General features: G+C 36.6%; 1 protein-coding gene across 1 annotated transcript; it reads left to right on the top strand.

The window, feature by feature from the left end:
- Nucleotides 1–32,069: 32,069 nt before the first annotated feature.
- LOC101892533 (dynein regulatory complex protein 9) lies at nt 32,070–33,189 on the top strand. Its single transcript, XM_005174988.3, has one exon. The coding sequence runs from the start codon at nt 32,079–32,081 to the stop codon at nt 33,165–33,167; it is 1,089 nt and encodes a 362-aa protein (XP_005175045.1). The 5' UTR covers nt 32,070–32,078; the 3' UTR covers nt 33,168–33,189.
- Nucleotides 33,190–72,089: the final 38,900 nt, after the last annotated feature.

The following is a 72,089-nucleotide window of genomic DNA, read 5'->3' as shown; positions in this document are numbered from 1 at the left end:
ATCTTCGGAAACTGTCACAAAACTACTTGCGGTCGATCTGGAGTCTTCTTCTAAATGTGCGAAAGCATGTGAGGATGAAGTAGGAACCTCCTCATGTTTGTGTGAGGTGTTGGATATTGAATGGATATCTTCGGTGTTGATCTCTTCCCCTATCGCGGGTGTGGGTGAGGGCGTACGATGATTATCCGGCGGTGGGTTGGTTATTTCATATATTGGATTTTCCCCAGAGTCGGGGACCAAAAGCTGCACAGTAACTGTTCTCTCATAACAGCGAAATCCGAGATATTTGTATTGGCTATCTTTCTGACGGACAAATCCCAGACCATACCTTTTTGGCGGAGACGAGGAACGTTGATCTTCGTTATCCGACTCATCCAGCGAGGAATTATTCGAGGATAAGGGTGACTGTGCTCGCCGAGTCACTGAGGTTTCTAAGTAACCGTAAAACATACGCCGACATTCTTCATCCATTTCGAAATTTGATTGAGATTCATCCGACTCCTCCATATTGGGCCGAGGAAGAGTTGATGCGTCATCTGAGTCACGACACCATTCTTTACCCGGTGTAGCAGGCATTTCTGAGCACCTTGAAGTGGGTGTTGAGAGCACATCGGAAGCCGGCTTAAAGCTATTTGGCGAACCAAAACACGGGGCGTAGGTTGGTGTACGCGGGACGTCACTACTAGGCTGGGTTTCCTCGTTCAAAGAGTCAGTTTCATCGATATCGTCGCTGTTGTTTTCGGTCGTGTTACACTTTTGCTGTGGAACGTCATTCGGGGTTGTGCTGCACATTCGGTAAAATATTTGGTGCTGGGGCGATGAGGATTGACTGCTACCCTTTCTTGGATTGGGCTTACGGTATTGATTTGTTCTCCTCTTTCGGCTGGTACTAGGACCTTCGTCTAAAAATATTGTCCTTCGCCTTTGAGCCTCGACTTGTTCCAGATGAGCTCGAAATTTCTCCTTCGCCCGTTTGAATTTTTTCGTGTTGGGGCTATCTTGCTCCATCGTGATGTTGAAATTTTGAGAATTGCGATGGTCTTTGAAGTATGGGCTTATATTAGGACACTGATTAGTTTGGGTATTGTCAATTTAATGTCTAAAAATAAAATAAGAAATTATAATGAAATGGCATCACATAAACGTAAGTGGAACTACAATCAACATTCTACTTCTATGTCTACAATTTAATTTTGTTCTTCATAAAAAGGCTTAATTTCACTTAAGTGCGCGACGCGGGTGATGTTGTCTTTTCCTCGGACTACAACGATTACTGGAGATTGGAATTTTTGTACGACAAACGGCCCTCCGTATTTGGGCGCTAGTTTGGCGGCGAAATTTTCGACGGCCTTCGACTGAGGATGTAGACGAACTAGAACTTGCTCCCCAATCTTTGGTTTCCAAACTCGTCGTCTAAGGTTGTACTGTCTCCGCTGGTCTTGAGATGCTTTTGCCAAGTTTCGACGCACTATCTTAAATATTTCTTTCAACTCCTGGGCACGGTCTTCTGGTAAGACTATTCTAGCACCAGTTCCTGTTGTGAGCTGATCATATAATGCCTGGGGCAGTCGCGGTTCTCTTCCTTGTGTCAGGTATGCCGGCGAATATCCAGTGGATTCTGATGCACTAGTGTTTATGGCTAACATTATTTCGGGCAGCATATCGTCCCATGTATTATGTTGTTTCGAAACTTGTGCTATCATTGTTTTCACTGTCCGATTTGTCCTTTCAGTAGGGTTCTCTTGCGGGGTGTAAGGAGCCGTAAGTTGATGCTTTATACCCATTTCTGCTAGGAATTTTTCGAATTGGTTGCTAGTGAATTGGGTTCCGTTATCGGTTATCAATATTTTTGGAACCCCATATCTAGAAATAATTCTTTCTCTGCATGCCTTTATTAATCCCTCTGTCGTAGCCTTCCGCAATGGAACCAACTCCGTCCATTTTGAGAATCTATCCATAATAACGAGTAGCATTGAGTTACCGTGCTTAGATCGCGGTAGGGGTCCTACGAAGTCCGCACAAATAGTGGCCCATGGTTCCTCCGGGATTCTTATCAACATTTCCCCTGCTGGTTTCTGTTGGCTGACTTTATATTTTTGGCAACATTCGCACTGCTGGACATAACGTTTGATGTCCTGGAACATACCAGGCCAAAAATATCGGTTCGCCACCTTGTTGCTAGTCTTTCGCACTCCCAAATGACCTCCGGTGACACTGTCATGATTTTCTCTAAGGACCTGAATCCTTGATCCGGTGGGCACACACAGCTTCCATGGTGTGCAATCTTCATCGTTTATTTGCTTGGGAAGATGTCGATAAACATTTCCCTCAATGATGGTATAGTCTGGATACTTCTTCGGATTCTTGGTTATGGTTTCCTTCAACTTTTCTAGCCATGGGCACGGACTGGTGTCATATTTTACTGTGGCTAGGTCTAACGTTTCCAAAGGTGTTCTCGAAAGCGCATCCGCCACAACGTTCTGTTTTCCTCTACGGTATCTGATCAAAAAATTATATTGCTGTAGCTCGAGAGCCCAACGTGCGAGTCGACCTGTAGGGCTTTCAATAGAATTTAACCATTTTAGGGCCAAATGATCGGTAATAACTATAAACTGGTAACCCTCTAAATAGGGTCTCATGTGTCTGATGCCCCACAGTATGGCTAGACATTCCTTTTCAGTCGCTGAGTAGTTCTTTTCAGCCTGTTTTAAATGTCTGCTGGCGTAGGCTATGACACGTTCCACGTTATCTAACTCCTGTGTTAGAACTGCTCCAAGGCCATAGTTGCTGGCATCAGTTTGCAATATGAACGTCTTTGTGAAATCCGGACAAGCCAGAACGGGGGCTTCAGTTAACTTTGCTTTTAGGTCTGAGAATGCTTCTTGTTGTTCGGGACCCCATTTCCAATGTTTTCCCTTTTTAAGAAGACTAGTCAATGGTTGTGAAATTGTTGCAAACTGTGGGACAAATCTTCGGTACCAAGATGCTACTCCAAGAAATCTTCGTACCTCCTTTACCGATGTTGGAGGTTTCATTTCCACTATTGCGGCAACTTTATCTGGATCCGTCTTTATTCCCTCGCTACTCACAACATGGCCTAAATACTTCGTTTCTTTTCTGAAAAATTCGCATTTCTCAATGTTTATTCTCAGGTTAGCTGATCGCAATCTTCTGAACACTTCTCTCAAGTTCCGCAAGTGTTCCTCAAACGTTTTTCCAATGACGATGATATCGTCAAGGTATGCAAAAGCGTGGGGGTCCATTTCAGGCCCAATCACACTATCTAATGCCCGTTGGAAGGTTGCCGGTGCTGAATGCAAACCGAAAGGCATCACTTTCCACTGATATAGACCTTTACCAGCTACCGCAAAGGCCGTGTATCTTCTGCTCTCCTTCGCCATAGGTATTTGCCAATATCCGTCTTTAAGGTCCAGGCTACTCACGTATTTGGCATCCCGTAGTCGATTCAGTATTGTGTCGATGCGGGGTAAAGGGTAGGCATCTGGAACAGAACGTTTATTCAATTGGCGAAAATCCATACAAGTTCTCCAATTCCCATTTTTCTTTCTGACTAATGTGATGGGGAAACAGTATGGGCTTGTAGACGGCTCTATACATCCTCGTTCTTCGAGCTTTCTCACTTCGGCATTAATCACGGCTTGCATTGCAGGATTTCGCGGAGCATATCTTAATTTAATGGGTCGATCGTCGGTCATTACAATCTTATGTTCAGCTATTGACGATAGGCCATTTAATTGTTGGAACTTCGGGAGTTCCTGTGCCAGAAAATTTTCAACGATCTCACATTGCGTTTTACTCAATTCATCGTTTAAGAATTTAGGTCTGGGGGATACATTATTCGTAGCTGTCATTGTATCTATTACCTCTTTTGATGGGGTTTCCTCTCCTATAGCCACGGTACAATGCTCCGTTGATGTGGTTGGCTTACTTAATTTGACACTTATACCGGCGCAGTGAATGGTCGTGTGGAACTGTTTTAGAAATTCCAATCCCAATATGATGTTTTCCTTGAATTGCGGCATGATGAGAAATGTAACATCTGAGCTTTGGTTTCCAAATGTAACAGGTAACACTGTTGATCTTGTGATGTTCACCGTGGTGCCGTCTGCGAGGATAACATTTGCCTCATGCCGCGAATAAGTAAACCTTTTCTTGATTTTTTCCGCAAATTCTCTTTTTATAAAACAGCTAGTGGCACCAGTGTCGACAGTTGCTTTAATAGCTTTCCCCTCTATTAAGACAGTTGCAGTAAGGCGATATTCTTCACATTGCAATGATGTAATATTCTGGTTACTCTTCTTTGCCGGGGGTTCATCCTGCTGCGTTTCTGGATTGGATGAGCTTTCGTTTAGCACTTGGTCACCTTGATTGGTGCAATACAGGTTATTTCTAGAGTTGTCCGCACGTCGATTATAGTTTTGTTGATTTCGAGGCTGTTCTGACCGAGAATTATTTGGTATGCTTTCGAGTTCGTCTGCCAAGGAGATCAATTCCGAAAGTGTGGTAAAGTCTTTACGGCGAATGTACCATTGATAATCCGAATGCGCGTTTCTAAAAATTCGTTCCAATTTTGTTCTTCGGTCATATTGGTGTGCTGCATAAGATGCTGTATAGAGAGTACATATTCCTTAAACGGCTCCTTATTACGCTGTATCCTTCTCCTAATTTCATCCTCCAATTTCTCAAAGTATCTCGGTGGCAAAAAGAATTTCAGAAAATCACTCTTAAATTCGTTCCAGGTAGTCCAGTGTCGGTTGTTGTTCCTTAGCCAGATTAAAGCTTTACCTCGTAACAACTCTGGCATTACTTTAATTATTTGCTTCAATTCCACGATGTACATTTCAGCCATTTCTTCTACACGTTCTACGAATCCAATAGGGTCCATTCCATTTTCAAAAGTAATATTCCATTTTCGGATTTGGTCGAGAATTACGAGTAACGACGAATTATTGGATGGCTTGGGCGGAGAATCTTTTTGAAATCCATATTCGGGGTTTGTTGGCGACATCTTCTGTACTTTTTGATCGTTTGTTACCCCTGTGCTTGACTCTCCATGTGACCTTTCTGCGGAAATGTGGGGAAGGGCGTACTCTGTTTTTATTGGGGATAATACTATTGCTTCTGCTCCACACGGTGTTACGGTTATAAGGGGTTGTTTTGTGACGGCTCGCAATGTCGGCGATTTGGTCGGACTGGTACTTTCATGTTTGTTCTGCAACTCTATAAGCCGTCTGTATACATCGGCTTCATGGTCGTTGTGGAGAAATTTAGCCCATCTTTTTCGGAGATCGTCCACTTTTCCAACTGGATCAAGATTGAATTCAGTAAGATATGTTACCAAGTCTTCTTGCTTTAGCATATAGGCCCAGGAGACCTTCAACATTGTCTTTTCGTTTGACATTATTTTTACTTGTTTCAGTTTTTTTTTTTTTTTTTTTTAACTGTTTTTTTTTTTTCACTGGGTTTTCATCTGTATTTGTCTAATTATTGTTCACTCATTTATTTATTCTTTCTCTCTTTTATAGTCCCTGCTCGGGCGCCATTGTGACGACGTGTTTTCACTTTGAAGCTGGGGTAGGTTCAGCGGGGGCCAGAGTCGTCACAAAAATTTATTTGTTAGGACATAAAGAGAGAGAGAGAGCGAAGCAAAAATATTTTCTTAAAACGTTATAAATTTATTTCCTTAAATAACACTAAACACTACACTAAACACAATAAAATCACGTTCAGAACTTTTTACGAAGAACACTAAATCACAAAGTTCAGTCGAAATGTTAATAAACGGGTAGCAGTGGTGGCAGCTTGGCACAGCGGCGGCCCGATGAATAGGCGAGCGACGAATAGAGTGGCGGCAGCTTGGCACAGCGGCGGCCCGATGAATAGGCGAGCGACGAATAGGGTGGCGGCGGCTTTGGCACAGCGGCGGCCCGATGAATACGCCAGCGGCGAGTAGTAGTGGCGGCAGCTTGGCACAGCGGCGGCCCGATGAATAGGCGAGCGACGAATAGGGTGGCGGCGGCTTTGGCACAGCGGCGGCCCGATGAATACGTCAGCGGCGAGTAGTAGTGGCGGCAGCTTGGCACAGCGGCGGCCCGATGAATAGGCGAGCGACGAATAGGGTGGCGGCGGCTTTGGCACAGCGGCGGCCCGATGAATACGTCAGCGGCGAGTAGTAGTGGCGGCAGCTTGGCACAGCGGCGGCCCGATGAATAGGCGAGCGACGAATAGGGTGGCGGCGGCTTTGGCACAGCGGCGGCCCGATGAATAGGCGAGCGGCGAATAGGGTGGCGGCGGCTTTGGCACAGCGGCGGCCCGATGAATACGTCAGCGGCGAGTAGTAGTGGCGGCAGCTTGGCACAGCGGCGGCCCGATGAATACGCGCACGACGAATCGGGTGGCGGCAGCTTTGGCACAGCAGCAGCCCGATGAGTACGTTCAGTCGCCGTCAACGCAGCCCGAAGAATAGGGAGTATTGCTACAACCCTCACTTGACCCTGCGTTCAGTCGCCGTCAACGCAGCCCGAAGAATAGGGAGTATTGCTACAACCCTCACTTGACCCTGCGTTCAGTCGCCGTCAACGCAGCCCGAAGAATAGGGAGTATTGCTACAACCCTCACTTGACCCTGCGTTCAGTCGCCGTCAACGCAGCCCGAAGAATAGGGAGTATTGCTACAACCCTCACTTGACCCTGCGTTCAGTCGCCGTCAACGCAGCCCGAAGAATAGGGAGTATTGCTACAACCCTCACTTGACCCTGCGTTCAGTCGCCGTCAACGCAGCCCGAAGAATAGGGAGTATTGCTACAACCCTCACTTGACCCTGCGTTCAGTCGCCGTCAACGCAGCCCGAAGAATAGGGAGTATTGCTACAACCCTCACTTGACCCTGCGTTCAGTCCAGTCCAGTCACCACAAATAGTCAAGGCTTATTGTTTGGCTTACTCAGACTCAATTCAACCGAGGTTGCGCGCCTTTTCTTCCTCCCAATCACACTTGACTTACCAGCCATCAACAGAAGACTGATCTCGATTGTGTGAAATGCGTCTCCTTTTATACCTTTTTGGCTGGACAACGATTGTTGTTTTCTCATGACAGCAGCTGATCCCAATCTGACAGTTTTGCGTAGTTCCGCCATTTGCCACCAGGGGTTCCAATGTTGTATTTTAAGTATACTTCTTTCTACTAGGGGACAATAATAATGTACCCCAAAAACGAAAGCATGACTTTTGGGCGTTACAAGCTCCGCATTACAATTAAAAGTTTTTATGGGAGAATTCAATCATACACCCTATGATTATAATTATAATTTAAAGCTCAAAGGACTAATATGCCGAAGCATTTGTATCTTTCAAATTCTGACTTGTATTGCCCATTTGGTGCACAATTAATTTGAAATCGGATAAAAATATATATGGGAGCTTTATCCAAATCGGAACCGATCTCGATAAAATTTGTCAAAGATATTTCTGAGCTGTATTTGATATATTTCCCTGAATATCGTTGTTACGGAGTGCATATTACGGCTGTGAGTAACAAATATGACAAATCGGATGAGCAGTATATATGGGAGCTATAGCTATATCTGAACCGATCTTCACCAAATTTGGCATACTATCTCCTAGACTCAATTCGGTCGTAAGTGAAAAATGTCATCCAATTTGTGAAAATATTAGATGTTTGGTGCACAATCAAAGGTAAATCGGACGAAGTTATATATGGGAGCTATATCCAAATCCAAACCGATCTCGATAAAATTTAGCAAATGTATTTCTGAGCTGTATTTGATATATTTCCCCAAATAATGTTGTTACAGAGTGCATATTACGATGAACAATATATATGAGAGCTGTAGCTATATCAGAACCGATTTCGATCAAATTTGGTATACTTATTTTCAGGTTCAATCTGATCGTTCGTGCACGGACTGATATTACACGTTTGGTGCACAATAAAAGGCAAATAGGACGAAGATATATATGGGAGCTATACCTAAATTTTGACCTCTAACTCCAATTTCAATAGGGTTCGTCCTTGGGCCAAACAAATGATTTGTGCAAAATTTCATCTGAATAGGGCAATAAATGCGAACTGTACTTTGTTTACAAAAATACATGGACAGACGGACAGACAGACAGACGGGCGGACGGACATGCATAAATCGACTCAGAATGTGATTCTATGCAGATCATCAAAATTAACCATGGGTCTATCTCGTTTCCTTTTGCCTGTTACAAACAAATGCACAAAGACATAATACCCTGACCACCTTGTGGTGTAGGGTATAAAAATATCAAATATCATGATTTTCCATATTATAAAATTTTTTCCAAAATACTGTGCCAACTGACAAGCTGACGGCCCTGTCATTATCCATCCATTTGCAGTTATTTGTAGATACGCATCACTTTGATTTATTTATCCACTTCAAACCAACAACATGCAAATACACTCAACCAAACATTTTGGTTCTTTAGTAGCAACAAAAAAAAAAAAAAAGAAAAAAACAACAAATAATAACGACGACATTGTATTTCATCATTGAGAATATAATTCGTTTTTTTTTTTGCGATTTCTTTGCAACATTCTTTTTTTACCAAACTGAGATTTTTGGGATGCCTGAGTGATTTACGAGCTTAAATTGTTTCTCTCTCATAGTTTCAGGAAAAAAATAAAATAACCAGCAACAACAACGTCATATTTTATGTTCATCATCAACAGTTGAATGATGTCGAAATCCCAACATAAATTTATGAATAAAAAGATAAATGTAAAGTGTATTTTGATTGAAAATCAAAGTCAAAATCAAGTCAAAGCAACTAAGACATGTAAATTGAAAAAAAAAAAAAAAAAACAAATCGAGATGCGTGATAAATTTAACTTTCATTAGAATATTTTCATATATTAGCAAGGTAATAATTTTGAATTGGTACTCGTTTTCTGGGTATATTATAGTTATTTAAAACTTATTTTGAAAAATTGTCCAAAAAACTAAAGCCATTTATATTCTTTCTAAGTCAACATAAAGTCTAATAAAACGAACTTAAAATTAAATTTAAAGGGATTGAAGCTAATGTTACGTTGATTGTGTGAATGTTGTATGTGGCTGTGATTGCGAACACCATGCATTGTAATTGATTGGAGTTTAAATAATTATTAAGATCGCTTATGAAGATGGGTAATATCGATCAACTATTTTTGATACATTCCCAAACAAAGCTTTAGCATTTTAGAACATAAACAATAACACCCAGTAACCTAAATTGAGGGGGCAAGTACCCCCTCTTGCACGATTTTTGAAATTTTCGGATTAATATGTTATGGAATCTGTTGATTTTAGTTATATAGCGAATTCGGAAATATTTTAGATAATTATACCCTACACCACAAGGTGGTCAGGGTATTATGTGTTTTTTGCATTTGCTTGTAACAGGCAAAAGGAAACAAGATAGACCCATAGTTCCTTTTGATGATCTGCATAGAGTCGATTTATGCATGTCCGTCCGTCCGTCTGTCCATGTATTTTTGTAAACAAAGTACACATCGCATTTATTTCCCTATCCAGATGAAATTTTGCACAGATCTTTTGTTTTACCCAAGGACCAATTGAAATTGGCTCCCATATATATCTTCGTCCGATTTGCCTTTTATTGTGCATCAAACATGTAATATCAGCCCGAATAATATGGAATGTTGCACATGCAACCAAATTAGGCCTGAAAATAAGTATACCAAATTTGATCGAAATCGGTTCAGATATAGCTATAGCTCTCATACATATTGTTCATCCGAGTTGTTATTTTTGTCCTCCACAGCCGTAATATGCACTCTGTAACAAAATATTTGCGTAAATATAGGCAATACAGCTCAGAAATACATTCGCTAATTTTTTTGAGATCGGTTCATATTTAGATATAGCTCCCATATATAACTTTGTCCGATTTATCTTCTATTGTACAGCAAACGTCTTATATTTGCCTAAATGGGATGGAATTTGGTGAAGATCGGTTCAAATATAGCTATATCTCCCATATATATTGTTCATCCGATTTGTTGAATTTGTTACCCACAGCCGTAATATGCACTACGTAACAACGATATTCAGGGAAATATATCAAATGCAGCTCAGATATATCTTTTCCAAATTTTATCGAGATTTGGATATAGTTCCCATATATATCGTTATCCGATTTTAAATTAATTGTGCACCACATGGGCAATACAAGTCCAAATTTAAAAGTTACAAATGCTTCGGCATATTTAGTCCTTTGAACTTTAAATTATAATTATAATCATAGCGTGTATGATTGAATTCTCCCAAAAAACTTTTAATTGTTATATGGAGCTCTAATAAATTAGCAAAGTGGTGTAATGTATCATAAAATCGGCACCGCCCGACTTTAAGACTTTCTTTACTGGTTTTGAAGTTGCTTTGGTTGACCTGCGGTATTTTTTGCCCATTTCCGGCGAAGCGCTTGCTTGAGGCGATCGACACTTTGGTATTTTTAGTGCCAAACTTGCTTTCCAAAATTCTCCAGACACAATAGTCCAACGGATTGGTATTCGGAGAATTTAATAGCAACTTTGTGTTGGAAACCATTCTTGGCTGGCACGTGCTGAGTGTGATGGTGCTGAGTCCTGTTGGAATGTCCAAAATGTTTGCGTGCCCAAGGCTTTAATACACCCTCCAGAATATTTTCGCGATAATATTCGCCATTTATTTTGATGTCAAAATCGCTTAATACGAGCGGAGAGCGACCATCGGCTGTTATGGCGACCCACACCATCACAATGGCCGGCGCTTGATTTCTGGTGCACATTTTCAGCTGACCTCTTTGGCAAGTAAACACGATCATTTTGTTTGTTTACAAACTGCTGGACAACGAATGTTTTCTCATCGGAGACAACCAAATAAGGCACTTCTCCACTTTCGGCAAAGCGAAGCAACTCATTAGCTCCTTTGAATCTATTTTCTTCCAGTTGCGGTGTAAGTTCTTGTACTTCTTGGAATTTTAATGGCTTTATCCGAGCTCATTTTTTCAATATTTGCCGAATGAAATATTACGATATGTTTAGCTCACGAGCCATATTTCGGCCACTGCTACGCTGTTCCGTTCAAGTCGCTTATTTTCTTTTCGAACCATTTCTGCTGATGTTACTGTTTTCTTCCGTCTACTTTCTTGACGTCGGGCTACGCTACCAGTATCACTGTAATGTTTTTTATGGATAGATTTATTCACATTTAAATGCTGGAGTACGCTAAGAGAAATCACACTATCACGCTTGAATTCCACCACGAATAACTTTTTTCTGGAAAGGTCTCACCAAAATGTTTTTGTACGCTTTAAACAATATAATAAGCTGTCAGTGCAATTTCACACAAAAGATGTGTTCATTCTTTTCGCCCAATGCTCATCCAAAATACTAGACTTCTGCCCTGACCTGAACTCTAGCTTTCCATGGCGATTGGGTTTTTAATTGTAGAGCGAAGACAACATCATGTGATTTTTAACGTTTTGGTCCGTAAATGTACATACATCTTTAAAAGCAATAGGATTTAATTTTTAATCCAAACTAATGCAATGAGTAAAAAGTAAAATGAGTATAAAATGAGAGAATGAGTAAAAAGTAAAATTAAATATTCTAAATCCAATTGAAAAAATCTCATGCGATAAAAATATGTCAAAAATACGCACTTTTTGTTGACATATTTTTAAGCGATTGTTCTAGATTTTATCATTTTCTGCTAAAATGCCATTCGGAATTGGTGAGAATTGTCAAAATCGATACTTGAGCTATAAGTGATCTAACTAACATCGCCTTCTATGGTATGTGAGATTTTAAATATTGTGCTAAATATCCGATATCTTGGATCAGCATCAATGCAACGGGCAGAAGTGACCTTCATGTGTATTTGTGATCTCTCTGGGATTAAGATAATCGGAAGTTATCGTATTTTTTATGTATTTCTTCCGATTTGTTATGGTCTGTTTCACCCACTAAATATATTTCAAATTGGTTGGTTTCTGTCCATCCCTAAAGTATTGCCTATGCAAAATTTCGAAACGATGGGTCTATAATTTAGCAACTAAATTTCTTCTATATTCGGTCCATTTTAACCTCTACATATTTCGTGTTTTTATACCCTACAACACTATGTGTAGGGGGTATTTTAAGTTTGATTGGGCCAAAAATTATGTAACACCTCGAAATATTGATTTCCCATATAGGAAAGTATATGGGCTGAGCCGAGCTGAGTCGATTTAGGTATATATGTCCGTCTGTCCATGTTAATTTGTAATCACTCTACAAGTCGCAATTATGAACCGATCCTCACGAAATTGAAAATGGAGGTGGGGTTTGGGTCAGAATAGAACCCTATTGTTTTTGGAGATGATCGCACGATATTTAGGGGTTGAAATGGACCAGAAAATGTTCCTGATTTGCAGTTGCTCTATAGGCCACAATTATGATCTAATCGACGCGAGTTAGAGTTTGGGACTGGGCAGAAACCTACCAATTTGAGCGGCCATCGGACAATAATTAGCGGGTAAAATAGACCCTAACTTTTATGGTAGAACATAGGAAAATTTCCACGAAGCCGCGAATATTTTTAATCCCAGCCAAATCACAACTACATTAAAAGATCACTTCTGACCATTACAGTGATGATAATAGCCAATAAATCGGATATATAGCAAAATAGGTACAATATATATGTAAAAGATTTGATCTTATTTGGTCCGATTTTCACAATTCTCATCAATTCGGAATGGTCTCTTGCCGGAAAAGGATAAAATCTAAGAAAATCTCGGGATAAAATACCAATAAAAAAGTTATACCTTTTGTTTCATTTTTGTCATACTTTTTTAACGCATGCGATTTTTTCAATTTGACTTACAATTTTGAATTTTAAATTTTCTAAATTTTTACACCCCCAAACAATACGTTTTGAGGGTACTATATGTATGTCGCAATTATCGTCCGATCCTCACGAAATTTTGTATGGGGGTGGGGTCGGAATTGAAGCCTATTGTTCTTAGGATGTGCATTTAGAGGTTTAAACGGCTAAAAAATTTAAAATTTTTCTAATTTTGTAGTCGTTCTATAGGCCACAATTGAAAACTAATCGACACGGAAGAGAGTTGAGGACAGAAAAGAAGTCTAGCATTTTGGATGACCATTGGATTATATTTAGCTGTAAAATGGACCACAACTTTCGTGTGCAATTGTTTTTTAATACTTCACAATACTACGGTGTGCGTTAATATTGGCCAAATTCTCCGGTTCAAAAACCTAAGGGTAACCTCTGGGCAGGCTCTTTGGCATTATTTCAAAAACCATGGATTTGGATATAAGGGGACATAGAACATATTGTAGTGTTGTAGGGTATCACATGGTCGGCCCCGCACGACCATGTGCGCTTTAAAAGTAGTTATTTTGGCTTGTAAATTTTAGATTCGAACCCATTTTTTTTTTTTTTTTTTTTTGGTAAGATTCAAGAATTTATTTTGGCTTATTCATTTAAAAGGAATAACTAATTTTTGGTTCACTGGTAATGCAGAAGGTATGTTGTTGCAATTATTTATTTCACTAGTAGTGCCGAAAGATTTACATGAGTTCAACAAATGTTTTTTGACACAATCAGCCTCTTATCTTGCGCTTATTGATCCATATACGCCTTTAAATTTCCCATAAACACCAAACTTTTAAGACACAATTCTCACTTCTTGTTACCATTTTCAATATTAGACATTGGAAGGGAATTTCCTTGTTTACACAAAAATACCCTTACATATTTATCCCTGAAGTCCTTTGGAAAACTAAATTGTGTAAAAGGACCCTTGAGTGGTCTTATTACGATGCAACTTCCTCCCCCTTTTATTTTAAAGGCATTGTTTTTCAAGTGTTTCGTCTAAATGTGTGTTGACCCTGAATGAATGAATGAACGAAGCTTAAATTTGTTTTGATTTTAATTTGCTTTTATTTATTTTTCTGCTCTTACGCTTCTTGATTGTGTGCATATGGAACTACCATGTTTAAAGGGGGAGCAGAGCTATCATGCTTGAATGTATGTAAGCAGTATGTACCTTAGTTGGTAAAGCAACTTACCGACATGGTAGTTGTTAGTGCTGTCTGTGTCACATGCAAACATAGCTGCTACCCCTGTTTTGTTAAGACGTTGGTTGGAAAGTCCACGAGATTTTCATTACCACAGAGGGTAAAGATGCGGATAAATATGGTACTTTAAATGTATGAAAACGTATGTGATTTGGGGTACTCACTCCGTAAATGCAAAGCAACATATGGGTCAATTCACATGCAGAGATATGAAATTTTAGAAGATTCAAATTGACAAGAATTCAAAGGGAAATCCGTACTTATATTCTTTGTATCCGCCTATTTGAAGGATATTGTAAATAAAACTGAAAAAATCCTGAAAATATATTTTAACAAGCGATCATACGTTGAGTGTCAGATATTACATGTTTATATCCTTTGCCTTATAGATACAGTAGGATGTATACACAGGGTGAGCTAAAAAAACTGCAACAAAATCAAACACCACTATTTTTTAATTTTTTATTAAATGAAAGCAAAAAACGTCGAAAATAGCATCAAATTTTAGAATAAATTTAGATTAGTTTGAATTGGTCACCTTTGCCACGAATTATGGCCTTCAAACGGCCAATGGAACCTTTGCACGCTGCCCGATTATTGCTCTGCGGTATTTTGTCCCATTCTCGGCGAAGCGCTTGCTTGAGGTTATCGACACTTTGGTATTTTTTCGTGCCAACCTTGCTTTCCAAAATACTCCATATACAATAGTCCAACGGATTGGTATATGGAGATTTTGGTGCTGAGTCCTGTTGATATATCCAAGGTCTGCGGCCAAATGTCTGTGTGCCCAATGATTTAATACACCCTCCAGAAATTTTCGCGATAACATATGGCATTTCGATTAAAACAAGCGGAGAGCGACCATTGACTGTTATGGCGACCCATACCATCATCATGACTGGTGGCCAAGGTGCACATTTTCAGCTGACCTCTTGGGCAAGTAAACATGCCAAATTCAGCAGTTCACCATTTTTGGCCAAGCGAATCAACTGTTTAGCTCTTGTGAGTCCATTTTCTTTCTGTTGCGGTGTAGGTTCTTGCACTTTTTAGTATTTCAATGTCTTTACCCGAGCTTATTTTTCAATATTTGCCGAATGGAATATTGCGATATGTTCAGCTCACGAGCAACTTGATCGAAAGCCACTGCGACGTGGGTTTCGATCAAGTCGCTTTTTCACTTTTCGAACAATTTCTGCCGATGTTGCAGTTCTCTTGACGTCGGGCTACGTTACCAGTATCACGGTGACAAGCGATGGTATGAGACACAAAAAAATTGTTCACGTTTTAATGCTGGAGTGCTCTAACTTGCGGTTTTCCAGTCAAATATAATGAAATCACACTATCACGCTTAAATTCCATCACGAATAACTTTTTTTCTGATTTTTTTTTTACCAAATGTTTTTGCACGCTTGTAAATAATATAATGAGCTGTCACTGGAATAATTCCCACAGCTGTCGGACAAGAGGCTTAGAAATGACAGCAGCCTAAAATTGGTTGCAGTTTTTTTTTTCATTTCATAATAGGATGCCACAATAGAATAAGATAAGACCTAAATGATCTTCATCAAAATGTCGAATTTGAACCTCTTTCAAATTTTGACAAAATTTAGAGTCGATCTAGCCATAGCTGTCCTTTTATAAATTTACTATCCATTTTGCAACGCAACTTCTCTATCTGCAAGATCTCTCTGAAAGCGCCATACAACGTCAACGTTTGCCTCAGTGCGTTCGTCGTCTACAGTTTTATTGACAATTGGTTGTTTATTTATTTTGATTTATTTCATGTGGAAATCATTTGCAGTTCGTTCATCATCCGCCTTGTACCCAGCCATCAGACAGACAAACAGACCCAGTAGTCAAAGCATTTTTAAGGACTTCTTTGATTTTGTCGTCCTTTTATCATTTTCAATAAGGGTAACTTTGTTGTTTTATATTTTGATTTCTATCGTCAAGTTATTGTTGTTATTACTTCGGCTCTTGTTGTTGTTGTTGCTTCAGTCGTCTTCTATTTCATTTGCTGCGAACAAAAAATGTTTATTCGATGGATGGCTTTGAGCTATTTTTATTACATTTATTTTGTTGCTATGAAAATGAGTACAATTACAAATGAAATGGATATTCTGTTGCCCTAACTCTACTAACTGTAATTTAAACAAAGGTTGATTATTTTCCCTTCGTTGTCATACGGCTCATTGGAATCGTTTAGATGATTCAAGTGCAACAGACAACGGAATGACAGAGTGAAATTAAGCATCGAAGTGATCGGGAAGGTTTGATTTATTTACTTCCATTTGGAAATAGAGAGTTCTGAAGTGAAAATCGATGTTGAAACAACTGGATTAATCCCTTTAATATGAGCTCATAAGACTTGAGTATTTATTATTCTTATACCAACCAGCCCTATGTACAGGAGTGAAAGCATAAATCTTGTGGTAGACCAAAAATATAAGAAAATTACAAAACGTCATAATCCAAAACACAAAAAAAAAACAGTAAAGAGAGTCCTAAAGTCGGGCGGGCCCGATTTTATGATACCCTACACCACTTTGCTAATTTAGTTGAGCTCCACATAACAATTAAAAGTTTTTATGGGAGAATTCAATCATACACGCTATGATTATAATTATAATTTAAAATTCAAAGGACTAAATATGCCGAAGCATTTGTATCTTTTAAATTCGGACCTGTATTGCCCATTTGGTACAAAATTAATTTGAAATCAGAAAAAAGATATATATAGGAGCTATATCCAAATCTAAGCCGATCTCTATGAAATTTGGCAAAGATATTTCTGAACTGTATTTGATATATCTCCCTGAATATCGATGTTACGGAGTTCATATTACGGCTGTGGGTAATAAATACAACACATCGGATGAACAATATATATATGGAAGCTATAGCTATATCTGAACCGATCTCGATAAAATTTAGCAAAGGTATTTCTGAGCTGCATTTGATATATTTCCCCAAATATTATTGTTAAAGAATGCATATTACGGCTGCGGAGGACAAAAATAACAAATCGGATGAACAATATATATGGGAGCTATAGCTATATCTAAACCAATTTCGATCAAATGTGGCACACCTATTTTCATGGGGCACACCTGGTTGTATGTGCAAAATTTCATACTATTTCATACGTTTGGTGCATACGTTTGGTGCACAAAAAAGGGGCAAATCGGACGAAAATATATATTGGAGCTATACCTATGTATATATATTTCAATAGGGTTCGTCCTTGAGCCAAACAAATGATATATGCAAAATTTCATCTGGATAGGGCAATAAAAGCGAACAGTACTTTGTTTACAAAAATACATGGACAGACGGACGGACGGACGGACGCACGGACGGACGGACATGCATAAATCGACTCAGAATGTGATTCTATGCAGATCATCAAAAGGAACTATGGGTCTATCTCGTTTCCTTTTGCTTGTTACAAACAAATGCACAAAGACATAATACCCTGACCACCTTGTGGTGTAGGGTATAAAAAAAAAACAATATGACTATAATAAACGAATTGGAAGGAGTAAAGATCGACATATTTTCTAATAGACAAAATATAGTCATCTAGTTGGTCCTTCCTGATCCTGGTTATCAAATTTTTACATTTGAATGAAAGGTATTTTTAGTGCCCACCTTGCTTTCCAAAACACTCCAAACACAATAGCCCAACGGATTGCTATCTCGAGATTTTGGTGCCCATCGTGCGGTGGAAATGAATGAACCTCATTTTGTAACCATTCTTGGATGGCGCGTGCTGAGTGCGATAGTACCGAGTCCTGTTGGAATGTTTGCGTGCCCAATGTTTTAATACACCCTCCGGAATATTTTCGCGATAATATTCGGCATTTATTTTGATGCCACGGTCGACTTATACTAGCGGAGAGCGACTATCGCTTATTATGCCGGCCCACACCATCACCATGACCGGCGCTTGAGTTCTGGTGGCCAATTGAAGGTGCTCATTTTCAGCTGACCTCTTTGGCAAGTAAACACGATCATTATACCCTACACCACAAGGTGGTCAGGGTATTATGTCTTTGTGCATTTATTTGCAACAGGCAAAAGGAAACGAGATAGACCCATAGTTCCTTTTGATGATCTGCATAGAATCACATTCTGAGTCGATTTATGCATGTCCGTCCGTCCGTCCGACCATGTATTTTTGTAAACAAAGTACAGTTCGCATTTATTGCCCTATCCAGATGAAATTTTGCACGGATAATTTATTTGGCCGAAGGACGAACCCTATTGAAATTGGAGATAAACGGTCAAAATTTAAATATAGCTCCCATATATATCTTTGTCCTATTTGCTTCTTATTTTGCACCAAACGTGTAATATCAGTCCGAATAATATGGACTTTTGCACGTACGATCAGATTGATGCTGAACGAAGTTATAATGCCGTCATGAAATGAAGATCTGTTAACATAATTTTCCAATTGATAATAGGTACATTGTTCAAAACAAACACGCATATGCTAGGCGTATACATGTGGCTGCAAGACCGACTGATACGTTCTAAATTGCATTTATATACTTTACTTTTGAATTTTTTTATAGAGTCCCATAAGTATTTTTAAATAACAGGGGGTTTGGTCAGTAAAATCGAATTCTGAGTCACATATTTTCTATACGTTAGAAGTATTACCATCAAAATCTTCCAAAATTTAAATAACAATGTTAAACTGGATTCACATCCTTATAAGATTATCGTTCTATCAATATGATAAACCTTCAAGTTCACAGCTTATAAAAAAAACTCTCTTCAATGTTTCCCCTTCAACCGTACGAAAAGAAATTGCAATTCTATGTTATTCCACTCCTAAGTGCTAGCAAAACAAGTCCATACTCTGCTTCCGTCAATCGTATCAAGTGGTAGATTGATATATTATTGTCAGTTTAAAAATTTTGCAGTTATTTTGTTATTGTTGTTTCCCCCCCATTTCACTTGGATTTTATTTACCCGAGTTTCATTTTCTATCGAGTTTTGTTGTAATTGTTACTGTTGTTGACTTTATTGAATATTTTCTTCTAGGAATTCTCCCCTTCGTTTGGGCGAGAATATTGCAATCTTTGGTAGCAAACATTTTTGATTTGTTTAATTTCGAATGATATATGGCTCCATAGCGGGGTTAAGAGTTATGTTCAATGTGGAAAATATTTTGTTCCGTTTGGTGGTTGTTTTTTTTTGCAACTGCCAAAGAGTTTGGGTTTATTAAAATTTCTTTACGATCTTCTTTGTCAGGGGAGTAACAGTCAAAATTGTTGAGGGTGTATTTTACATTACAGTGTTTGGGTTTTTGTTTGTTTGTTTGTGGATGGAACTCCCTTGGCATTTTTTGTTGCATTTTAATGAAATTGTTTGATTTGCGACAGAAATGATTTATCAACGACATTCAAATTGACATCAAACTAATATTTTAGTTTTCACTACGAAACTATTGAAATAAGGGGTGAAAATTGAATTTATGATCCAAAACATTTCAAAATTTATTGCATGTTATTTTTTTATTCTGATTAAATGTCACGATTTGAAATGTTGTCACATTGATTCAGACAAACAATTACAAGCTAAAAGTTATTTGCGGGTAAACTCGCCCCACACTTTTACATATTCCCCCATAAAATTCTGAAAAATATTTGAAGACAATATTTGAAAAATATCCTGCATTTTCCAAATTATTGAAAAATCTCCCATATAAGTAAGTGCATCCTAAAATTTTTAAAAAATATGATTTTCATTTACATAAATCGTGATTTTTGTAAGACTCTTTTAAGGAAGGCTTGAGCTGATATTTTGTGTTTTAAATAGTAGAAGTCTTTCGGGTAAAGATAACGTTCTTTTAATTATACCCTACAACACTATGTGTTGGGGTATTATAAGTGTGATTGGGCCAAAAATTATGTACCGCCACGAAATATTGATTTCCCACATAGGAAAGTATATATGGATCTTCCTATCTCGCCGAGCTGAATCGATCTAGCTGTGTATGTCCGTCCGTCCGTCTGTCCACGTTAATTTGTAATCACTCTACAGGCCGCAATTATGGTCCGATCTTTACGAACTTTAAAATGTAGGTGGGGTAAATGTCAGAAGAGAACCGTATTTCTTTTGGAGATGATCGCATAATATTTAGGGGTTGAAATGGACCAAAAACTGAAAAATTTCCTGATTTTGCAGTTGCTCTACAGGTCACAATTATAGACCAATCGAAGCGAAAGTTAGCATGGGGTTAGAGTTTTGAGCTGGGCAGAAGCTTTCCAATTTTGATGGTCATCGGGTAACATTTAGTGGTTGAAATAGACCATAGCATTTTTGATAAATAAAAGTCAAATTTTCCATTAAACCGCGAATATTTTTAATGCCGCCCAAATCACATATAGACGAACAGGTCAATTCTGACCATTACGTAGATGCCTATGGCAAAAATATCGGATATATATAGAGAAATATATACAATGTATATATACAAAGAAAGGAGATGTTAGGTAGTATGCTTATATCTCCAGAATGGCTGGAGCGATTTTGACAAATTTTGTAAAATAAGAATGCCCTTTTCGCATAAAAGTATAAAATCTACAAAAATCGCATAAGAAGATACCGATAATGATGTTAATATAGATCTTGTATTTTCTTGTATTTTGTGACATTTTTTTATTTTTTCATATTTTTTATCGCATGCGATTTTTTCAATTTGACTTATAATATTGAAGTGTATATTTTGTAATATTTTTGCACTTTACAACACAGATTGGGGTTATTATTTATATACAGATTGCAATTATCGTTCGATCCTCACTAAATTTTTTACAAAGGTAGGGTTAGGCTCAGAAGGGCTTCAAAGATGTCCGCAATATATTTAGGGGTTGAAATGGACCAGCAACTCAAGATGTTCCTGATTTTGCAGCCGTTATAAAGGTCATAAATAGAAACCAAAGGACATTAAATCCAGCATGAAGTTAGAATTTAAGACAGCGGGTAGAATGGACCATTACTTTTGTGTGAAAAAATACCAACATACATGTGATACCCGAAAGACACAATAGGCGAACTTCTAGCTTTTTTATGCTGATTCCGTTGACGAATATAGCCAAATTGCTTTTGGAGATGATCGCAAAATATTTAGGGGTTCAAATGAACCAAAATCAGAAAAAAATCCTGATAACACAATTGAAGCCAATCGACACGTCTGAGAAGATAGTTAAGCACAGTGAAGAATTTTAGCAATTTAGATGACCATTGGATTATATTTAGCCGTAAAATGGACCACAAAAACTAACAGCAGTGCTCCGTGACATAATTTCAAAAGCGAAATCTTCCAAAATGGATTTGGACATGAGGTGGCTTCTCACATATTTTAGTGTTGTAGGGTATCACATTGTCGGCCCGAACGACTATAGCCTTTTCTTACTTGTTCTTACAATAAGCAAGCGTATACCCTTTACAAATCTTAGATTCGTTCCAACAGTTCGTGTTTGGCCCTTCCATTTTTCAATCAAAATTTAGTAGTAGATTTTCAAACTTTAAAGGCTAGACTATTCAAGTTTTCCCTTTTTCGGGAAAAAGTAATAGGATAATGTTTACCAATTACACCAAAAAGTCTTCAAAATATTAATAAAATCATTGCGTAATGGATCCACAGCTAATTTTTCTGTCCAAAATCATTCAACATCTCTATATATAAACCCTTGAGACTAATAGTGACCTCCACATCAAATTTCAGAATTTCGACCTATCACTTCACCCAATACCAAACTTAGTGAAATTTTGCAGGCACATCCAAGCGATTTACGTCTCTTCATCCAAGACACCAAGGGAGAACCAAAATTAGTACCATTTTGTACTTTTCAAACAATTTTAGTACACATTTGCAAAACCAAAACCAGATACCAACGGAGAGCTAAATATCAAATTTTGGGACTCTATCTCTATTCATTCACTCGATACCAAAATAAATAACATTTAGTACTTTTGGTACAATTTAATTTCCACAGAGACCTCAATACAAAATATCAGACTCATAACCCTATTCCTTCTCCCAATTAGCATATAGTACCAGTATTTTGGTACAATTACGATACATGTTTTCAAAATCACCTCCATATCTTAATTCCAGATGGCAACAAAGACCTCAGTATCCAATTCCCAATAACTTCCTTCACCCAATAACAAACTTAATCCAATTAGTTCTTTTAGTAAAAATATAGGATGCATTTCCAGAACCACTTCTATATGTCCAGGTTAGATTAGAACCGCGAGGCGCATACCAAATTACAGCACCATCTGTTACCCAATACCAAATTGAACTGTTTAGTACCTCTTATTGCTTTTCGCTCAATTAAAGTACACATTGCCAAATCCACTTTCATATCTTAATTCCTGATAACCACAATATCATATTTGTGGATTCCAGCCCAATACCACATGTAGTGTCATTTAATACTTTTCCTACAAGTATAGGACCTTTTTATGTCCAGGCTGCATAAGAACAGCGACCCTAATACAAAATTTCAGATATCTCTTAGCCCAATACTAGTACTATTTATTGTATACATTTCCAAAACCATCTCCAAATCACAACCTCAGATTCAATCGGTTATCTAAATATCAAAATAAGGATTTCATCTCCATCCTTTTAACTAAGAAAAAACTGTGTACCATTTAGTACTTTTCGTAGAATTACGATACACAGTTTCAAAACAACCTCCATAGGTACATGCTACACAAGAACAACGACCGTAATACAAAATTTCGAACTCCAAGCAATACCAAATCCATATTTAATTCTTAAACCTACCACAAATAGGGACTCCAATAACAATTTTAAAATTACAGCTTCATCAGTTCAGTGTGAACCAACTGTTCTAAACCACTGCATATTTCAAACTTACTTTCCAACCTTGATTACCATACCAAATTTCAAGTTTTTGGTACCATTTGGTATTGTGAGTACGGATGTAACTCACAATACCAAATGGTACCATTCTAGTCTTAAAGTTCGAGTTTGATACCTATATTCTGCAATCCAGCAGTGTCGCTCAGTCTCAATTTCAAACTTCTAGTTTATTCCGTTCGTCCAATATAAAGTATTAATTTTTATACACTACAGCACTATGTTTTGGGGTATTATAAATTTCATTGGGCCAAAAATTATGTAACACCTCCAAATATTGGTTTCCCACATAGGAAAGTATATATGGATCTTCCTATCTCGCTCTGAGTTGAGTCGATCTAGCTATGTATGTCCGCCCGTCCGTCTATCCGTCTGTCCATGTTAATTTGTAATCAAGCTACAGATCGCAATTATGAACTTCACGAAATTGAAAATGGAGGTGGGGTTATGGTCAGAATAGATACCTATTGTTTTTGGAGATGATCACACGATATTTAATGGTTGAAATGGACCAAAAACAGAAAAAATTTCCTGACTTTGCAGTTGCTCTATAGGCCACAATTATGAACCAATCGACTCGAAAATTTACATAAAGTTAGAGTTTAGGAGTGGGCAGAAACCAACCAATTTGGGCGGCCATCGGAGAATAATTAGCGGGTAAAATAGAACCTAACTTTTATGTTAGAATATATGAAAATTTCCACTAAACCGCGAATATTTTCAATCCCAGCCAAATCACAAATACATTAAAAGATCATTTCTGACCATAACAGTGATTATAATAGCCAAGAAATCGGATATATAGCAAAATAGGTACAATACATATGTAAAAGAATTAATCTTTTTTATTCTGCTTATAAATCAAGAACCGCTGGACCGATTTTACAATTCCCATCAATTCGGTATGGTCTCTTGCCAGAAAACGATAAAATCTAAGAAAATCGTGGAAAATATACCAATAAAAAAAGGAAATATCTTTTGTCGAATTTTTTCAATTTTTGTCATATTTTTTATCGCATGCGATTTTTTCAATTTGATTTACAATTTTGAATTTTAAATTTTCTAAATTTTTACACCCCCCAACACTACGTCTTGAGGGTATTATATGCATATCGCAATTATAGTCCGATCCACACGAAATTTGCATGGGGTAGGGTTAGGGTCAGAATTAAAGCCTATTATTCTTAAGATGTACATTTAGAGGTGCAAATGTACTAAAAAAATATTTTTTCTAATTTTGTAATCGCTCTATAGGCCACAATTGGAACTAATCGACACGGAATTTCTCATCAGGAAAGAAGTCTAGCATTTTTAATGACTGTAAAATGGACCATAACTTTCGCGTGAAATTGATTTGATAACTTAACAACACTACCGAGTGCGTAAATATTGGCCAAATTCTCCGGGTCAAAAAACTAAGGGTAACCTCTTGGCGGGGCTCTTTGATATTATTTCCAAAAATAAATCTTCCAAAATGGATTTGGATATAAGGGGACTTCGAACATATTGTAGTTTTCCCCTTACAACACAGGTTGGGGTTATTATATACACATTGCAATTATCGTCCGATCTTCACGAAAATTTTCCCCAAGGTTGGGTTAGGCTCAGATGGGCTAGGTCTATTGTTTTCAAATATGTCCGCAATATATTAGGGGTTGAAATAGACCAACAACTAAACATTTTCCTGATATTGCAGCCGTTATAAAGGTCACAAATAGAAACCAGTGGACACGAAATCTCGCAAAAAGTTTGAGTTTAGGACAGCGGGTAGAACCATGGACCATTTGTGTGAAAAAATACCAGCATTACTTACAGGCGAAATCCGAAACACCCAAAATGCAAACTTCTGGATTTTTATAGCCTACATCACAAGGTGGACAGGGTAATTTGTCTTTGTGCATTTGTTTGCAACAGGCAAAAAGAAATGAGATGGACCCATAGATCTTTTTGATGATGATGTCCGTCCTTCCATCTGTCTGTCCATGTATTTTTGTAAACAAAGTACAGTTCGCATTTATTGCTCTATCCAGGTGAAAGTTTGCACAAATGATTTGTTTGGCCCAAGGACGAACCCTATTGAAATTGGAGATAATCGGTAAAAATTTAGATATAGCTTCCATATATATCTTCGTCCCATTTGCCTTTTATTGTGCAACAAACGTGTAATATCAACACGAATAGTATGGAATTTTGCACATATAACCAAATTAGGCCTGTAAATAAGTATGCCAAATTTGATCGAAATTAGTTCAGATATAGCTATAGCTCCCATAAATATTGTTCATCCGATTTGTTATTTTTTTCCTCCTCAGCCGTAATATGCACTCTGTAACAAAAATATTTGGGGAAATATATCAAATACAGCTCAGAAATACATTTGCTAAATTTTATCGTGGTCGGTTCAGATTTGGAAATAGCTCCCATATATAACTTCGTCCGATTTACCTTTTATTGTGCACCAAACGTCTAATATTTGTCCAAATGGGATGGAATTTGGAACTTTAGACCGAATTGAGTCCAGAAGCTAGTATGTCAAATTTCGGTTCAGATATAGCTATAGCTCCCATATACACTGTTCATCCGATTTGTTATATTTGTTACCCACAGCCGTAATATGCACTCTGTAATAACGACATTCAGGGAAATATATTAAATACATCTCAGAACTATCTTTGCAAATTTTTTTTAAGATCGGTTCCAATTTGGATATAGTTCCCATATATATATATATATATTTATCCGATTTTAAATTACTTGTGCACCAAATGGGTAATACAAGTCCGAATTTAAAAGGCACAAATGCTTCGGCATATTTAGTCCTTAGGACTTTTAATTATAATTATAATCATAGGGTGTATGATTGAATTCAACCATGAAAACTTTTAATTGTTATGTGGAGCTCAACTAAATTAGCCAAGTGGTGTAGGGTTTCATAAAATCGGTCCCGCCCGACTTTAGGACTTTCTTTACTGGTTTCTGCTGATTTCTTTGACGAATATAGCCAAATATCGTGGACAAGCAAATCATACAGGTGAGTCCAGATTTGCAGATACAACAGGCCCGCTTTTGGAGATGATAAAAAAAAAAAAAAATTTTTTTTTAAATGAACCAAAAACAGAAAAATTTTTTACTGGTCACACAATTAACACCGACACGGAATTTAGCATGAGAAAAGAGTTAACGACAGGGAAGAAGTCTACCATTTTGGATGACCATTCGATTATATTTAACTGTAAAATGGACAAAAACTACCAGCATGACAGAGTGCGTAGATATAGGGTAAATGTCTAACATATCGTCGTGTTGTAGGGTATCACATGGTCGGCCCGCACGACTATAGCCTTTGCTTACTTGTTTTTTTTTTTTCTCACATTTTCGTACCCTTTTAGTTCTATTTTTGCCCAGCCTCACAACACGCCCACGCACCGAGACTGACCCTCGTGCAAAATTTCAGGATTCTAGCTTCAGCCGTGACTCATATCATTTAAATTTGCCCAGTACTTTAAGCTAAAAAATCGTATATTCAAGGATTTTCGTATCTCTCTGACTTTACACTGTACAATCTTCCATAAATACAAACTTACAGCTATGACAACCAACGTGTAATGAATGATTCATACCACACACACATAACTACATCTGTACATCTGTGTATGTCGACTTGTGGCCATACAAATTGCTGTGTGATGGTTTCCTTTCAAAGTTCGTGAGCTCTGACACGATGAAATTCATTGTGTGATGAATACTCTGTGACTGAAAGCTTCCTTCATTTTTTGCCCTTTTGATAAAGCGCTAAAGTGTTTCAATTTCTTTGTATGCTTTTCTTGTATTTTCTTCTTATTTTGTGGTTTTCTTTGTTCGGAATTGTTTAGAGCGACTAACAGGCTGGCTGTTGGAATCATCATAAAGGCGAGTATATACACATATATACTCCTAGAAGGGGGGCATCATTCATTTGGAAGTGAAAATACTCCATATGTACATACACATATGTATATGTGAGTTGCTTCCATTCGGAATCTGCATGGAGATGAGTGTATTGTTGTGGATCACTTGACGTATTTGCTTGCCAGCCTGCCTTCCTGTCTGATATGATGTGCCTGATGAGTTAAGGCCAAAGTGCAAAGAATGAAATTGAATTTAATCGCAGCTATCTTAACCTCAAGTCAATGGATTACAATGGATGTGCTGGCAATAAAATTGAATGAACAAAAGATTCGTTATACGTTTTGAACTGTTCTTGACTTAACACATCAGGAGCACATTGATATATTTGCATATAAATCTTTTGTGTGTTGACGATGTAAAAATTGAACTCAAATAGTTAAATTTTTAAAAATTCAATTAAATTTTTTTTTCGACATTGAATATATTTTTTAACTTGCAATGAAATATGTTAATGTTAGTTTTAAGAAACTCCACCATATACAGTATGGATGGTATATTAATTTCGTCGTTTAAGACATTCATATCATAGACGGCATATTTCTCACATTACTTCAAAATATTATATTTAGGGTAGTGTGGCGAGTCTTGTATATGGGCCGCAATATAACAGGTGGGTTAAGATCAGAATGGAAGCGTATTTTTAGAGATGATCTCAAAATACAGGGTGAGTTAAAAAACTGCAACCAAATTCAGACTGCTGTCAATTCTAAGACATTCGTCCGAGAGCTGTTAAAATTATTCCAGTCACAGCTGATTATTTGGTGAGAATTTTTTCCAGAAAAAGCGTTATACGTGATGGAGTTTATATGTGACAGTGTTTTTTTTTTTTTTTTATATTTGACTGGAAAACCACAAGTGGCTATCATTAGGGCACTCCAGCATTTAAATGTGAATAAATCTTTTGTGTCTCGTACCATCGCTCGTTACCGTGCTATGAGCTCAGGGTAAAGCCATTGAATTTCCAAAAAGTGCAAGAACATACACAACAACAGAAAGAAAATAGACTAAAAGAGCGAAAGAGTTGCTTCGTTTGGCCGATGAGAAAACATTCATTTTCCAGCAGATCGTAAACAAAGAAAATGATCGTGTTTACTTGCCAAAGAGGTCAGCTGAAAATGTGCACCTTCGGTTGGCCACCAGAACTCAAGCGCCAGCCATTGTGATGATGTGGGCCGCCATAACATCCGATGGTCGCCCTCCGCTCGTATTAATCGATTTTGACATCAGAATAAATTGCGAATATTATCGCGAAAATATTCTGGAGGGTGTATTAGAGCCTTGGGCACGCAAACATTTTGGCTCAGACCTTGGACTTTCCAACAGGAGCCGCACTATCGCACTCAGCACCCGCCACCCAAGAATGGTTACAAAATGAGGTTCTTCGCTTCATTTCTATCCCACAATGGCCCACAAAAATCTCTGGATACTAATCCGTTGGACTATTGTGTCTGGAGTATTTTGGAAAGCAATATTGGCACTAAAAAATTCACCTCAAGCAAGTGCTTCGCCGGGAATGGGCCAAAATACCGCAGAGCAACATTCGGGCAGAGTGTGATGGTTTCATTTGGCGTTTGGAGGCCATTATTCGAACAAATCTGAACATATTCTAAAATTTGATTCTATTCCCGACTTTTTATGCTATCATTCAATGAAATTAAAAAAAAGAAAAGTTGTGGAGTTTGAGTTTTTTGCAGTCTTTTTTATCTCACCCTATATTCAAATCCCTAAATCAGTAAAATGTCATGATTTTGCAGTTATAGAACAAGCGACTTGGAATTTTGCAATGGGTTTGAATTTAGGACAGAAGCCAACCAATTTGGATGGTCAGTGAATAATATTTATCATATAAACCATTAAGTAAATATAAGAATTCGGGTGACGCCGACTTTATGATACCCAACACCACTACGAATATATAGAAGATCCAACTGTAACAAAAAATGGAAGTGGAAATTAATTTAAACTAACATTAGAAAACTACATCTTTATTAATTTCTACAAAATACTGAGGTAAATTTTTTGTTTCATGTGACTCCTTGAACCAAATATCGTTGCTATGGGGTGAATGTTATTACCTTCAGAGTACTTAAATATAAAATCGGGTTAAATATCTTTATAAGTCCAAATGTTGCGTCCCCGATGTATTATTTACAACAATTTAGAGGGTAATATATATAGGAGAGATATCCAAATCTGAAAAGATATCGATAACAAGTAAGCAAAGGCTATAGTCATGCGGGGCCGACCTATGATACCCTACAACACTACAATATATCAGAAGCCCCCTTATGTCCAAATCCCATTCGCTTTTGAAATTATGTCACGGAGCACTGCCCAGATGTTACACTTAGCATTTTGACCAGGGACATTTTCTCAACATTTAGGCACTCCGTCCTAGTGCTAGTTGTTGTGGTCCATTTTACAGCTTAATATAACCCAATGGTCATCCAAAATGCTAGAATTCTTCTCTGTCCTTAACTTTCTTCGCAGGCGTATCGATTGGCTATAATTGTGTGATCATAAATTTTTTTTCTGTTTTTGGTTCATTTGAACCCCTAAATATTTTGCGATCATCTCCAAAAGCAAGTGGCCCCTCTGTATCTCCAAATTTAGACTTATTTATATGATTTGCTGGGCTATGATATTTGGCTATATTCGTCAACGAAATCAGCACATAAAAACAGGTTTTCGCCTTTTGTGTATTCCGGATATCGCCTGTAAGAAATGCTGGTATTTTTTCACACAAAATTAGTGGTCCATTCTACAGGCTGTCCTGAATTCTAACTTTATGCGAGATTTCGTGTCCTCAGGTTTCTACTTGTGACCTTTATAACGGCTGCAAAATCAGGAAAGTTTTTAGTTGTTGGTCCATTTCTACCCCTAATATATTGCGAACATATTTGAAAACAATAGGCCTAGCCCTTCTGAGCCCAACCCTACGCTCTTGAACATTTTCGTGAGAATCGGACGATATTTGCAATCTTTATATAATAATCCCAACCTGTGTTGTAAGGTGAAAAAATATTAAAAAATATTATAAGTCAAATTGAAAAAATTGCATGCGATAAAAATATGAAAAAAATAAAAAAGATGTCACAAAATACTACAAAATCTATATTAACATCATTATTGGCATATTTTTCTGCGATTTTTTTAGTTTTTATACTTTTATATCAAGAGGGCATTCTGAACTGACAAAATTTGTTAAAATCGGTCCAGACATTCTTGAGATATAAGCATTCTAACTAACATCCCCTTTTATTCGCGGTTTAATAGAAAATTTGACTTTTATTTAACACAAATATTGTGGCCTATTTCACCCACTAAATATTATCCGATGACCATCAAAATTGGAAGGCATCTGCCCAGCCCTAAGCTCTAGCCCCATACTAACTTCCGTTTCCATTAGTCTATAATTCCGACCTGTAGAGCAACTGCAAAGTCAGGAAATTTTTCAGTTTTTGGTCCAATTCAACCCCTAAATATTATGCGATCATCTCCAAAAGAAATAGGGTTCTATTCTGACCCTAGCACCACCTCCGTTCTAAATTTCGTGAAGATAGGGTCATAATTGCGACCTATAGAGTGATTACAAATTGACATGGACAGACGGACGGGCGGACATACATAGCTAGATCGACTCAGCTCGACGAGATAGGAAGATCCATATATACTTTCCTCTATGGGAAACCAATATTTCGAGGTGTTACATAATTTTTGGCCCAATCAAGCTTATAATACCGCCAATACATATAGGGTAGGGTATAAAAACCTTATATCTTGTACAGTATCCATGTTAGGGAGTGTATAATACGCATTTGGGTGATTTAGGCATTACATTACAAAGGAGCTACAGCTGTATCTGATAACCCATTTTCACTAAATTTAAAGCACCAGACTGTATTCGGTCGGATATGACCACTTTCATCCTATTTGGACGAATATTACATATTTGACGCACAATAAATTTGAAATCGGACGTATATTATTATGGGAGCTATATCTAAATTTCATCCAATTACCATCAGTAGGGTTCGTCCTTGGGCAAAACAAATTATGTATGGAAAATTTCATTTCAATCGGACCAAAAATGCGGATTGACATGCATAAATCGATCGACAATATGATTTTATGAAGATCGTCAAAATGAACTATGGGTCTATAAAGAAGAAAATTTCCATTAAACTGAGAATATTTTTAATGTCAGCGAAATCACAGATACAGAAAAAGAGGCTTCAAACCATTAGATTGATGCTGATATTTAAGATATCGGACCGCTTATAACTCAAGAACGGCTTGACGGATTATGACAATTTTCGCCATAGTATAGAGGGTATATTAAGTCTGTCATTCCGTTGTAATACCTCGAAATGTAAATTTTAGACCCCACAAAGTATAAATATTCTTGATTAGCACAAAATTATATGTCGATTTAGCGATGTCCGTCCGTCTGTCCGCCTGTGGAAATCACTCTAGCTTTACTCAAATGAATTTTATGTCTACAGGACTTTTGGTATTGAAAAAGGGCCACGTACGGTCACGTTTTGGTATAGCCCGCATATAACGGTACCTCCCGACATTCGGTATTTTGATGATTTTAGCGACATTATTCACCGGAATTGCTTCAAATTTGATATTTAAAGTTCGAAAAGGATACTACAGAAAATTGTCTGTACAGCTCTTATATTTTAGCCTTTGCTTACTTCTTTTTGTATATTTCGAAATGTATATGTTTGCACGTCCATAAGGGGTCTATTTCAAAACGTGGACTAGAATTACAAACATTAATTTGAGAACTTGTTACAACATCTTAAAATACTAGTTAGCCAAGTAGATAAATTGGTAATAATTCTTGGGAGGGTATAATTCGTAGACCCTTCATTCTACTGTAAAGTTGTTATTGAAAATATTCACATGTTCATGGCGAATTACATAAAAATAAACAAATTGGAGATGGCAACAATCTCCAAGGTTACCCGCTAACACAGAAGCTATTTATTTAAATAAATATTCACAATGCACCCGGCTACATTTTCAACTTACATTTAATTGCATTTTCAACGTAGCAAAAGCAACATCATGGATATTTCTGCCCTACAAGAAGAACTACCTTTGCTAAGTTCTGATGACTTTGAAAATTTCAAAAAAGATCTATTGGCTACGGTTTACAACCACACCAATACTCAGCTATTGATATATCAACGTGGTAAATGTTTGAAAAATTCCAAAAATACAAAAACCAAGAAATCTAAAAAAGCTCCCACGGCACTTCTCAATGATGAACCCATGCCATCGGAAGAAATATTGGATGACATTAAATTGGACAAAGAACTGGATGCATTGCGGCATATTTATGAATTGGCCTATAATGAATTAACCAAAAAATTAACATCCATTGATGCTGATAATGACAACGATAATTTACCAAGTCAAACGACTGGTGGACAAGACGGCGAACTGATTCATGCCATTGAGTCGAGGCAACAAAATAACAACGAAGTCGACTTAATCACCAAAGAACTACGCGAAAATAAGGCCATACTCAAGGAGCTCAAGGAACAAATGAAAACGGAAAAGGCAAATTTCGAACAAAAGTACGTAAATAGAACGGAACGTTTGGAACACCTTCGTGACCAGTTACACAACATCAAACGAATAAATGATTTGGAATGTCGCCTTGTGGAGAAATGGGAGGCAAATCGTTTATCTCAAGCCACAATAATGGGACAAAACGAAGAACGTTCGTTGATGAAACAAATTGTCGATTTGCATCGTCGTTTGGCTGGTGAACAACGTTTGATTTGTGAAGTGGAGGCATTTCGCAAACACGAAGCTCAGCAGTTGCAGGAACAAATTGATCATTGGAATCGAAAATTTACAGATGAAAAGGCCAAGATATTTGCAAAAAATCTACAATTAAGTGAAACTATTGCCGATCTTATAAAGTCGCATGAAAAACATTCCGAAATCAAAGCAGAACGCAGACAATTTGTCAATGAATATCTGAAAGAGAAGGAAGAGGAAAGGAGGCTATATGAAGAGCAAATGTATCGTGTCGAGTGTGCTGTGCGTATACAGTCTTGGTGGCGTGGCACAATGGTGAGAAATGGCCTGGGACCCTATCGTAAGAAATCGAAAAAGGGCAAGAAATCTAAAGCTAAGAAGTAAAATATTTTGTGGAAGAATATAATATATTAAAATAAAATGAATGAATGAATCGTTGTTATTTTCATTGGAAATATGGTTCATAGATAGATAAAATAAGGTATAAGCATGGCGTGCCCATTTTTGTTGTTATATAGGTTATTTTTTGATTTCGAGAAAACTTTTTGTTAAACTATGACATATTTTCAATTCTTTATACCCTCCATCATTAAATAATATATTCTTCGTAGCTTCCTTAAAGTGTATAATTCGATGTCGTTTTAGCTGTGTCCATTTGTCCGTCTGTAGAAATCATGCAAGCGCTGTATTTGTTCTTGTTCTTTGTGGGTAGATAAAGTCCTCTCAAGAAGTGTTCTGTATAGATATAAAGGTACAAAAAGCCCATAAAATGGCGCTTTAAATTGTTTTTATACCCTCCACCTTGGAGAGAAGGGTATATTAACTTTGTCATTCTGTTTGTTGCATCTCTAATATTCGACGTAGACCCCCATAAAGTATATACAGGGTGAGATTAAATAACTGCAATCAGCTTCAGACTGCTGTCATTTCTTTCGACAGCTGTTAAAATTATTCCAAGGACAGCTCATTATATTGTTTACAAGGGCACAAAAGCATTTTGGTGAGAATTTTCCAGAATTCAAGCGTGATTGTCTAATTTCTTTACATTTTACTGGAAACCCACAAAAGGATATCGTTAGAGCACTTCAGCATTTCAATGTGAATAAATTTCGTACCATCTCTCGTTATAGTGATACTGGTAGCGTAGTCCGACGTCAAGGAATTGGACGGAAGAAAATAGCAACATCAGCAGAAATGGTTCGAAAAGTAAAGAAGGGACTAAATCGAAACTGAACATATCGCAATATTCCATTCAGCAAATATTGAAAAATTCGCTCGGTAAGGCCATTGAAATTCGAAAAAGAGCAATAAATTACACCGCAACAGAAAGAAAATAGACTCAAAAGAGCTAAAGAGTCGCTTCGCTTGGCCGAAAGTGACGAACTGCCGATTTGATTTTCTCCGATGAGAAAACATTCGTTTTCCAGCAGTTTGTAAACAAACAAAATGATCGTCTTTACTTGCCAAAGAGGTCAGCTGAAAATGTGCACCTTCTGTTGGCCGCCACAACCCAAGTGCCGGTCAGGGTGATGGTGTGGGCCGCTCTCCGCTCGAAAATTTTCTAGAGGGTGTATTAAAGCCTTGGGCACGCAAAAATTTGGCCGCAGACCTTGGACATTCCAACAGGACTCAGCTCGCGCCACCCAAGAATGATTAGAAATGAGGTTCCTCGTTTAATTTCCAGCGCAAAATGGCCACCATAATCTCCGGATACCACTCCGTTGAACTATTGTGTCTGGAGTATTTTGGATAGCAAGGTGGGCATTAAAAAATACCAAAAAGTAGATCACCTCAAGCAAGCGCTTCGCTGGGAATGGACCAAAATACCGCAGAGCAACATTCGAGCATTGTGTGACGGTTTCATTGGCTGTAGGCCATAATTCGTGCCAAAGGTGATCAATTCGAACAAATCTAAACTTATTCTAAAATTTGATACTATTTCTGACATTTTTTGTTTCATTCAATAAAATTAAAAAAAAAAAGTAAAAAAGCAGTAAGTTCGGCCGGGCCGAACTTTGAATACCATTTTACCATACCAATACCATTTGGAACGAATTAGAAAATTTTCAAATAAAAATAAAATCCATTAAAAATTCTTTTAAAATCTTTAAAATATCTAATATAGGAAGGTGCCGATATGGGGGGATATACGATATTGTGGACCTATAAAGACAAATCTATGTCTGCGTGTAAAGTACTCACAAGGAACTCCTTGTGTGGATTTTCAAAATACCGAATATCGCGGGGTATCGTTATATGGGAGCTGTACGCTATCGTTAACCTATATAGAGAATTCTCTGTCGGGGGTAAAGTGCTCACAAAGAACCCCTTGTGTACAAAGAACCCCTTGTGACCATTCCGTTGAAAAATATGGCTAAAAACATCAAAATACCGAACATCGGGGGTACCGTTATATGAGGGCTATACGATATTGTGGACCTATATAGACAATTCTTTTTGAGGGTAAAATGTCCACAAGGGACTCCTTTTGTGGAATTTCAGACAATTCCATTGAAAAATGTGGCTAAAATCATCAAAATAACGAATACCCTGGGGATACCGTTATATGGGGGCTACACGATATTGTAGACCTATATAGATAATTCTCTGCCGAGGTATAAAGTACCCACAAGGAACTACTTTTGTGGATTTTCAGACAATTCCATTGAAAAATGTGGGTAAAATCATCAAAATACCGAATATTGGGGGTACCGTTATATGGGGGCTATATGATATCGTGGACCGATATAGCCCATCTTCGAACTTGACCTACCTGCAGACAAAAGAGAGATCTGTGCAAAATTTTAGCTTCCTATCTTAATTCGTTTAGACTGTAGTGTGATTACAACAGACGGACAAACGGATGGACAGGGCTAGATCATCTTAGAATTTTACGCTGATCAATAATATATACTTTGTTGGGTCTAAAATGATTATTTCGATGATTTACAAACGGAATGACGAACTTAATATACCCTCCATACTTTTTTGGTGGAGGGTATAACAAGTAAGCAAAGGCTATAGTTGCGCGGGGCCGACCATGTGACTACACTACAATATGTTAGAACCCTCTTTATGTCCAAATCCATTTCGGAAGATTTTGCTTTTGAAATGATGTCACGGAGCACTGCCCAGATATCACCCTTTGCATTTTGGCCAGGGAAATTTGTCCAATATTTACGCACTTCGACGTGCAGCTATTTTTTGTGCTCCATGTTACAGCTAAATAGAATCCAATGGTCATCCAAAATGCTAAAATTCTTCCCTGTTCTTAACTCTCATTCTCATGCAAAATTCCGTGTTGATTGGTTTGAATTGTGTGATCAGGAAAATGTTTCTGTTTTTGGTTCATTTGAAAACCTAAATATTTTGTAGTTGTTGGTCGATTTCAACCCAACTAAAAATATTGCGTACATCTTTAGACCTTGCCCTCCTGAGCCTAACCCTACCCTTATGAAAATTTTCGTGAGGATCAGACGATAATTGCAATCTGTATATAATATACCCAACCTGTGTTGCAAGCTGAAGAAAATATTTCAAAATGGACACTTCAATATTATAAGTCAAATTGAAAAAATCGCATGCGAAAATATGAAAAAATAAAAAATGTCACTTTTTTATGCGATTTTTTCAGATTTTATGCCAAGAGGGCATTCTGAAATGACAAAATTTGTCAAAATCGCTCCAGCCATTCTGGAGATTTAAGCATTTTAGCTAACATCCCCTTCCTTTATTTATATACATTGTATAAATTTCGCTATATATATCCGACATTTTTACTATCGGCATCTAATTAAAGGTCAGAATTGACGTGTTCGTCTATTTTTGGTTTCGCCGCCATTAAAAATATTCGCGGTTTAATGGAAAATTTGACCTTTATTTATCACAAATGCTATGGTCTATTTCAACCACTAAATATTACCCGATGGCCATCAAAATTTGAAGGCTTCTGCCCAGCCCAAAGCTCTAGCCCCATGCTAACTTCGATTGGTCTATAATTGTGACCTTTAGGGAAACTGCAATATGAGGAAATTTTTCAGTTTTTGGTCCATTTCAACCCCTAAATATTATGCGATCATCTCCAAAAGAAATAGGGTTCTATTCTCAGGAAATTTTTCATAAGGGTAAGTTTGGCTCAGAAGGGCTAGGCCTATATATTTGGGGGTTGCAATGGATCAATAATTAAACATGTTCCTGATGAAACCAAAGGACACGAATCTCGTATGAAGTTAGAATTTAGGACAGAGTTTCAAAAGCCATAATGGATTTGGACATAAGGAGGCTTCTAATATATTGTAGTGTTGTGAGGTATCACATGGTCAGCCCCGCACGGCTATAGCCTGCGCTTACTTATTTTTATCTCACCCTGTATAAGTATCGGTTGTATTGTGAACATATATGCGTGTCGGCAACCGAATGGTATTTTTCTAACTTTATTTACCACATTAAAGTTATTTCGTCTTCGTTAATTTTTGTATTTGTTTGGAGCTTTTCGTTTAGATTAGTTTTTATACCCTACAACACTATGTGTTGGGGGTATTATAAGTTTGATTGGGCCAAAAATTATGTAACACCACGAAATATTGGTTTCCCACATAGGAAAGTATATATGGATCATCCTAGCTCGCCGAGCTGAGTCGATCTAGCTATGTATGTCCGTCCGTCCGTCTGTCCGTCTGTCCATGTTAATTTGTAATCACTCTACAGGTCGCAATTATGGTCCGATCTTCACGAAATTTGGAATGGAGGTCGGGGTTGGGCCAGAATAGAACCCTATTTCTTTTTGAGATGATCGCATAATATTTAGGGGTTGAAATGGACCAAAAACTGAAAAAATTCCTGATTTTGCAGTAGCTATACAGGTCGCAATTATAGACCAATCGACGCGGATTTTCGCATGTAGCTAGAGTTTAGGACGGGGAAGAAGCCTACCAATTTGGGTGGTCATCGGATAATATTTAGCGGGTAAAATAGACCATGTATTTTGTGTTGAAAAAATTCAACAATTTTCATTAAACCGCGAATATTTTAAATCCCGGCGAAATCACAAAGCCATGACAATGTTACTTCTGACCTTTACATTGATGTTAACATCCAACAAATCGGATATATAGCAAAATACGTTCGATATATGTCTATCAAAGAAGATATGCTTGAAAGATCCCTTATATGTCGAGAACGACTGAACTGATTTCGACAGTTCTCATTAATTCAGAATGGCCTCTTGGCAGGAAAGCAAAAACGTCTAAAAAAATCGCATAAAAATATCTCTCTAAAGATGAAAATATTGATTTTCTAACATTTTCTCATATTTTTTCAATTTTGTCATATTTTTGGCATATTTTCATTTTGAATTAAACATTTGGTAATATTTCTACAGCTAACAAAACTAAGTAGTTATGACATCAGAATATCATATACAGATCGCATTTATGGCCCGATCATTACGAAATTTTGCATGGGGATAAGATGAGGGCCAGAATAGAAGCCTACTCTTTTTGGAGATGATCGCCATATATTTAGGGGTTGAAATGGACCAAAAAACTGCAAAATTGTCGGCAGGTCGTAATTATCGCCCGATCCTCACGCACATTTGAATGTGGGTTACCGGACATTGCAAAAGCCAAGCAGTTTTGGATGGCCATCCAAAAATATTCAATGTGCGAAATAGTTTGCCAACTTTTGTAGACAAAATACGAAAATGTCCATTCCAGAGACTTTTTCGAGAATTCGCAAATACAGGAAAGACGCACTTCTGACAATTTCGTTAACGAATATAGTCAAATGTCTGTATCTCATATAGATGCGTTTCAGTCAAAAACGAATAATAAATGTTAATCTTTTGCCACTTCTGAGAGATTATAGGTCTTTGGGAAATATTGGTTCCAGATCTAGGAAGACCATTTAAGTGCAACATCTACCAATAAATTGGAAATGAGCAAATTAGTTTAAGTTGCTATTATTTGAACATTAAAGAACGAAAACTGATGGTTTTCTTTTATTATTTGTCAGAATATATTGTGGAATTCTTTCGAGTATCTCGCCTATATAAACTGTATCGTTTATTATAGTGTTGTAGGGTATTCAACGGTCGGCCCCGCTCGACTGTAGCCTTAGCTTACTTGTTAATATTGAATTTAAAGACAAAACTTGTTATTAATTATCAAATCATACTGTGACTTCTATTAACATATTTCAAAACAATTTTCATATATTTCATCTTCTTTTGATACCAGTACCATGTGCAAATTCGATGCCTTCATTCCAATATTTTCAAATTTATTCGTTAAACAAATGTTTGTCTTAGCCTAATTGAAAATGCTGTGGTATCAAAATGTTAATAACAAAATCGGTAAATTGATATTTTGATTGCCTCAATCTTATGCACACCTCTGTGAGTGGCGTATTTTCATCCCTTATCACCATATCTGAACATAAGCCTATAAACAAAAGATTTTAATCTATGGCATGGAAATTAACAGAGAGGCCATATCCAAGAAAACAAATGTATACCGAAATATTATTATCTAAGACATGCCGTTGCATGAGTGCCAAAAAAAAAAAATGCCTTGCTCCATGTATGATAATGATCGAAATCTAATATCTTACCTAGCACCAGCGTCCTCCTTGGAAAACCTTCCAATTCACCAAGGGATGCAAGGTGATTCTATTCTTGACAATGGCATAGTTAGAGAATATTAGCATATTAATGTCTACAAATATGTGCATGTCAGAGCATGCATTATTCGGCAGTAATATTAAAATATTTAGTGAACCTTCCCGAAAATTGCCACCAACAACAAATGAAAGCATGCTGTCAGCCATCAAACCACCAAACGGCAATTCAGTCAGTCAACCAACCAACAAACCATCCAAACGATAATGATTGCGTTTTATGAGGGCAATGAAAACCTATGTCTAACACTGACGACGATGATGCTGCTGATGATAACAGCGATTTTAGAATATTATTTTGAGGAAAACCACACACATACACACACAAAAAACACAGCCAAACTGGCATGTGTACAAATGTTCATTTTATGATATATATAAATGTTTGTGGATATGTTTTGGGTACTTATACGTATTTATATGTATGTAAATATCTTTGTATACAAAATATTTTCGGTTGACATCATAACTTTTATGAAATTAGTTTTCTTTTTTATAGGTTTTTATTTCATTTTCAAACCCGCATAACCTATTAGATGTGGTGATGCCCAACCGTTTGGACTTTTCCATATATTTGAAAGATTTTTTTAATGTTTAGAAATATATCAAATGGACCTTAAATATTGTAGCATTGATAGGATGTTATTTTTTTGGTGACTCTCGATATTCGGTATTTTGGATGATTTTTGCTACATTTTTCCACAGATTTGTCCAAAAGGCCCACGTTTTCGTATAGCACCCATATACCGGCAAACTCCCGATGTTCGGTATTTCGGTGGCTTGTAGCCAAACATTTCCTCGGTATCGTTCCAAATTTGATATTAAGACTTTCTAATGGGTTCTACGTCTGGTCGATGAATAGTGTTTATGTAGGTTCACTTTTTCCTACTGTCCTCATATAACGGTACTTTCAGATATATGGTGTTTTGACGATTTAAGATACATTTTCTACATTTCTATAATAGTTGGTATATATAATTTATAATGGGGTTTTTTAACCCTTGCCCATATAGGTCCACGGTTTACGTATAATAGTACTCAACGATATTCCATATTTTGATGATGATAGCCATATTTTTCCCGGGAATTGCTTCAAATTTCGAATTGGAAACTTCAACTGCATACTCTCACCGATCTTACTGGTATTTGTAATTTAATCTGGAACATGTTTGAATTCAGGCAATTTTATTTAAAAATGTGGTCCATGGCCCAATTATTAGGTCGTCCGATTAGCCCAGGTGATTTCACCCGTTCTGTCAAAATACATTTGTTTATATTTGAAATTCGCCGAAAAAAATGACAAGTTGTCATCACACAATAGGCCTGTCTGGTTATTTTCCTGCAGTAATTGTCCTGCAGTTTAATTATCTTTTGCTAGGAAAATAGAAATGAATTACACACAAAAATTTAGAATGAGCCATAAAACTAAACAATTAAGGTGAGAATACATAAAAGTTTTTTTGACTGGCTTAAGTCATCGGTTGGCTTTTTCGGAAAAGAACAAAGGACCATCTGGCCAATATCGAACTAAATCAACCTAAAACACCTTTACCAAAAGCCAGTCAAAAAAGCCGTACTACTCTTTGGCTTGTCATAATCGAAATATATATGTTTTAAATGTGCTTACACAATTATAAATCACCGGAAGAAGAAGAAGAAAAATAGAAAATGATCGCCAGAAGAAAATCACTGTCCTCTCTCGAGTCACTCACTTTTGCAGAACTTTTGTATTAAAAGTAATAGTTGTTACCAATTTTAGGGTAAACAGACACACCTTGTTCTGTTCTGGCTGCTTGACTGCAAATGTGATTTTTTATCCATTCCAAAGTACGAAAACACAAGGGCAAAATGGAGCACAAATTGTCAAAAATATTTTCATTGAAACGTCTTGCTTTCTGTTTAATTTTATTACTATGCTCGTGTGCTTTGTTTCGTATGCATTGCTTTGTTTTTCCCTAAGACAGACGGGCAAATTCGCCACAAAAAAAGATAAACTGAGGCGAGCTATTATTCGCTTCAGAAGAAATTTTGACAGTTCGAAGGAGTAAAACAGCTGATTTTAGGCCAATTCGCCCTTTACACTACCTAATAAATGGACCTTGATGTGGTCCCTACCAAATGGTATTTAGAGTTCGGTCAGGACGAACATAATGTTTTCTTACTTGTTTTTTTAATTAACTTATCCCCTTTTAAGTTTTTTAAGTATTTTTTGGGTGAAAAAAGAAAAAAAGAACTAACGATGTTATATACAGGGTACGATAAAAAACAACTACAAAGTCAAACGCCATAATTTATACATATTTTTTTTAAATTTGATTGAAAGAAAGCAAAAAAGTTCGGAAATATCATCAAATTTTAGAACAAGTTTAGATTTGTTCGAATTGGTCACGCTGCCCGAATGTTGCTCTGCGGTATTTTGGCGCAATACCAGCGAAGCGCTTGCTTGAGGTGATCTACACTTTAGAATTTTTAATCCCAACCTTGCTTTCCATAATACTCAAGACAAAATAGTCCAACGGATTGTTATCCGGAGATTTTGTTGGCCATTGTGCGCTGGAAATGAAGTGAAGAACCTCATTTTTTAACCATTTTTGGGTGGCGCGTGCTAAGTGCGATGGTACTGTGTCCTCTTGGAATACCCAAGGTTTGCGTACCTAAGGCTTTAATACACCCTCAATTATGAATAATATGAGCGGAGAGCGACCATCGGCTGTTATAGCTGCCCACACCATCTCCATGGCTGGCGCTTGAGTTCTGGTGGCCAAACGAAGGTGCACTTTTTGAGCTGATCTTTGGCAATTAAATACGATCATTTTGTTTGTTTACAAACTGTCGGACAACGAATATTTTCTCATCGGAGAAAACCAATTTCGGCAGTTCACCACCTTCGGCCAAGCGGTGTAAGTTCTTGAACTTTTTGGAATTTCTCTATCTCTACCCCGAGCTCGTTTTTCAATATTTGCCAAATGGAATATTGCGATATGTTCAGCTCTCCAACCATTATTCGGCCACTGCGACGCGGGTTTCGATCAAGTTGCTTCTTTATTTTTTGAACCATTTCTGCTGATGTTGCTGTTTTCTTCTGTCCACTTCCTTGACATCGGTCTACGCTGCCAGTATCAAGGTACCAGACACAAAAGATTTATTCATTTCCATCACAGATAACTTTTTTTTTCTGGAAAATGTTCTTCAAAATGCTTTTGTACGCTTGAAAACAATATAATGAGCTGACCTGGAATAATTTTAACAGCTGTCGGGCGGGTGCCTTGGAAATGACAGCAGTCTAGAATTGGTTGCAGTTTTTTCATCTCACCCTGTACTTCACAAAAATTCCCTATTTAAACATTTTTCTTGTTACGGGAGCTCTACTTAGTACGCATAGTGGTGAAGGATATCATACGAACGAACTTGTAACCTCATGAGGATCTTAAACTTATCGAGTTGCCCATATTCGACGGACCTTTGGGCCCATTCCAATCGACGAGGCTTGTCCGCAGGCAACATTCTTTGCGTCAATTGAGTTTTTTACGGGAACAAATGCAAATCAATGCGAATAATCCTTTGTAAAGTGGACCGAGCCATGCCCAACTACTGAGAACGGCGTTTTTGGGATGTTCTTGGAGACCTCTCAACACTGGCTCGTACGGCAGCGATATTCTCGGCCGATCGCCTTGGTCGACTTTTATATGGCCTCTTCGGATTAGAAACAGCCTTACCAGTCGAAAAATTTTCGTATATACGCTTAATTGTGGTCTTAGAAGGCGCACTTCTCACATTTTTTAATGTTTTAAAATCTCGTTGAGTTTTCACAATGGACTTATTCTGTTGAATGTAAATTTCAACTATTTCGCGTGGCGTGTATTGATTCATGGTAAAAATCTACTTGGACTGACGCTTCAAACGCGGTATGTCATTAAGCGATGTGACATCTCTGTCAAAAGTTATGGCGTTGCCAGATAGGTCCGTCGAATATGGGCAACCCTGTACTATTATTTTAACGTCTCGAGCTCACAATATTTGGTTTGTGGTCGCACACGCTCATTCTGCGCCGATGTATCACTTTATTTGGTAGTAAAGCATGCCTTTTCATGTTCAAACTACGGGTAATGCAGAATGTAATTTGTTTACGCTGCCTTTCAATCAATAAGTTTTGGCTGGGTATCAAAACTAAGCCAGTTGTGAAAACGGAAAATATCACTCCATTCCTTCTGGATTTTTTTTCGAAAACCTCAATGGGCCCACCTTCCAAATTTGATTTGGTCTTCCCTGTATTAACCAACTAAATGAAGCAACAGGATGAGGTTTTGAGTTGTTTTGTGAAACAAAAGCATGTGTGCGTATTGTATTGTGTGCGTGTGTGTATTAGTGTGGTTGTTCGTTTTGGTGTTTTGTTGCCGTGGTTGGATGCTGGGTGATGTTAAAAGTGTCATCAACGTTGTCAAAACAAACAATATTGTATGTAAATTTAAATTTTCATATTTTTAATGCGTTTATGCTAATCATGAACTCTGCCCCGTTTTGACACTGTCGGAACACTCTTTCAAGCAGTGCGTACAGGCAAACGGACGTACAAACATACATACGTACGGGTGGCTGTGAAAATGCATGCATTCTATATATTTGTATGTGTATGTTCCAACATCCATACATATGAATGACTGTGGCTAACCGCTCATTGTAAGCCGGAGGAAGCGTGTAAATAAGCTTCCTAGCTAGCACACATATTCAAATTATGTACACGTTTGTATCTGTGTGGGTCCATCTGGTGACACACTTCCTGGTCCCTCAGACCATTATTTGTTTTTTAACTGTCACATAAAAGATGTTAAACCATAATCATTTTACTCATGATTTTGAAGTTATTGCAATGGGCGAGTGTGTGTGTGTGTGAGTGGCACACACATATACTCAAAAACAATAATGTGAGTACTCGTATACCCCTAAATACCGACATTTGGTTAGCCAGGGTGGCGGCATCTATATTTGCATAATGACAGTAACATGTTTTTATGACTGAAACTTATTACAAATTTCAGTTCATTGTAATGCTGGGACCGAACCATACTTGCACACTCACACACATACACACATCAAAGTTTTCATCATTTTTGGATATTTTATTAACTCTTATTTTATTATGAGCCTCTCTCACACTCGCATCGAGAAGTTGCTTGAGTTTGAGTTGGCTAGGTTAAATAAAGCCCTTAGGTTAAAACCAGTCAGACAATAACAACAACAATATCCAGCTTGAAAATGAATTTGCATATTTTTCTATCAACTCACTCGCCCATACGTGGATGTAAATGTAACTTGTGTGTGTGTGTGTGTTTGTGTGAACTCACATAAAAGCCAAACAAAAATGTCATGTTTAATATCTGTTGGGGGGTTTTTAAAAATGCAAATTCGCATTTTTATACTCCGTTTTTCCGTTTTTGTGTGTAATAAAAATGAGACACTCTAGGTAAATATTTAACTTTATTTTCTCTTACATTAGCTATAAAAAGCCAAAATCTCATGAATTTGTAATTAGAATTTTCAAATTTTGTATAAAAATAATAATAAAGGATAGATTGACTTTTTTTAGTGTGCCGAAATATGTCAACAAATATATGTGTGTGGGTATTGTGTAATACTGCGGTTAGAGTGTTTATTAATTTCTTTTCCACATATGGTTATTCGCATTTATATTCAGGATGAAGTGAATTTTATATATAAACCACTAATATAAACTTGATAATGGCACAGGCATAAAAAAGATGCAATTTAAAATAATATTGAAGAAATTGGGAAATAATAACAAGATTTGGCTACACAGTATAAACCATAGTCTTTTTTCTTATGCTCGGCTTTCGGAAAACATAAAATGTCCATACAAAAAGCAAAAACTACTTTCATGTCTAAAATGAAATATCCGATCGCAGAAAATCGGATTCTTTTCCAAGCAGTTTTTTCTTCGGAAAAATGAAGTAATTGAGATTTTCTACAAAATGCTACTTCATTCAATTTGAGCGTTGAGGTATAACCGCTCGAATACTTAATGGGGGCTGATTATTCATATGACAATTTTGGAATATGCCCTATATCGAATTCTTTATTGGAACTTAACTGAAATTTCCCACTCCTCGATACATAAACTCTCATAAAATTTTCGGGATTAACCCAATGATTAAAATAATCACACTGTTTTTGAATTGAGGTACGACAATCTATTTTCCGAACTAATTGAGGAAGGGTTATTTGAGTTACACATTCTCAGGCAGAAGGTAACAATAAAGGTTTAAGTTTTTGTAAAGCCCCTATATACTGATGCCTTCGATATTTGTTATTATTGTAAATTTTCCTGACATTTATAAATTAAATTTGCAAAAAAAAGAACCTTGAATACCCTACACTATTCGAAATGAATTTGGCAATTTTCAAAAAAAAAAAAATCCGTTAAAAAATTCTTTGAAAACTTTAAAAATACCTAAAATAGCCGTTATATTGGGGTCTATACGACGTTGACTTACATAGACATTGTTTGTCATAAGACATTACCATATTCAAATTCTAAATTTGAAATTAACGGTGAATAATCATGAAAATACCGTATATAGGGAGGTACCGTTATATCGGAGCGACAGGAAGACCTGGACCTGCATAGAAAATTTTCTTATCAAAGGCTGTAACATATATTATGAACAACATCTCAAACAATTTGGTGAAATCGAAAAAATACCGAATATAGGGAGGTACTGATATATGGGGCCTATGCGAAGACCTGGACCTGCATAGAAAATTTTCTGTCGCTGACTGTAGTTCCCATGACGAACTACAAATACCAAATTGGAAACAATTCCGGTATATAATGTCTCTAAAAACATTAAAATACCGAATTTAGGGAGGTACCGTTATATGGGGGCTATACGAAGACGTGGACCTGGACAGACAATTTTCTGTCTTAGGCTGTATTATCCATTTCGAACTTCAAATACCAAATATGAAACAATTCCGGTGAATAATGTCGCTAAAATTATCAAAATACCGAATATCGGGAGGTACCTTTATATGGGGGCTATTCCAAAACGTGAACCCATACATGCAATGTTTTGCCACACGCACAAGGACCCGTAATGACCTACAAATACCAATTTTCGGACAAATCCGTGAAAAAATGTGTTATTAATCATCAAAATACCGAATATCGGGAGGTATCGTTATATGGAGACTGTACCAGATCGTGGACCGATATATCTCATTTTCAATACCAACCATCCTAGACACAATACAAATTGCTCTGCTAAATTTTGACGCTCTACGTCAAATAGTGTGGGCTGTATCGTGATTTCAACAGACAGACAGACAAACGGATAGACAGACAGACGAACATCGTTAAATCGACTTAGAATTTTATGCTGATTATGAATATATATACTTTATGGTGTCTACGACGAATATTTAAGGACGTTACAAACGGAATGACAAAGTTAATATACCCTCCTTTCCAAGGTGGAGGGTATAAAAATACATGAAATTGGGGTATCATCTTTATGGGGGCTATATTAAAACGTAGACCAACATGACCCACAAATGATTCTACATATAACCCATAGGCCTGTAGCAAAATTAAAAATCTATTCTAAATTTAGCGAATTATAGAGAAAAATATTTGAGGCCGCTTGAGTATGGCTGAGACTACGTACGTATGTGTGCTATTTTGAGTTTTCAATAGGTACCACCTTCTCCGGCAAATAATTCTCCATATAGGTTTACGTTTTCCTACAGCGCGCTCAAATACTGGACATTTTTAAAATTTTTAACTTCCCGATATTCGGTATTTTGACGATTTATGCCAAATTTTTTCACGGATTTGTCTGAAAATTGGTATTTGTAGGTCATAATGGGATCTAGCTCCTTTGGCGAAACATTGTATGTGTAGGTCCACGATTTGGTATAGCCCCAATATAACGATACCTGTCGATATTCGGCATTTAAATGGTTTTTGCCACATTTCTTCTAATGTTCATTTTACCCTAAGGTGGAGGGTATTAAAAGTTTGGCCCGGCCGAACTTAATGTTTACTTTTACTTGTTTATATTTTTATACCCTACACCACCAGTTTTGGGGTATTATAATTTTGATTGGGCCAAATACTATCTATGGATCTTTCTATCTCGCCGAAATGAGTCCATCTAGCTATGAACGTCCGTCTGTTCATGTTAATTTGTAACCACTCTACAGGTCACCAGTATGGCCTGATTCTCACGAAATTTAGCATGGAGATGGTGCTAGGGTCAGTAGAGAAGCCTAGGGGTTAAAATGTACTAAAAATAATTCCTGTTATGCAGTTGTTCTACTGGTCGCAATTATAGACCATTCAACGCGGAATTTTGCATGGGACTAGAGTTTAGAGGTGATCAAAAGCCTACAATTTTGTTTGGTCATCGTACAATATTTAGCGGGTAAAATATACGACATGCCATTTTGCATGATAAGGGAGTTAAGGACAGCGCAGAAGCATAGAATTTTGGAGACCATTGATTTATATTATTATTATATTTCTATAAAATTGTTTTGGATACGTATCAAAACAGCATAGTGTGTAAATATAAGGAAACTATCCCCTGTAAAAAAAAACAAGTAAGCAAAGGCTACAGTCGAGCGGGGCCGACCGTTGAATACCCTACAACACTATAATAAACGATACAGTTTATATAGGCGAGATACTCGAAAGAATTCCACAAGATATTGTGACAAATTATAAAAGAAAAGCATCAGGTTTCGGTCTCTAATTTTCGAATACAAATATTTCCCAAAGACCTATAATCTCTCAGAAGTGGCAAAATATTAACATTTATTATGAGTTTTTAACTGAAACGCATCTATATGAGATACAGACATTTGACTACATTCTTCAACGAAATTGTCAGAAGTGCGTCTTTCCTGTATTTGTGAATTCTCGAAAAGTCTCTGGAATGGACATTTTCGTATTTTGTCTACAAAAGTTGGCAAACTATTTCACACATTGAATATTTTTGGATGGCCATCCAAAACTGCTTGGCTTTTGCAATGTCCGGTAACCCCCATTCAAATGTGCGTGAGGATCGGGCGATAATTACGACTTGCCGACAATTTTGCAGTTTTTTGGTCCATTTCAACCCCTAAATATATGGCGATCATCTCCAAAAAGAGTAGGCTTCTATTCTGGCCCTCATCTTATCCCCATGCAACATTTCGTAAGGATCGGGCCATAAATGCGATCTGTATATGATATTCTGATGTCATAACTACTTAGTTTTGTTAGCTGTAGAAATATTACCAAATGTTTAATTCAAAATGAAAATATGACAAAAATATGACAAAATTGAAAAAATATGAGAAAATGTTACAAAATCAATATTTTCATCTTTAGAGAGATATTTTTATGCGATTTTTTTAGACGTTTTTTCTTTCCTGCCAAGAGGCCATTCTGAATTAATGAGAACTGTCGAAATCAGTTCAGCCGTTCTCGACATATAAGGGATCTTTCAAGCATATCTTCCTTGATAGACATATATATCGCAAATATTTTGCTATATATCCGTTTTGTTGGATGTTAACATCAATGTAAAGATCAGGAGTAACCTTGTCATGGCTTTGTGATTTCGCCGGGACTTAAAATATTCGCGGTTTAATGAAAAATGTTGAATTTTTTCAACACAAAATATATGGTCTATTTTACCCGCTAAATATTATCCGATGACCACCCAAATTGGTAGGCTTCTTCCCCGTCCTAAACTCTAGCTACATGCGAGATTCCGCGTCGATTGGTCTATAATTGCGACCTGTATAGCTACTGCAAAATCCGACATTTTTTCAGTATTTGGTCCATTTTAACCCCTAAACATTTGGCGATCATCTCAAAAAGAAATAGGGTTCTATTCTGGCCCAACCCCGACCTCCATTCCAAATTTCGTGAAGATCGGGCCATAATTGCGACCTGTAGAGTGATTACAAATTAACATGGACAGACGGACAGACGGACGGACGGACATACATAGCTAGATCGACTCAGCTCGGCGAGCTAGGATGATCCATATATACTTTCCTATGTGGGAAACCAATATTTCGTGGTGTTACATAATTTTTGGCCCAATCAAACTTATAATACCCCCAACACATAGTGTTGTAGGGTATAATTAATTATATTTTGGTATATAATTGTATGAAAAGCAAAAACAGAACAATAAATTTTTATTCTCACATCATATATCTTTAAATTGTTAAAATACCAACAAATGTATTTACCGAAATTAGTTATTTTGTGATTTAAATAAACTTCTTATATATGATAATAAATTACAATAAAATTTTGCAAAACTAATTAGCCAAATATAAATTACTATTTCTGTGAATTTAAATAAATACGAAAAAATATTGAAAAAAAGGACAAGCACAGTGGGTGCAGTGATACACCACAATATCATCGAAAAGTTTTTGTTCACGTTAAAAAAACAAACCTTGTGTCTTAAAAACTATTCTAAAAGACAATGCTTTTCTAAAATTTGAACCGGATATTCATTTAAACTCTAATTTAAATTTCAAAATATATAACACACTTTTTCACGGTGCGCTATCATTTAAATATAAAAACACACACTCATATTCATATGTATGGATATCGAAAGAAAAAACTACAATGTTGAGACTATGAATTTTAAAATACTGAAAATTAAAACTATTTAATTATTTATTAAAAATAACGACAGCACAACAAATAAAAACTTGTTATGTTCACATACATACCTCTCTGTCGCTCAATTATTCTGGTTCATTTGTGAGTGTGTGTGTAATGAGAAGAACAGATTTTATTTGCAATTGGCAAATATGATAGTCTCTTTGGTCAGTTTTACAATAATTTAATTTTAATTTATTTATACCAGGTATCATCTGTTGTTTAAATATTTAAAGGAGTTTTTGTGTTTGAAAACACATGTACACAAACGCGTGTGTATTTGTGTGTGCATGTGTGTATAAAGCATTTCATTAGTAGTTGATTAAATTTATCAAATTATTACAATAATTTGTTGGATTATTTAAAAACAATTTACAAGCCTTTATCTATTTGTGTACACCCACACATACGTATCGTAAATTTCAGATTTCAAGTTAACATACAGAAACAACATTATTATCATCATCTAAAATTTAAAATATGTAACATTCAATCCTAATTGAAATTTAATTTGTGCATTTCTCTGGATTTGAAAGGGTAAATACAATAAAGAAAATATCTGTTTCAAGTACGTTTTTCCTGTCATTTAGGAAAAGTAAGAAAAAACCAGTAAGGCAATGTCAAAATCGAACGAGCCGATTAGATGATGCCCTATGATGCCCTCAATGAATATTTAGTGGATCTCTCTTAACAAAAAAGTCTATAATGGGATTTATTTGAAGTTCATCATACCATAAGAGAACATTATTCAAATGCTTCTCATGGCTTTAATTTGTTTTCAGAGGAAACTAATATATGAGAGATTTATCCAATTCTGAACCGATTTTCACTAAATTCTAACGGAGGCATTTGTACTTCTTATACCAAACAGCATTGGTATAGAGTTCATGATATCACTACGAGAAGGATTATATTAAAAACAAGTGAAAAACGAGGCGAACTTAGATTCCCTACACCTTTGGGTAAGGTAAATGTGACAAGGATTATCAAAATACCCAGAATCGGTGGGCTGCAGAAAATGTGGACCTAAATGTTTAATGTTCTACCACCGGAACTAGCACCCCGTATGAACTACAAATTCAAATTTTTAGACAAATCCATGAAAAAATGTAGAAAAAATAATCAAAACAATGAACATCCATTATGTGGGGGCTATACGGAAAAGTGGAACCAATTTTTGCCAATTTCGGAGCTAGAACCCATAATGACCTACAATATACCAACTTAAAAAAAGAAAGAAAAATGCGAAAACGATAAGAATGCCGAATATTGATAGGAACCGTTGTACCAAAATGTGGACCGATATATATATATATATATATATATATATATATATATATATATATATATATATATATATATATATATATATATATATATATATATATATATATATATATATATATATATATACTGCTGTAATTTCTAAGACACTCGTCCGACAGCTGTTAAAATTGTTCCAGCTACAGCTCATTATATTTTTTACAAGCGTACGACAGCATTTTTGCGAGAATTTTCCAGAAAAAACCTTACCCATGCTTTAATTCAAGAATGATAGTGTGATTTACTCATATTTGGCTGGAAAACCACAAGCGGCCATAGTTAGAGCACTCCAGCATTTAAATGTGAATAAATCTTTTGTATCTCGTACCATTGCTCGTTACCGTGTTACTGGTAGAGTACCCCGACGTCAAGGAAGGGGACAGAAGACAAGATCATCAAGCAAGATCAGCAGAAATGTTTCGAAAAATATAGAAGCAGCTTCTTCAAAACCCGCGTCGCAGTGGCCGAAAAATGGCTCGAGAGCTGACCATATCGCAATATTGAACAAGTAAAAAAGCAGTAAGTTCAGCCGGGCCGAACTTTGAATACCCTCCACCATTCGGAACGAATTTGGAAATTTTCAAAAAATAAAATCCTTAAAACATTCTGTTAAAATTTTAATAATACCGAATATAGCCGTTATATTGGGGTCAACAGACAGATAGACGGACAGACAGACGGACATGGCTAAATCGACTAAGAGTTTTACGCTGATCAAGAATATATATACTTTGTTGGGTCTGACATGAGTATTTCGAGGAGTTACAAACGGAATGAAAAAGTTAATATAACCTCCATAATATGGTGGAGGGTATAAAAATGAGCTCGGGGTAAAGCCATTGAGATGCTAAAGAGATGCTTCGCTTGGCCGAAAGTGGTGAACTGCCGAATTTGGTTTTCTCCGATGAGAAAGCATTCGTAGTCCAGCAGTTTGTAAACAAACAAAATGATTGTGTTTACTTACCAAGGAGGTCAGCTGAAAATGTGAACCGTCGCTTGGCCACCAGAACTCAAGCGCCGGCCATGGTGATGGTGTGGGCCGCCAGAACAATCGATGGTTGCTCTCCGCTCGCATTAATCGACCGTCGCAACAGAATAAATGCCGAATATCAGCTCGAAATTCTTCTGGAGTGTGTATTAAAGCCTTAGGCATGGAAACAGGTTGGCCGCAGGTCTTGGACATTTCAACAGGATTCAGCTCAATCGCACACAACATGCGCCATGTGCTGAGTCCTATTAAAATGTCCAAGATCTGCTAGAATGGTTAAAAAATGAGGTTCCTCGCTTCATTTCCAGCGCACAGTACTCACCAAAATCTCAGGATGCCAATCCGTTGGACTATTGTATCTGGAGTATTTTGGAAAGCAAGGTTGACACTAAACAATACCAAAGTGTCGTTCACCCCAAGCAAGTGCTTCGCCGGGAATGGGCCAAACTACCACAGAGCAACATTCGGGCAGCGTCTGATGGTTTTATTGGCCGTGTGAAGGCCATAATTCGTGCCAAAGGTGACCAATTCGAACAAATATAAACTTTTTCTAAAATTTGATACTATTTCCCAAATTTTTTGCTTTCATTTAATAAAATTTAAAAAAAAAAATAAAATGAAAAATTTATGGCGTTTGATTGTGTGGCTGTTTTTTATCTCATGGAAGCTATATCCAAATTTGAACCGTACCAAGCATCATTTTTTGTAAAGTGCATATCACGAATGAGAGGGATTTAAAAACCAAATCGGATGAAGCTTGTATATGGGAGCTATACCTCTATTTGAACTGATTTTCAACAAATTTGAAGTATTTGCTTCTGGGCTGAATTCGATCGGAAGTACCACAATTCAGTCATTCAATAAACCTGAAAACCGTCGAAGGTATATATGAGAATTATATCGAAATCTGAACCGATCTTGTTAAAAATTTGAAACAGGTATTGTTGGGATGTATCTGATATCTGGTACTAAAGATTATTGTTGTGGTGTGCATATAACACACATGAGGGACTTAAACACCAAATCGGATGAAGCATATATATGTGGGAGATATATATGTGAACCGATTTGATGTACATGCTTTCAGGCTGAATTTGGTGGGAAGTGCCAAAATCCAGTCCATTTGGATTAATATTAACAATCTGATGCCCAATAAACCTCAAATCGCCAGAATATATATATGGATGCTATATCTAAAATTAAACCGATTCCCACCAATTTCATTAAGATTCGTCCTTGAGCCAAACAAAACAAATTAAACCTGCATTTTGTTTACAAAAATACATGAACAGACGGACGGAAGAACAGGCGGACTGACATACATAAATCGACTCAGAAAGTGATTCTATGGGGACACTCAAAAATAACTCTGGGTCTATCTCGGTTCCTTCTCCATGTTACAAACAAATGCACAAGGAAACAAGTAAAAAAGCTGTAAGTTCGGCCGGGCCGAACTTTTAATACCCTCCACCATTTGGTACAAATTTGGCAATTTCCAAAAAAAAAACCGTTAAAAATTCTGTTAAAATCTTAAAAATACCGAATGCTTATACGACGACGTGGGCCTGCATAGGCAACTTTTGTCATAAATTATTACAATATTTAAATGCGAAACTTGAAGAAAAATCTGTTTATAATGTAGCTAAAATCGTCAAAATACCGAATATGGGGAGTACCGTTATATGGGGGCTATACGAAGACGTGGACCTGCACAGACAATTTTCTGGCATGGGCTGAAGTATCCATTACGAACTTCACATGCGAAATTTGAAAGAATCCCTGTAAATAATGTAGCTAAAATCATTAAAATACCGAATATCGGGGGGTACCGTTATATGGGGGCTATATGAAGACGTGGATCTACATGGCTCATTTTTTGAGTTTGGATGAAGTATCCATTACGAACTTCAAATACCAAATTTGAAACGATTCCGGTAAACAATGTCGCTAAAATCATCAAAATACCGAATATCGGGAGGTACCGTTGTATGGGGGTCATATGAAGACGTGGACCTGTACGGATAATTTTCTGTCTTAGGCTGTAGTATCCATTACGAACTTCAAATACCAAATTTGAAATAATTCCGGTGAATAATGTCGCTAAAATCATCAAAATACCGAATGTCGGGAGGTACCGTTATATGGGGGCTATATGATAACTTGGACCTACATGGCCCATTTACGAACTTATCCTGCCTACTGGGAAAATATACATGTGTGCAAAATTTTAGCCTTCTATCTCAATTTGTTCGAAAGATAGCGTGATTACAACAGACAGACAGACAGACAGACAAACAGACGAACAGACAGACAGACAGACGGACATGGCTAAATTGTCTTAGAATTTTACGCTGATCAAGAATATATATACTTTGTTGGGTCTGACATGAATATTTCGAGGAGTTACAAACGGAATGACAAACTTAATATACCCTCCATAGTATGGTGGAGGGTATAAAAAGTTATAACCCTAAAGTACAGTCATTTCTTTATGATATGGAACCTACTCTGACAACTACTCATTTCGGTAATAATTATATTCAATTAAAACATATGTTGGAATAGACCATATAAAACAGAACAGAACACACACTCCGATTTGCCAAAACATGTTTTAAAAATTTATCAAATGAGTTCATGCGTGTTGTGGGTAATGTGTCTGGCCCTTCATGAAATGAGTGACACGTGTGTGTATGCGTGGTTCTAACCGGGGTCTTTAACCCTTTCTTCAGTTTCTGGCAAGTAGGCTTTCTCGTTCGCCCTTCAATAGGTTGGGGTGTGGAGTTCATCAAAGAGATTTACGTGGCAGTTTAATGTTTTTAATTTACGTATCGTCGAACGAGGATTTGCGTAGTCCTCAGAATGCAGAAGCCCTCTCCTCTCGCACACTCACACATTCAGCCACTTGGTAAGCACTTGCTGTTATCACACATGCATTCACTTATTCACAATTTCCAACACTCACCACACATTGGCATCAAGTGAATTGGTCGTGTCATCTGCACCATATCATGTGCTTATTTACTCCAACTCCAACTCCAAGCCATGGGGAATACCAAATCCTATGCCATACTAGCATTTTAGATTTGAAAGTGGCACAAACATTCACGTCTGGAAAGCAAGACAAAAAAATCGGAATATGTCATGTTTTGACGCACGTGTCTATAGGATTTTCGTTTGTTTTTTCCAGATTTTCCAAAAGTTTTTTTTTGGTTCATCATTTGTTGTGGGTGTTGGTTGCCTGGTTTTATGGCAGGCCGCCTCTTTGGCTGCAGAACCATGTTTCCATTTCTCGATCTCTTTTACATTACATTTCTCTATGCACGATTGCTGCAAATATTTGATTAGCTTTTCCTTTGTGAAAAAACAGACAAACTTTCACATGTAACGAACAGGCATACATACATAAGTATGTATGGAATGTCAGCTTACACATTCATTGAGTCAAATTTTAATTTAATTTTGTTGAACAGCTAATGAAATAAAAAATTCACAACTTAATTCCATGCAGCTCTTAATGAGTCACTTACGATTTATGTTTTTCAATGGGGATTACAACTAACAGTGTTTTGGAAAAATAAAATACTTTGGGTGGACAATTTAACTTTGACTTGGATATACCATAAATTTTTCACAAAATCAATAAACAAATTACCTTTTAAACAAGTAAGCAAAGGCTATAGTCGTGCGGGGCCGACCATGTGATACCCTACAACACTACAATATGTTAGAAGCCCCTTTATGTCCAAATCAACTTTGGAAGATTCCCTTTTGAAATTATGTCGAGCAGAACTGCCCAGACCAGAACAGCATTTTGACCAGGGAAATTTGCCCAATATTTACGTACTCTGTTGTGGTCTTAGTTGTTGTGGTCCATTTTGCAGCTTAATATAATCCAATGGTCGTCCAAAAGAAGAATTCGAGCTTCCCTGTCCCTAACTCTTTTCTCATGCTAAATTCTATGTCGATTGTGTAATTAGAAACTTTTTGTATCTCCAAATTTAGTCTCATCTACATGATTTGCTTTTCTGCGATATTTGGCTATATTCGTCAACAAAATCAGTATAAAAAGCCAGAAATATGCATTTTGTGTATTTTGGATCTAGCCTATCAGTAATAATTCTACCCGCTGTCCTAAACTCAAACTACTTGCGAGATTTCGAGTCCTTTGGTTTCTATTTGTGATCCTTATAATGACTGCAAAATTGGGAATATTTTTAGTTGTTAGTCTTCTCAATAGGCCTGAAAAAATAGGCCTAGCTCTTCCGAGCCAAACCTATCCTTGTAAATCTTTTCGTGAGGATCAGGAGATAATAACTCCAACATGTGTTGTAAGGTGGAAAAATATTACAAAAAAAAAAAAAAAAAAAAAAAACAAGTTAAAAAGCAGTAAGTTCGGCCGGGCCGAACTTTTAATACCCTCCACCATTTACAACGAATTTGGAAATTTTCATAAAATAAAATCCTTAAAAAATTCTGTTAAAATTTTAAAAATACCGAATATAGCCGTTATATTGGGGTCTATACGACGTGGACATACATATGCACTGTTTGTCATAAACCATTACCATATTCAAATTCGAAACTGGACCCGCACCGACAATTTTCTGTCACAGACTGTAGTTCCCATAACGAACTTCAAATGCCAAATTTTAAACAATTTCGGTTAATAATGTCGCTAAAATCATCAAAATACCGAACATAGCGAGGTGCCGTTATATGGGGGCTATACGAAGACGTGGACCTGCACAGACAATTTTCAGTCTTAGGGTGCAGTATCCATTTGGAACTTCTAATACCAAATTTGAAACAATTCCAGTGAATAATGTCGCTAAAATCATCAAAATACCGTATATAGGGAGGTACCGTTATATTGGGGCTATACGAAGACGTGGACCTGCAAAGACAATTTTCAGTCTTAGGGTGTAGTATCCATTTGGAACTTCAAATACCAGATTTGAAACAATTCCCGTGAATAATTTCGCTAAAATCATCAAAATACCGAATATCGGGAGGTACCGTTATATGGGGGCTATATGAAGACATGGACTTGCACAGACAATTTTCTATCTTAGGGTGTAGTATCCATTTGGAACTTCAAATACCAAATTTGAAACAATTCCGGTGAATAACGTCGCTAAAATCATCAAAATACCGAATATCCGGAGGTACCGTTATATGGGAGCTATATGAAAACGTGGACCTACATGGCCCATTTACGAACTTAACCTGCCTACTGGAAAAATAAACATGTGTGCAAAATTTTAGCCATCTATCTCAATTTATTCGAAAGATAGCGTGATTACAACAGTCAGACAGACAGACAGACGGACATCGCTAAATCGACTTAGAATTTTACGCTGATCAAGAATATATATATTTGTTGGGTCTGACATGAGTGTTTCGAGGATTTACAAACGGAATGACAAAGTTAATATATGTATATATATGTATATATATATATATATATATATATATATATATATATATATATATATATATATATATATATATATATATATATACATATATATAGATATATATATATATATATATATATATATATATATACATATATTAACTTTGTCATTCCGTTTGTAACTCCTCGAAACACTCATGTCAGACCCAACAAATATATATATATATATAGATATATAGATATATATATATATATATATATATATATATATATATATATATATATATATATATATATATATATATAAATATATATATATATATATATGTATATATATAAAACAAGTAAGCAAAGGCTACAGTCGAGCGGGGCCGACCGTTGAATACCCTACAACACTATAATAAACGATATAGTTTATATAGGCGAGATACTCGAAGGAATTCCACAATATATTGTGACAAATTATAAAAGAAAACCATCAGGTTTCGTTCTCTAATTTTCGAATAATAGCAACTTAAACTAATTTGCTAATTTCCAATTTATTGGTAGATGTTGCACTTAAATGGTCTCCCTAGATCTGGAACCAATATTTCCCAAAGACCTATAATCTCTCAGAAGTGGCAAAAGAGTTACATTTATTATTGGTTTTTGACTGAAACGCATCTATATGAGATACAGACATTTGACTATATTCTTCCACGAAATCAGCGTTAACGAAATAGTCAGAAGAGCGTCTTTCCTGTATTTGTGAATTCTCAAAAGAGTCACTGGAATCGACATTTTCGTATTTTGTCTACAAAAGTTGGCAAACTATTTCGCACATTGAATATTTTTGGATGGCCATCCGAAACTGCTTGGCTTTTGCAATGTCCGGTAACCCCCATTCAAATGTGCGTGAGGATCGGGCGATAATTACGACCTGCCGACAATTTTGCAGTTTTTTTGGTCCATTTCAACCCCTAAATATATGGCGATCATCTCCAAAAAGAGTAGGCTTTTATTCTGACCCTCATCTTATCCCCATGCAAAATTTCGTAAGGATCGGGTCATAAATGCGATCTGTATATGATATCCTGATATCCTAACTACTTAGTTTTGTTAGCTGTAGAAATATTACCAAATGTTTAATTCAAAATGAAAATATGCCAAAAATATGACAAAATTGAAAAAATATGAGAAAATTTTACAAAATCAATATTTTCATCTTTAGAGAGAAATTTTTATGCGATTTTTTTAGTCGTTTTTTCTTTCCTGCCAAGAGGCCATTCTGAATTAATGAGAGCTGTCGAAATCAGTTCAGCCGTTCTCGACATATAAGAGATCTTTCAAGCATATCTTCTTTGATAGACATATATATCGCACATATTTTTCTATATATCCGATTTGTTGGATGTTAACATCAATGTAAAGATCAGAAGTAACCTTGTCATGGCTTTGTGATTTCGCCGGGATTTAAAATAATCGCGGTTTAATGAAAAATTTTGATTTTTTTCAACACAAAATATATGGTCTATTTTACCCGCTAAATATTATCCGATGACCACCCAAATTGGTAGGCTTCTTCCCCGCCCTAAACTCTAGCTATATGCGAAATTTCGCGTCGATTGGTCTATAATTGCGACCTGTATAGCTACTGCAAAATCCGAATACTTTTCAGTATTTGGTCCATTTCAACCCCTAAACATTTGGCGATCATCTCAAAAAGAAATAGGGTTCTATTCTGGCCCGACCCCGACCTCCATTCCAAATTTCGTGAAGATCGGGCCATAATTGCGACCTGTAGAGTGATTACAAATTAACATGGACAGACGGACAGACGGACAGACGGACAGACGGACGGACGGACATACATAGCTAGATCAACTCAGCTCGGCGAGATAGGATGATCCATATATACTTTCCTATGTGGGAAACAAATATTTCGAGGTGTTACATAATTTTTTGGCCAATCAAACTTATAATACCCTCAACACATAGTGTTGTAGGGTATAAAAATGTCACAAAATACTACCAAATCTATATTAACATAATTATTGGCATCTTTTTATGCGATTTTTTAATTTTATGCCTAGAGGGCATTCTGAATTGACAAATGTTGTCAATCAAAGCTCTAGCCCCATGCTAACTTCCGCATCGATTGGTCTATAATTGCGACCTTTAGAGAAACTGCAAAATCAGGATATTTTTCAGTTTATGGTCCATTTCAACCCCTAAATATTATGCGATCATCTCGAAAAACAATAGGGTTCTATTCTGACCCTATCCCCACCTCCATTTTCAATTTTGAGATGATCGGGTCATCATTGCGACCTGTAGCGTGATTACAAATCGTCGTACGGGGGCTATACCAAAACGTGGACCTATACCTCCAATATTTTGCCACACAATCTGGAACACATTACGAACTACAAATACCAATTTAGGGACAAATTCCTTACACTACGTGGCAAAAATCATCAAAATACCGAATATCGGGAGGCACCGTTATATGGGCCTATAAAAACGAGGACCTATTCATGTAATGTTTCACTACCGTCGCTATTACCTAAAAATACCAATTTTTGAACAAATGACAGCTAGACTGATTATGAATATATAACAAGTAAAAAAGCTGTAAGTTCGGCCGGGTCGAACTTTTAATACCCTCCACCATTTGGTACAAATTTGGCAATTTCCAAAAAAAAAAAACCGTTAAAAATTTTGTTAAAATCTTAAAAATACCGAATGCTTATACGACGACGTGGGCCTGCATAGGCAACTTTTGTCATAAATTATTACAATATTTAAATGCGAAACTTGAAGAAAAATCTGTTTATAATGCAGCTAAAATCATTAAAATACCGAATATCGGGGGGTACCGTTATATGGGGGCTATATGAAGACGTGGACCTACATGGCTCATTCTTTGACTTTGGATGAAGTATCCATTACGAACTTCAAATACCAAATTTGAAACGATTCCGGTAAACAATGTCGCTAAAATCATCAAAATACCGAATATCGGGGGGTACCGTTATATGGGGGCTATATGAAGACGTGGACCTACATGGCTCATTTTTTGATTTAGGATGTAGTATCCATTACGAACTTCAAATACCAAATTTGAAACGATTTCGGTAAACAATGTCGCTAAAATCATCAAAAAAACCGAATATCGGGGGGTACCGTTATATGGGGGCTACAGGAAGACGTGGACCTGCACAGATAATTTTCTTTCTTAGGCTGTAGCATCCATTACAAACTTCAAATGCCAAATTTGAAATAGTTCCGGTGAATAATGTCGCTAAAATCATCAAAATACCGAATATCGGGAGGTACCGTTATATGGGGGCTATATGATAACTTGGACCTACATGGCCCATTTACGAACTTAACCTGCCTACTGGGAAAAAATACATGTGTGCAAAATTTTAGCCTTCTATCTCAATTTGTTCGAAAGATAGCGTGATTACAACAGACAGACAGACAGACAGACAGACACACAGACAGACAGACGGACATGGCTAAATCGTCTTAGAATTTTACGCTGATCAAGAATATATATACTTTGTTGGGTCTGACATGAATATTTCGAGGAGTTACAAACGGAATGACAAAATTAATATACCCTCCATAGTATGGTGGAGGGTATAAAAAGGTGTTCCGTAAAAGATTTTTTTATACGAAATCTTTAAATCGGATCGAATATATAATATTTTTTCGAATATTCGTTGGAATATTCACTTATAACTCAACTCAAAATGGCCCTTTGAAAGAAAGGAATAAAATCGAGAAAAATCGCATAAACAGGTTGTGAAAGTTTTACAATATTTTTTTCCTTTTTTATCGCATGGGATTTTTGTACTGTCTGCCTCTGTGCATTTGTTTGTAACATGGAGGGGGAAGCCAGGCAGATCCACAGTTCAAGAAAATTTTTCTGTTTTTTGGGTATTTTTTTTTTGCCAAAAAGTGCAAGAACTCAAAAGAGATAAAGATTTGCTTCGCTGCGCCGATAGTTGTGAACTGCCAAATTTGGTTTCCTCCATTGAGAAGAAATTTGTTGCCCAGCCGTTTGTTAACAAACAGAATGATCGTGTTTACTTGGTAAAGAGGTCAGCTGAAATTTCGGTGGGCCACCAGAACTCATGCTCCGGCCATGGTGATGGTGTGGGCCGACATAACAGACGATGGTCGATCTCCACTGGTAGTAACCGACCGTGGCATCGGAATAAATGCCGAATATGAAGTGTGTATTAAAGCCTTGGGCACGCAAACGTTTTGGTTGCAGACCTTGGACATTCGAACAGGACTCTGCACCATCGCAATTAGCACGCGCCACCCAAGAATGGTTACAAATTGAGGTTCCACGCTTCATTTCCAGCGCAAACAATGACCAAAAAACCTCCGGATACTAATCCGTTGGACTATTGTATCTGGAGTATTTTGGGAAGCAAGGTTTGCACCAAACAATACCAAAGTGTCGATCACCTCAAGCAAGCTCTTCGCCGGGAATGGGCCAAAATAACGCAGAGAAACATTCGGGCAGTGTGTGTGTGTCCGTTTGATAGGCCATAATTCGTGCCAAAGGTGACCAATTCGAACAAACCTAAACTTACTCTAAAATTTGATGCTCTTTCCGACTTTTTTTGCTTTCATTCAATAAAATTTAAAAAAAAAATGTAAAAATTTTGCATTTGACTTTGTTGCAGTGTTTTTATCTCACCCTGTATATGATTTGCTTGTCTACGATATTTGTTTGTATTCGTCAATGAAATCAGCATAAAAAGCAAGAAGTTCGTCTTTTGTTTTTTTTTTTGTATTTCGCCTGCTAGTTATTTTCAGCGTTTCGGTAGAATGGACATCTTAGTATTTTTTCACACAAAGGCTGTGGTTCATTCTACTTCATGCGAGATTTCGAGTCCTTTGGTTTATATTTAAAACCTTTATAACGGCTTTCTGAATTGACAACATTTGTCAAAATCGGTCCAGACATTCTTGAGATATTAACTGGATCAAAGTTTAAGAATGATATTACAATGTACTTCATTTCGATGGTTTTCGTGCGCACCATTCAAAGAACAACAATTGTACAATTTCTTGTCAGAGAACGGCCCTTGTAAGCCATCATCCACACCAAATATGCCTTATGAGTCACTTAACCAACGGCGAAACGCGTCGCATAGTGGTGAGTTTGTGATAGTGTCTATCTGGCTTTCCTTTTCACTGCAAATTTCAGGTCAATAAGCTCGTCTCGAAAGAGAGAACAAACACATATATAATATATGACGTTTGTTATATAGCATAAAGGACCGTGTACCTCAAACGAAATAAAGACGACTCGAGACATGGTACATTTTCTACAGAATGTGACTACCTCGTTCCTGTAAATCTTGTCGATTTCACCATGACCAATCTGGCAGCAATTAAGGGTATTCTGTTATACTTAAGATGTAATTTCATTAAGCTGTAATTTATCAGTATTAAACAACTAAGAACAAAGAGAGGTTCGTGCAGAGATCCACTAACTCCAAATATGCTCCTGTTTTTAGATTTCGAGTTCACCTCTACTTTCTTTGGGAGTGTTGCCTATAACCTGGGGCCCAAACATACCGACTAGTTTCAAACATTGCGACATTCTCCTACATTATTGTTCCACCAGACATGTGAGATCCTTGCTAATATATCAGTTTCAGTTATGGGACCTACATATCTCTTTATATGTATTTGCAGCAACTTTACCGTCAATATTTTCTCTGAACCAATGCCATGTATACTTAATAACTTCTACTACATGATGCCTCGTACACAGGTAGACATTATACTTAGTAGTACCCTCCTCTTATTACCTTTCATTTTTGGTCGATCCATAAACAGCAGCATTCATTCTTTTCCTATACCCCAATTGCCTAACGATCGGTCGATCTATGGTTGTGTAAACTGTGTTACGATTTTTTGGTTTTCATTTAATTGATATTTTTGCAGTGTAGTTATCTACATACATTTGTTCATATAATTTTATGTTGTCGTTTGTCAATGTCATTGTACTTATTGCTTGTGCAGTTGTTGTTGTTGTCGTCATTATTAAAAGTGATGATAAACTTAAAAATTCAATTAAAAATGACGGCGAAATATCAAAATTTCGTTGACAGTTTCCTTTCTTCGTTTTTGGTTTACGACATTTCATTATGTCTTCTCTGAGGTCGTATTGGGATGCCTCTTGTCTCAGACTGTCATCGAAAATGAGACACAACCAGCGAGCGAACAGACAGCCTTACATACGTACATATTCTCAATTGCATCTACCACCACAATTCAGTAAGGAAAACAAACTTGATACACATACACACATCCACACGAACTCATTACAGATTCATAGTTTTGTTCGTCTCCTTTTAAGCCGAAAGTTCATTAAATGCTTTTGCTGTGATTTTCATTTACTTATTCATTGCCAAAACAGACAAATTCGTTTCATGTTTTCTCCGAATTCTGTTTATGTATGCACTTCGTGGGTTGATGTTTTGCCGGAGAGGAGGAAGTGGGCGCAGATGTAGATGTGTGCGTGCGCTGAAAGAGTTTTCTTTGCATCCAGAAAATAACAAAAATATTAAAAAATTATGAGTGAAAAGTGGAGAAAAACAACAGAAATAAATGAAAACCCTCGCACATAATTTGATTAAAAAGTTGCACTTAACAACACCAACAAAAACATTGTTTGCAGGGTTGCGGGTTCGTTGGTGTGCGTGCGTGCGGGTGTTGAGTGTTTGGTTTGCAAAAGAGTTATTTTTCATAGAGTGATGGCAAGATACGAATCTACGCAGAGCCATTCATTTTGAAACAACTACATTACCGAAATTGTAGAGGAATAACTTGAATGCAGAGACTTTAGTAAAACTCGTAAAGACTAATTTTTGACATTAAATTGCGAAAGTAAATGCGAAGTAGAGGAAACAGCAAAGCAAGGATAAAAATATCAATTTTTAAAACAGAAATATTAGAAATCGAAGTATTCATTCCTAAAAAACGATAATTTAATACATCCTTAAAATGCGAAAAACTCAATAATAATAAAGTAGTTATGGCTAAAATAACAAGTTAAAAAGTATCAGTCCGTTTTACCGACAGATGCATACCCTCAACCTATGTCAGTTTCATTAAATATATTTTGACTTAGTTGCCTTTATGGGGGAAATATCGCAGGAGTTAACCAATATTATCCACTTCTAATCGGAACTAAATCTGATATGAATATAAAATGCGCCCAATTTGGACTATATTGACTTCACCCTACATGAGATATGTAACCAATTTTCGAAAATGATGAAATATGCTTGAAATACCAGATTTATTGGACCAGGTATTTTGATAAGTCAATAATATAATAATTCTTAATCAAAAAATGTACCATTTGTGGAGTAGGTCGAAACGGAGTTAGCCGGTAAATTCCATATTCACGTCAGACCTTTAATTGAGGGAAATATTTAGACATAACATGCTTAGGATATGAATATTATTAAACAAGTTAAAAAGCAGTAAGTTCGGCCGGGCCGAATTTTGAATACCCTCTACCATTTGGACCGAATTTGGAAATTAAAAAAAAAAAACAAGTAAGAAAAGTCTACAGTCGAGCGGGGCCGACCGTTGAATACCCTACAACACTATAATAAATGATACAGTTTATATAGGCGAGATACTCGAAAGAATTCCACAAGATATTGTGACAAATAATAAAAGAAAATCATCAGGTTTCGATCTCTAATTTTCGAATAATAGCAACATAAACTAATTTGCTCATTTCCAATTTATTGGTAAATGGTCTTCCTAGATCTGGAACCAATATTTCCCAAAACCTATAATATCTTAGAAGTGGCAAAAGATTAACATTAATTATTGGTTTTTGACTGAAACGCATCTATATGAGATACAGACATTTGACTATATTCTTAGCAAAATTAGCGTGAACGAAATAGTCAGAAGTGTGAATGGACATTTTCGTATTTTGTCTACAAAAGTTGGCAAACTCCTTTACACATTGAATATTTTTGGATGGCCATCCAAAACTGCTTGGCTTTTGCAATGTCCGGTAACCCCCATTCAAATGTGCGTGAGGATCGGGCGATAATTACGACCTGCTGACAATTTTGCAGTTTTTTGGTCCATTTCAGCCCCTAAATATATGGCGATAATCTCCAAAAAGAGTAGGCTTTTATTCTGACCCTCATCTTATCCCCATGCAAAATTTCATAAGGATCGGGCCATGAATGCGATCTGTATATGATATCCTGATATCCTAACTACTTAGTTTTGTTAGCTGTAGAAATATTACCAAATGTTTAATTCAAAATGAAAATATGCCAAAAATATGACAAAATTGAAAAAATATGAGAAAATTTTACAAAATCAATATTTTCATCTTTAGAGAGATATTTTTATGCGACTTTTTTAGACGTTTTTTCTTTCCTGCCAAGAGGCCATTCTGAATTAATGAGAACTGTCGAAATCAGTTCAGCCGTTCTCGGCATATAAGAGATCTTTCAAGCATATCCTCTTTGGTAGACATATATATCGCACATATTTTGCTATATATCCGTTTTGTTGGATGTTAACATCAATGTAAAGATCAGGAGTAACCTTGTCATGGCTTTTTAATTTGCCGGGATTTAAAATATTCGCGGTTTAATAAAAAATTTGAATTTTTTCAACACAAAATATATGGTCTATATTATCCGATGACCATCAAAATTGGTAGGCTTCTTTCCCGCCCTAAACTCTAGCTACATGCGAAATTCCGCGTCGATTGGTCTATAATTGCGACCTGTATAGCTACTGCAAAATCCGACATTTTTTCAGTATTTGGTCCATTTCAACCCCTAAATATTATACGATCATCTTCAAAAGAAATAGGGTTCTATTCTGACCTTAACCCCATCTCCATTCTAAATTTCTTGAAGATCGGGCCATAATTGCGACCTGTAGAGTGATTACAAATTAACATGGACAGACGGACAGACGGACGGACGGACATACATAGCTAGATCGACTCAGCTCGGCGAGCTAGGAAGATCCATATATACTTTCCTATATGGGAAACCAATATTTCGAGGTGTTACATAAATGTTGGCCCAATCAAACTTATAATACCCCCAACACATAGTGTTGTAGGGTATAAAAATAAAATCCGTTAAAAATACATTTAAAATCTTACAAAATACCGAATATAGCCATTATATTGGGGTCTATACGACATGGGCCTTCATAGGCTTTTTTGTCATAAGCTATTTTCATATTCAAATTCGAAACTTGAAATAAGCGGTGAATAATGTAACTAAAATCATCATCAGGGAGGTACCGTTATATCGGAGCTATAGACAATTTTCTGTCACAGGCTGTAGCATACATTACGAACTCCAAATACGACATCTCAAACAATTTCGGTGAGTATATTACCTAAAATCGTCAAAATACCGAATATAGGGAGTTACTGATATATGGGGCCTATACGAAGACCTGGACCTGCATAGACAATTTTCTGTCATAGGCTGTAGTACCCTTTATGAACTTCAAATACCAAATGTGAAACAATTCCGGTGAATAATAGCGCTAAAATCATCAAAATACCGAATATTTGGAGGTACTGTTATATGGGGGCTATGCGTAGACGTGGAACTGCACAAACAATTTTCTAACGTAGGCTGCGGTACCCATTATGAACTTCAACTACCGAATTTGAAACAATTCCGGTGAATAATGGCGCCTAAATCACCAAAATACCGAAAAGGGAGGTGCCATTATATGGGGTTATACCAAAAAGTGGACCTACATGACTCATTCTCATTAATATAGCCTCCATACTATGATGGAGGGTAAAATAAATAGATATATCCGGATGTAAATCCTAATATTTGCGTCACATCTTGGTCTGGTGCCAAATTGAATAATATCGGTCCACTCCATCAAGTCCTTCTTGTATCTCCCCCACAATGGGTCAAAATTCAAATAAACGAAATCGGTAGAAAATATGTATAGGGCAATATCCAGATCTGAACTGATTTCAATATAATGTGGCAAATTTATTTTTTTAATCGAGTTCCGTCACTCTCGTCACGTTTTCTGAATTTCATTGGAATATGACATTCATATCGTATTTAGTTCATCAAATATGTGAAATCGGTAGAAAGTATATATGTGGGAGCTATTTCCAAATCTGAACTGATTTCAATATAATTTGCCAAATTTATTTTTGCCACGATTTCCGTTACACATTCTAAATTTGGAGACTGTATCTATAACCGATCAATGTTTTTACAAAACAAAATTTTCTGGAGATCCCACCGATTCTGATGCTATATATCCAGTTCCAATTGGAATTTTAAAAAAATATAGAGTCTATATTAGTAGACTGATGTAGCGGACTGATAATTTCAATTTTCGCACCCGACCTAGCACTGAAGCAAATATTAGGATTTGCGAAGTTTGAAAAAAAAAAAATGGATTATTCTTTCTTGTTCTATGAGGTAAAATATTTTCTATGAAAATTTTGTCCTTCTATGGAGGGAAGTATAAGAAGGAGTAGACCGATATTTCCCATTTTCGAACGCGATCTAAGTTTGACAATAATATTACGATGTACCAAGTTTGGATCAGATTGGATATTTCTTTCGAGAGTTATCGTGGTCAGTAGCCAGCCATACAGACGAACGGATGGACACTTCTAGATCGGCTTCAAATGTTCTAAAACGTATTCCATGGGGACCTAAGGTCTTAACCCGTTATGATCGTCGATGAGGCACGTTTTGGCCGATCAAGTGATGTAGCCATTGTCAGATGGTATAAAAACGAAGATTTAAAACACCCTAACAGCTCAACAAATTCAATAATAAAAAAGTTATGGCCAAAATTAGAAAATTAAATGCTCATTTCATAAAGTGACGGATTATATGCTGATTAAAAATGTTGTTTCAAAATACCCTAAAAATGTAAAATATAAAGAAGTTATGGCCAAAATAACAAAATGAAATGTTCATTATTAAAAAAGTAAGCGACCATGTAATAACCTACAACACTACAATATGTTAGAAGCCCCTTTCTTTCAAATCTATTTTAAAAGATTTCGTTTTTGAAAGTATGTCATAGAGCATTGCCTTAGCTTTTTGACCTGAGGCATTTGCCCAATATTTACGCACTCCATCATACTGTTAGTAGTTGTGGTCAATTTTAAAGCTAAATACAATCCAATGGTCATCCAACATGATAGACTTCTTCCTTGTCCTTAACTCTCTTCCCATGCAAAATTCCGTGTCGATTGATTTCAATTGTGTAATGGTAAAAAATTTTCTGTTTTTAGGTCATTTGAACTCCTAAATATTTTTCTCCAAAAACAAGAAGATTCTCTATCTCAGAATTTAGACTCATCTACATGATTATCTTGATTACGATATTTGGCTATATTCATCTACGAAATCAGCATAGAAAAGCCAAAAGTCCGACTTTTGTGTATTTCGGATACCGCCTGTAAGTAATTTTAGTATTTTTTCATACAAAAGTTGTCGTCTATTCTACCCGCGAACCCAAACTTTAACTTCATGCGAAATTTTGTTTGTTTTCTATTTGTGACCTTTATAACGGCTGCAATATCAGGAACATTTTTAGTTGTTGTTCCATTTCAACCCCAAAATATATATCGGACATCTTTGAAAACAATAGGCCTAGCCCTTCTGAACCTAACCCATCCCTTGTAAAATTTTTTGTGAAGATCGGACTATAATTATAATCTGTACATAATAACCCCAACCTGTGTTGTAAGGTGAAAAAATATTACAAAATATACACTTCAATATAATAAGTCAAATTGGAAAAATCGCATGCGATAAAAAATATGAAAAAATAAAAAATGTCACAAAATACTACAAAATCTAATTTAACATCATTATTGGCATATTTTTATGCGATTTCAAAATCGATTTAGACATTCTTAAGATATATGCATTCTAGCTAATATCCCCATCCTTTGTGTGAATATATCTGACATATTTAATACCGGCATCTAGGTAACGGTCAAGATTGGCCTATTCGCCTATTTCTGATTTCGCCGGTATTAAAAATATTCGCGGTTTAATGGATTATTTGAGTTTTATTTAACACAGATGTTATGGTCCACTTCACCCACTAAATACTACCCGATGACCATCGAAATTGGAAAGCTTCTGCCCAGCCCTAAGCTCTAGGCCCATGCCAAATGCCGCTTCAATTGGTTTATAATTTCGACCTGTAAAGCAACGGCAAAATCAGGAAATTTTTCAATATTATGCGATAATCTCCAAAAAAAAAATAGACTTCCATTCTGGCGCTAGCCCCACCCCTATTTTAAGTTTCGTGAAGATCGGGCCATAATTGGGACCTGTAGAGTGATTACAAATTAACATGGACAGACTGACAGACGGACGGACATACATAGCTAGATCGACTCAGCTCGGCGAGAAATATATATGAATTTCCCTGAATATCGTTGGTACGGAGTGCGTATTACGGTTGTGGGTAACAAATATAATAAATCGGATGAACAATATATATGGGAGCTCTAGCTATATATCTGAACCGATCTGCACCACTAGTTTTCAGACTTAATTCGGTCGTAAGTGCCAAATTCCATTCCATTTGGACAAATATTGGAGCTAAATCGGACGAAGTTATATATGGGAGCTATACCCAAATTTCGATCTCGATAAAATTTGTGCAAAAATATTTGTGAGCTATTTTTGCTATATTTCCCCAAATACTGTTCTTACAGGGCACATATTACGGTTGCGGAGGACAAAAATAACAAATCGGATGAACAATATATATGGGAGCTATAGCTATATCTGAACCGATTTTGATCAAATTTGGCACACTTATTTTCAGGCCTAATATGGTTGTATGTGGAAAATTACATACTATTCGGACTGATATTACACGTTTGGTGCACAATAAAAGGCAAATCGGACGAATATATATGTGGAAGCTATATCTAAATTCGGACCGACTATCTCCACTTTCAATAGGGTTCGTCCTTGGGCTAAACAAATGATCTGTGCTAAATTTCATCTAGATAGGGCAATAAATGCGAACTGTAGTTTGGTTACAGACGGACGGACATGCATAAATCGACTCGGAATGTGATTCTATGCAGATCATCAAAAGGAATTATGTTTCTTTCTTGTTTCCTTTTGCCTGTTACAAACAAATGCACAAAGACATAATACCCTGACCACCTTGTGGTGTAGGGTATAATGATTTATTACCAAAACAATTGTGTTAAATATTCCATCCGCCTGATTAGCTTATAGTTTATTATTTTAAGTCGGAAACATTTTGTATTGCCAAGTTATCGAAATTCTACTGAACAGTTGTAGGGAAACACACCCAATTCAGTACTGTATTCATATCCGTAAGAGCACTTATTCAATTCCGATCATTCATTACCATACTCAAGCAAGCCTTTGCTTCAAATATCCTCACTTGTTTCGTATAAGAACGGAAATTGCTTTGATTAAGTCTCTTGTTCTCACACATTTGCACTAGGCCCAAAAACAAGTTGAGTTCAATTAATTTACCGAGTCTGTTTACTCATTTCATTTAAGTCAATTTTCTTCGTATTACCCATAAACTCTCACATCCTTTCAATAAAACACATTTGCATTTACAGAGGCACTCACACACACACACACTCACAGTCATACGATGCACCCTTAGCATATTTGTACTCAATTGTTTATGGTGTATCCTTGTTGTGTGCACTTCATGTTACCTGCTGCTGTTGTTGTGGTTGTTGTACATATGATTTGTGGCAATGTTAGCTGTCATTAATTACAATTCTATCCATTATTTGATGTTATTTGTACACACATACGCACTTCGCACACACATTGCTAATGTTATTGTTCTTTTACTTGTTATCGTTTTTCATTTCTGTGTTGTTGTCATCATCTTAAGCTACATCGAATGTAATTTCCTGTGAGACAATGCCAATGCGAGCCAGATAGGAAATCCTAGCTCTCCGTTCGTTAATAATATTTATCTTATAGATTTTAACATTGTCATTTATAGTTTACGAAAAGTTTTGAAACATCTTCTGGGAATGTGAGTACATGGTGTATGAGAGCGTGTTTCTCAAGTCGATGGTATGGTCAAGAAAACATATCATATAATTTCCGGTGTAATTGATATTGTGAAACTTGGTTACGCTGTTTATAT

This window comes from Musca domestica, unplaced genomic scaffold, assembly GCF_030504385.1.
Source record: "Musca domestica strain aabys unplaced genomic scaffold, Musca_domestica.polishedcontigs.V.1.1 16, whole genome shotgun sequence".
Classification (NCBI taxonomy): Eukaryota; Metazoa; Arthropoda; class Insecta; order Diptera; family Muscidae; genus Musca; species Musca domestica.
Note: the sequence above shows the minus strand (reverse complement) of the source record. Positions and strands in the feature narration are given on the sequence as shown.

Bases quoted from the DNA above. Each gene is read 5' to 3' on its own strand.
- LOC101892533 (XM_005174988.3), top strand. From the start codon at position 32,079: ATGGATATTTCTGCCCTACAAGAAGAACTACCTTTGCTAAGTTCTGAT.